This window comes from Zea mays, chromosome 5 (assembly GCF_902167145.1).
Source record: "Zea mays cultivar B73 chromosome 5, Zm-B73-REFERENCE-NAM-5.0, whole genome shotgun sequence".
Taxonomy (NCBI): domain Eukaryota; kingdom Viridiplantae; phylum Streptophyta; class Magnoliopsida; order Poales; family Poaceae; genus Zea; species Zea mays.
In genome coordinates this window covers 212,446,354-212,518,027 of record NC_050100.1, presented here as the reverse complement: position 1 = coordinate 212,518,027, position 71,674 = coordinate 212,446,354, and the positions used below count along the sequence as shown (strand labels likewise).

At 47.1% G+C, this 71,674-nt stretch overlaps 1 protein-coding gene and 1 non-coding gene across 3 annotated transcripts; one reads left to right on the top strand and one right to left on the bottom strand.

The window, feature by feature from the left end:
• Nucleotides 1-29,545: 29,545 nt before the first annotated feature.
• On the top strand, nucleotides 29,546-29,673 carry LOC111589448 (U11 spliceosomal RNA). The gene has a single exon (XR_004849867.1). It is a non-coding gene; the product is annotated as a U11 spliceosomal RNA (small nuclear RNA).
• Nucleotides 29,674-36,717: 7,044 nt separating this feature from the next.
• Nucleotides 36,718-39,845, bottom strand: LOC100383106 (uncharacterized). 2 transcript variants are annotated; one of them, XM_020553502.3, is made up of 7 exons: nucleotides 39,336-39,845; nucleotides 39,159-39,259; nucleotides 38,218-38,315; nucleotides 37,553-37,752; nucleotides 37,402-37,454; nucleotides 37,208-37,296; nucleotides 36,718-37,103 (listed from the first exon to the last, which is right to left on the bottom strand). In XM_020553502.3, the coding sequence occupies exons 1-6, from the start codon at nucleotides 39,724-39,726 to the stop codon at nucleotides 37,255-37,257; spliced, it is 885 nt and encodes a 294-aa protein (XP_020409091.1). In that variant the 5' UTR covers nucleotides 39,727-39,845; the 3' UTR covers nucleotides 36,718-37,103; nucleotides 37,208-37,254. The 2 variants fall into 2 exon arrangements, with proteins under 2 accessions (XP_020409091.1, NP_001348875.1); NM_001361946.1 differs by lacking the exon at nucleotides 37,208-37,296 and having other exon boundaries at nucleotides 36,720-37,103; nucleotides 39,336-39,815.
• Nucleotides 39,846-71,674: the final 31,829 nt, after the last annotated feature.

Here is a 71,674-nt window from a genome sequence, read left to right as displayed (position 1 = left end):
ACAACTATCCCTGAAACGAATATCGACAGGGTGAGATTTGAGGCTGGAGCGAGGGACGAGGATGGCCATGAGCCGAGATGCCAGGATCTGGAGGAAGCGCAACTAGGGCTTAATTGAGCAGGGTGCGGTTGAGCGAGATTGGAGGGCGGAAGAGAGCGGCGCGCAGACGCGAGATTGGCGGGCGGTAGAGAGCGACACGTAGACGAACCTTCCATGAACAGCTCGGAGGTGGACCTTCCCCCGGCCCAAATCGAATATGTGTGGTCCTCACCGCTAAAAGGGAAATGTGCCTTGGGCCATTTCTAAGTATTTTGGTGATTTAGTGTCCAACACAAGTGCCTAAGTGTAAAAAGGTGGACAAAGTAAAAATCAAGGATAAAGGTATGTTTCTCAGACTTAGTACATTGTTTTATGGACTAATGTATTGTGTCTAAGTGCTGGAAACAGGAAAAAACCAATTGTAAATGTCTTGGCTCGAGCAGCCAAGACTCTGCTGAGTCTGGGAGCACCGGACTGTCCGGTGGTGCACCGGACAGTGTCCGGTGGTGCACCGGACAGTGTCCGGTGGTGCACCGGACAGTGTCTGGTGCGCCAGGCTGGCTCGAGCGAAGTGGCCGCTCTCGGGAATTCACCGGCGACGTACGGCTATAATTCACCGGACTGTCCGGTGAGCCAACGGTCGGCCAGGCCAACGGTCGGCCGCGCGATCTGCGCGGGACACGTGGCCGAGTCAATGGCTAGAAGGGGGCACCGGACTGTCCGGTGTGCACCGGACATGTCCGGTGCGCCAACGGCTCTCAGGCTGCCAACGGTCGACTGCGTCATTTCTAGAAAGAAATCGGGCACCGGACAGTGTCCGGTGTTTACCGGACTGTCCGGTGCGCCAGTCGACAGAAGGCAAGATCAGTCTTCCTAGATTGCTCTCAACGGCTCCTAGCTGCCTTGGGGCTATAAAAGGGACCCCTAGGCGCATGGAGGAGGATACCAAGCATTCCTACAACATTCCTAAGCACCAAGACATCGATTTCGCGCATTCGTTTCATTGTGATAGCATATAGAGCTCTAGTGGAGTTGTGAACTCATTGAGTTGTGTTGCGAGCTCTTGTTGCGACTTGTGTGCATGTTGACACTCTGATTCTTGTGTCTTGTGTGCGTTGCTAATCCCTCCCTTGCTCCGTGTTCTTTGTGAATTTCAAGTGTAAGGGCGAGAGGCTCCAAGTTGTGGAGATTCCTCGCAAACGGGATTGAGAAAAAGCAAGCAAAACATCGTGGTATTCAAGTGGGTCTTTGGACCGCTTGAGAGGGGTTGATTGCAACCCTCGTCCGTTGGGACGCCACAACGTGGAGTAGGCAAGCGTTGGTCTTGGCCGAACCACGGGATAACCACTGTGCCATCTCTGTGATTGATCCTTGTTGGTTATTGTGTTTTGTTGAGGATTCCTCTTTAGCCACTTGGCAATTATTGTGCTAACGATTAACCAAGTTTTGTGGCTTAAGTTTTCAAGTTTCACAGGATCACCTATTCACCCCCCCCCTCTAGGTGCTCTCAATTGGTATCAGAGTCGTTCTCTTCACAAAGGGACTAACCGCCCGAAGAGATGGATCCTAAGGGGAAGGGTATCGTGATCAACGATAAAGAGAAGGAATCTTTCGTCAACGAGCCGAAGGATGACAAGACTACCGACTCGGGCTCGGGCCATAGACGAAAAGATGGGAAGAAGAAGAAGACAAGGCGCATTAAGGAGATCGTCTACTACGACGACAGTGATGAGTCCACTTCTTCCCACAAGGACAACGACGACAACGACTACGACAAACGAAAGACGGTTAACTCGAACTTTTCTTTCGATTATTCGCGTATTCCTCAAAGTGCAAATGCTCATTTATTATCTATTCCACTTGGTAAACCTCCTCATTTTGATGGAGAGGACTATGGATTTTGGAGTCACAAAATGCGTAGTCACTTGTTCTCTCTCCATCCTAGTATATGGGAGATTGTAGAGAGTGGAATGCACTTTGATAGTACGGATAGTCCCATGTTCATTAATGAGCAAATTCATAAGAATGCACAAGCTACTACTGTTCTTCTAGCTTCATTGTGCAGGGATGAATACCACAAAGTGAGCGGCTTGGATAACGCCAAGCAAATATGGGACACCCTCAAGATTTCTCATGAGGGGAACGACGTCACCTTGCTCACCAAGATGGAGTTGGTGGAGGGCGAGCTTGGACGATTCGCGATGATAAGGGGCGAGGAGCCAACCCAAACATACAACCGGCTCAAGACCCTTATCAACAAAATAAGGAGCTACGGAAGCACGCGATGGACGGACCACGACGTCGTCCGACTGATGCTAAGGTCCTTTACCGTTCTTGATCCTCATTTGGTGAATAATATTCGTGAGAATCCCAGGTACACCAAAATGTCGCCCGAAGAAGTCCTTGGAAAATTCGTAAGCGGGCGAATGATGATCAAGGAGGCAAGGTACGTGGACGACGCATTGAATGGTCCAATCAATGAGCCTCAACCCTTTGCTCTCAAGGCAACAAGAAGCAAGGAGGCGCTACCTAGCAAGGTAGCACAAATTGAGGCGGCCGGACTTAATGATGAAGAAATGGCCCTTATCATCAAAAGATTCAAGACGGCGCTAAAGGGTCGCAAGGGGCAACCAAGCAAGACCAAGACAAAGGGGAAGCGCTCATGCTTCAAATGTGGTAAGCTTGGTCATTTTATTGCTAACTGTCCCGATAATGATAGTGATCAGGATCAAGGGATCAAGAGGGAGAAGAAGAACTATAAGAAGGCAAAGGGCGAGGCACATCTTGGCAAGGAGTGGGATTCGGATTGCTCTTCGTCCGACTCCGACAATGAAGGACTCGCCGCCACCGCCTTCAACAAGTCATCCCTCTTCCCCAACGAGCGTCACACATGCCTTATGGCAAGGGAGAAGAAGGTATGTACTCGAAACTCTACTTATGCTTCTTCAAGTGAGGACGAATCTAGTGATGAGGATGAAATAGATTACTCTAGCTTGTTCAAGGGATTGGATAGAAATAAAATTGATAAAATCAATGAATTGATTGATGCCTTGAATGAAAAGGATAGGCTTTTAGAAAAGCAAGAGGATTTGTTATATGATGAACATGATAAATTTGTAGAGGCACAAAAATCCTTTGCTTTAGAAGTTAAAAGAAATGAAATGCTTTCTTATGAACTATCTACTTGTCATGAAACCATTTCTACTTTACAAGGTGTTAACAATGATTTAAATGCTAAATTAGAAGTAGCAAATAAATCTAATTCTTGTGTAGAACATGTTATAATTTGTACTAGGTGTAAGGATTTTGATATTGATGCTTGTAGTAAACACCTAGTTGCAATTTCTAGATTAAATGATGAAGTAGCTAGTCTTAATGACCAACTTAAGACTAGCAAAAGTGATTTCGATAAGCTAAAATTTGCAAGGGATGCCTACACGATTGGTAGACACCCCTCAATTAAGGATGGACTTGGCTTTAAGAGAGAAGGCAAGGACTTAACAAGCCATAAGGCTCCCATCTCCACCAAGGAGAAAGGGAAGGCCCCTATGGCTAGTAGTGCTAAAAAGAACCGTGCTTTTATGTATCATGACAAGAGACAATATAGAAATGCTTACAGAAGTTATAATGCATATGATGCTTTTGATTCTCATGCCATGTTTGCTTCTAGTTCTTCCTATGTGCATGATAGAAATGTTGGTAGGAAAAATGTTGTTCACAATATGCCTAGGAGAAATGTTGCTAATGTTCATAGGAAAATTAATGAACCATCTACAATTTATCATGCTTTAAATACTTCTTTTGCTATTTGTAGAAAAGATAGGAAGATAGTTGCTAAGAAATTAGGGGCAAAGTGCAAGGGTGATAAAACTTGCATTTGGGTCCCTAAGGAAATTGTGACTAACCTTGTAGGACCCAACAAGAGTTGGGTACCTAAGACCCAAGCCTAAATTTGCCTTGCAGGTTTATGCATCCGGGGGTTCAAGCTGGATTATCGACAACGGATGCACAAACCATATGACGGGGGAGAAGAAGATGTTCACCTCCTACGTCAAGAATAAGGATTCCCAAGATTCAATCATATTCGGTGATGGGAACCAAGGCAAGGTGAAAGGTTTAAGCAAGATTGCAATATCTAATGAGCACTCTATCTCTAATGTATTTTTAGTTGAGAGTCTTGGATATAATTTACTATCTGTTAGTCAATTATGTAATATGGGATATAATTGTTTATTTACAAATGTAGATGTGTCTGTCTTTAGAAGATGTGATGGTTCACTAGCTTTTAAGGGTGTACTAGACGGCAAACTTTACTTAGTTGATTTTGCAAAAGAAGAGGCCAGTCTAGATGCATGCTTAATAGCTAAGACTTGCATGGGCTGGTTGTGGCATCGCCGCTTAGCACATGTGGGGATGAAGAACCTCCACAAGCTTCTAAAGGGAGAACACGTGATAGGTCTAACCAATGTTCATTTCGAAAAAGATAGACCTTGTGCAGCTTGTCAAGCAGGTAAACAAGTGGGAGGAGCACATCACAGCAAGAATGTGATGACCACGTCAAGACCTCTGGAGCTGCTACATATGGACCTCTTCGGACCCGTCGCCTATCTGAGCATAGGAGGAAGTAAGTATGGTCTAGTTATTGTTGATGACTTTTCCCGCTTCACTTGGGTGTTCTTTTTGCAGGATAAGTCTGAAACCCAAGGGACCCTCAAGCGCTTCCTAAGAAGAGCTCAAAATGAGTTTGAGCTCAAGGTGAAGAAGATAAGGAGCGACAACGGGTCCGAATTCAAGAATCTTCAAGTGGAGGAGTTCCTTGAGGAGGAGGGGATCAAGCACGAGTTCTCCGCTCCCTACACACCTCAGCAAAATGGTGTGGTAGAGAGGAAGAACATGACGCTCATAGATATGGCGAGGACTATGCTTGGAGAGTTCAAGACCCCCGAGTGCTTCTGGTCGGAAGCCGTTGATAGTTGCCTAGAGGGGGGGTGAATAGGGCGAAACTGAAATTTACAAATATAAACACAACTACAAGCCGGGTTAGCGTTAGAAATGTAAACGAGTCCGCGAGAGAGGGCGCAAAACAAATCGCAAGCAAATGAAGAGTGTGACACGCGGATTTGTTTTACCGAGGTTCGGTTCTCGCAAACCTACTCCCCGTTGAGGAGGCCACAAAGGCCGGGTCTCTTTCAACCCTTCCCTCTCTCAAACGGTCCCTCGGACCGAGTGAGCTTCTCTTCTCAAATCAAAGCCGGGAATAAAACTTCCCCGCAAGGGCCACCACACAATTGGTGCCTCTTGCCTTGATTACAATTGAGTGTTGATCACAAGAGCAAGTGAGAAAGAAAAGAAGCAATCCAAGCGCAAGAGCTCAAAAGAACACGACAAATCTCTCTCGCTAATCACTAAAGCCTTTTGTGGAATTGGAGAGGATTTGATCTCTTTGGTGTGTCTAGAATTGAATGCCTAGCTCTTGTAAGTGGTTGAGAAGTGGAAAACTTGGATGCCATGAATGTGGGGGTGGTTGGGGTATTTATAGCCCCAACCACCAAACTTGACCGTTGGTGGAGGCTGTCTGTTCGATGGCGCACCGGACAGTCCGGTGCACACCGGACATGTCCGGTGCCCCAGCCACGTCACCAATGCCGTTGGATTATGACCGTTGGAGCTCCTGACTTATGGGCCCGCCTGGATGTCCGGTGCACACCGGACATGTACTGTTCCATGTCTGGTGCGCCAGTATGGGCGCACCTGCCTTCTGCGCGCGCTGCGCGCGCATTAAATGCATCGCAGGTAGCCGTTGGCGCCGAAGTAGCCGTTGCTCCGCTGGCTCACCGGACAGTCCGGTGCACACCGGACATGTCCGGTGAATTATAGCGGAGCGGCTGCTGCGCGTTCCCGAGGCTGGCGAGTTCCGGAGGCCGCACTTCCTTGGAGCACCGGACACTGTCCGGTGTACACCGGACAGTCCGGTGAATTATAGCGCGCCGGCCTGAGAAATTCCCGAAGGTAGCGAGTTCAGGTTGGAGTCCTCTGGTGCACCGGACAGTCCGGTGCCCCCAGACCAGAGGTGCCTTCGGTTGCCTCTTTGCTCCTTTGTTGAATCCAAAACTTGATCTTTTTATTGGCTGAGTGTGAACCTTTTACACCTGTATAATCTATACACTTGAGCAAACTAGTTAGTCCAATCATTTGTGTTGGGCAATTCAACCACCAAAATTAATTAGGGACTAGGTGTAAGCCTAATTCCCTTTCAATCTCCCCCTTTTTGGTGATTGATGCCAACACAAACCAAAGCAAATATAGAAGTACTTAACTGAACTAGTTTGCATAATGTAAGTGTAAATGTTGCTTGGAATTGAGCCAATCTAAATACTTACAAGATATGCATGGATCGTTTCTTTCTTATTTAACATTTTGGACCACACTTGCACCACATGTTTTGTTTTTGCAAACTCTTTTGTAAATCCTTTTCAAAGTTCTTTTGCAAATAGTCAAAGGCAAATGAATAAGATTTTGAGAAGCATTTTCAAGATTTGAAACTTTCTCCCCCTGTTTCAAATGCTTTTCCTTTGACTAAACAAAACTCCCCCTAAATGGGATCCTCCTCTTAGTGTTCAAGAGGGTTTTGATATATCATTTTTGAAATACTACTTTCTCCTCCTTTTGAACACAATAGGAAACCAATTGATAATATTTTTGGAAAACACGAAGTTTTTGAAATTGGTGGTGGTGCGATCCTTTTGCTTTGGGCCCTTACTTTCTCCCCCTTTGGCATGAATCGCCAAAAGCGGAATCATTAGAGCCCACGAAGTGCTATTTTCCCCTTTGGTCATAAATAAATGAGTTAAGATTATACCAAAGACGAAGTCCTTTTGCTCTCTCCCCCAAAGATGGAGAGTCTCTTGGAGCGACGGCGAAGGATGAGTTACGGAGTGGAAGCCTTTGTCTTCGCCGAAGACTTCAATTCCCTTTCAATACACCTATGACTTGGTTTGAAATAGACTTGAAAAACATATTAGTCATAGCATATGAGAGAGACATGATCAAAGGTATATAGAAGAGCAATGTGTGCAATTTAACAAAAGAAGTTCCTAGAATCAAGAATATTGAGCTCATGCCTAAGTTTGTTAAAAGATTGTTCATCAAGAGGCTTGGTAAAGATATCGGCTAATTGATCTTTAGTATTAATGTATGAAATCTCGATATCTCCCTTTTGTTGGTGATCCCTAAGAAAATGATACCGAATGGCTATGTGTTTAGTGCGACTATGCTCGACGGGATTATCCGCCATCTTGATTGCACTCTCATTATCACATAGCAAAGGGACTTTGGTTAATTTGTAACCGTAGTCCCGCAGGGTTTGCCTCATCCAAAGCAATTGCGCGCAACAATGGCCTGCGGCAATATACTCGGCTTTGGCGGTGGAAAGAGCGACCGAATTTTGCTTCTTTGAAGCCCAAGACACCAAGGATCTTCCCAAGAACTGGCAAGTCCCCGATGTGCTCTTCCTATTGATTTTGCACCCCGCCCAATCGGCATCTGAAAAACCAATCAAATCAAATGTGGATCCCCTAGGATACTAAAGCCCAAACTTAGGAGTATAAGCCAAATATCTCAAGATGCGTTTTACGGCCGTAAGGTGAGCTTCCTTAGGGTCGGCTTGGAATCTTGCACACATGCATACAGAAAGCATAATATCCGGTCGAGATGCACATAAATAGAGTAAAGAACCTATCATCGACCGGTATACCTTTTGATCCACGGACTTACCTCCCGTGTCGAGGTCGAGATGCCCATTGGTTCCCATGGGTGTCTTGATGGGCTTGGCATCTTTCATCCCAAACTTGTTTAGAATGTCTTGAGTGTACTTCGTTTGGCTAATGAAGGTGCCCTCTTGGAGTTGTTTCACTTGGAATCCTAAGAAATACTTCAACTCCCCCATCATAGACATCTCGAATTTCTGTGTCATAATCCTACTAAACTCTTCACAAGTAGACTCGTTAGTAGACCCAAATATAATATCATCAACATAAATTTGGCATACAAACAAGTCATTTTCAAGAGTTTTAGTAAAGAGTGTAGGATCGGCCTTTCCGACTTTGAAACCATTAGTAATAAGGAAATCTCTAAGGCATTCATACCATGCTCTTGGGGCTTGCTTGAGCCCATAAAGCGCCTTAGAGAGCTTATAGACATGGTTAGGGTACTCACTGTCTTCAAAGCCGGGAGGTTGCTCAACGTAGACCTCTTCCTTGATTGGTCCATTGAGGAAGGCACTTTTCACGTCCATTTGATAAAGCTTAAAGCCATGGTAAGTAGCATAGGCTAATAATATACGAATTGACTCAAGCCTAGCTACAGGTGCATAGGTTTCACCGAAATCCAAACCTTCGACTTGGGAGTATCCTTTGGCCACAAGTCGAGCTTTGTTCCTTGTCACCACACCATGCTCATCTTGCTTGTTGCGGAAGACCCATTTGGTTCCTACAACATTTTGATTAGGACGTGGAACTAAATGCCATACCTCATTCCTAGTGAAGTTGTTGAGCTCCTCTTGCATCGCCACCACCCAATCCGAATCTTGAAGTGCTTCCTCTATCCTGTGTGGCTCAATAGAGGAAACAAAAGAGTAATGCTCACAAAAATGTGCAACCCGAGATCGAGTGGTTACCCCCTTATGAATGTCGCCGAGAATGGTGTCGACAGGGTGATCTCGTTGGATTGCTTGGTGGACTCTTGGGTGTGGCGGCCTTGGTTCTTGCTCATCCTCCTTTTCTTGATCATTTGCCTCTCCCCCTTGATTATTGCCATCATCTTGAGGTGGCTCATCTTCTTGATCTTGCCCTTCATCAACTTGAACCTTATCCTCATTTTGAGTTGGTGGAGATGCTTGCGCGGAGGAGGATGGTTGATCTTGTGCTTTTGGAGGCTCTTCGGATTCCTTAGGACACACATCCCCAATGGACATGTTCCTTAGTGCGATGCATGGAGCCTCTTCATTACTGTTGGGGTCGTGCTTCGGTGCGCCGAAGGTCTCACACGAAGAAGCAGCTTCGGCTGAAGTCGTCTCCAAGAGATGGCCGAAGGTCCCTTTTCATGGAGCTTCGGCGTTTTAAACCGACATAGAGATAGAATGACCTTTTTATACATATAGGTCTGAGTCAATGCTGTAAACTTTCGCAAGGGGCATAATTGTAATTTGTCACAGGCTGCGACCTGTGCCTATAAATAGATGAACAGTACCTCTGTACTGTTCACGGGAACCTGTCATTTGCCTTCACATCACGCTTGTACTTTTACCTTCTGCAAGACCGAAGGTACATTTGTAATTCAAAGTCATTTATATTCATTAATACAAGTAGAGATAATTCTATGACAATATTTAAATGTTTATTTCATATTCTATGATTTATGTGAATGCTTCATTCTTCGTTGTTATGCTTACGAAGGTATGTCCTTCGTAACCTTCGTCCGAGATGCTTTATATCCCGAAGGGATATAACGTTATGGAGGACGAAGGACCTTAACACTTAACGTTTTTTGTGTTGCCTTGTTCTTAATTCTTAGCATTTGAGAACAAGTCCCCAACATTGGCGCCCACCTCCGGTCAACTCACTTCCACCTTTCTGAGCTGATGGCTTCGTTCAACACTCAAGCTGGAGCTGCTTCGGCTTCGAAGCTGGTGCTCCCGATAACAGGCGGTTCTTGCTCAGAGCCAGCTAACAAAAAGCAGAAGAAGGAGGCTCAGAGAAGGGTGCAGCATGTTGGAGTGCAGGGACCCTTCATTAAGTCAAAATGGTCTCACATTCCAATTACCTTCTCTCAGGAAGATCTTCAGCTCAAAGACTATCCTCACAATGATGCTATGGTCATTTCTTGTGTGATCAAAGGGTTTCTGGTTCACAATGTCCTAGTTGACACAGGCAGTGCAGCTGACATTATATTTGCCAAAGCCTTCAGACAGATGCAAGAGCCTGAAGACAAGATTCATGATGCTACGCACCCTCTTTGTGGCTTCGGAGGGCGGCAGATTGTGGCACTTGGGAAGATTACCATGCCGGTAACCTTCGGATTTGTTAATAACACAAGGACTGAGCAAATTGTGTTTGATATTGTTGACATGGAATACCCCTACAACGCCATCATTGGTCGTGGTACCCTAAATGCTTTTGAAGCAATTCTTCACCCAGCTTATCTCTGCATGAAGATACCTTCGGACCAAGGGCCTATTGCTATTTATGGGAGTCAGGAAGCTGCCAGAAGGGCCGAAGGAAGCTGGACTGATTCCAAGGCAATCCATAATATAGATGGAGTTGAAGCTTGTGAACAGTACAAGTTCAGGAGGGAAAAAGCAGCTTCGGCTGATCAGCCGAAGCCCATGCTGCTGTGTGAGGATATAGCAGAGCAGAAGGTGCTATTGGGCTCGCAATTATCTGAAGATCAAGAGAAAACCTTGATAAGGTTTTTATTCAACAATAAAGATGTTTTTGCATGGTCAGCCAATGATCTTTGTGGAGTGAATCGGGATGTTATTGAACATTCGCTCAATGTTGACCCATCCTTCAGACCCCGCAAGCAGAGGCTTCGCAAAATGTCTGATGACAAGGCCGAAGGGGCTCGCAACGAAGTAAAAAGACTCCTAAGTGCAGGAGTTATCAGAGAAGTGAAGTATCCAGAATGGCTAGCTAACACTGTTATGGTGAAGAAGGCCAATGGAAAGTGGAGAATGTGTATTGATTTCACAGATCTCAACAAGGCTTGTCCGAAGGATGAGTTCCCGCTGCCAAGGATAGACTCTTTAGTTGATGCAGCAGCTTCTTCGGAACTCATGAGTCTCCTGGATTGTTACTCAGGCTATCATCAAATCTGGATGAAAAAGGAGGATGAGCCGAAGACTAGTTTCATAACCCCAAGTGGTACATATTGCTATCTTCGGATGCCTGAGGGGCTTAAGAATGCAGGAGGGAGTTTCAGCAGGATGACTGCGAAGGTTCTCCAATCTCAGATAAGCAGAAATGTGTTGACCTATGTTGATGACATTATTGTAAAAAGTACGAAGCAAGAAGACCATATTGCTGATCTGCAGGAGACCTTCGCCAGCTTCAGACAAGCTGGTCTGAAGCTGAATCCAGAAAAATGTGTCTTCGGAGTAAAGAAGGGTAAATTCCTTGGATGCTTGGTTTCAACAAAGGGAATTGAAGCTAACCCAAATAAAATCGAAGCTATACTTCGAATGGAGCCGCCAACCACAAGAAAGGGGGCCCAAAGATTGACAGGAAGACTGGCATCTCTTAACAGATTTATATCCAGATCAGCGGAAAGAAATCTGCCCTTCTTCGAAGTGCTAAAATCAGCTGAAGTCTTTCAATGGGGCCCAACTCAACAAAAAGCTTTCGAAGAACTCAAGCAATACCTGATAGATCTAACAACATTAACTCCACCAATGCCAGGGGCTCCTCTGTTGTTGTATGTGGCAGCTTCGCACTCAGCAGTAAGTGCGGCACTTGTGCAGGAGAAGTTTGATGGACAAATCAAGAAGCAGGTCCCAGTATATTTTGTATCTGAGGTCCTTAGTGTCTCAAAGAAAAATTATACAGAACTGGAGAAGGTGCTGTATGCCGTCCTAATGGCATCCAGGAAGCTTCGGCATTATTTTCAGGCATATAATATTATTGTTCCTTCTTCGCAGCCGTTGAGAGATATCATGAGAAATAAAGAAGCTACTGGCCGAATTGGAAAATGGGCTGCGGAGCTTAATGAATTTTACATTGATTATGTGCACAGATCCTCGATCCAGTCTCAAGCATTGGCAGATTTTATTGCCGACTGGACGCCAGGGGCTCAGGGCGAAGAAGTGAATAAAGATGCCGAAGCATGGACAGTGTTTTGTGATGGCTCCTGGGGAACCTTCGGAGCAGGAGCAGCTGCTGTTTTGGTTTCACCGTCCAAGGTTAAAACTTGCTATGCAGCGAAACTGGACTTCAGCTGCACAAATAATATTGCTGAGTACGAAGCCTTGCTCCTGGGTCTTCGGAAACTAAAGGCGATGGGGATCAGGAGGGCGATCCTTAAAACTGATTCTCAGATTGTTTCGGGTCATATTGACAAAAGTTGCAAGGCTAAAGACCCGAAGCTTGAAAAATACCTAGACACAGTCCGAAGGATCGAAGCTTCTTTCGAAGGATTTTCTGTTAAGAATATCCCTCGAGGGCAAAATGAACATGCTGATTTGTTAGCCAGGTCTGCAGCACAGGGGCTGCCGCTACCTTCGGATGTATTCTTCGAAACAATAAAGGCACCTTCAGTGGAGTTACTTGAAAGAGCAGTTCTTACTATTTCTCCTGTGTACAGTGAAGATTGGAGAACTGAAATAATTTCTTACCTTCAGGGCAACTTCTTATCAGATGACGAGGCTTATAATAAAAGAATAGAGGCAAGAGCTCGTCCGTATATCATTATAGAAGGGGAGTTATACAAACATGGAGTTTGTGCCCCTCTGCTCAAGTGCTTGTCTAGAACCGAAGGTATAGAGTTGATGAAGGAGATACATGCAGGCCTTTGTGGATCCCACATCGGATCCAGGCCGTTACTTGGAAAAGTATTCCGTCAAGGATTTTATTGGCCGAAGGCAGCTTCGGATGCAGCTGAGTTAGTTCAAAAGTGCGAAGGTTGTCAGAAATGTGCAAAAGATCAAAAACAACCTTCGTCTTTGACACAGCTAATACAACCCATCTGGCCATTGCAAAGGTGGGGCCTCGATTTGCTGGGCCCGTTACCACCGGCTCAAGGCAATCTGAAATATGTTGTAGTTGCTGTGGAATATTTTTCCAAGTGGATTGAGGCGAAGCCATTAGCTACAATAACTTCGGCCACTGTCCAAAAATTTTTCTGGCAGAATATTGTCTGTCGCTTCGGAGTGCCGAAGGCTATAACTGTAGATAACGGAACACAATTTGACTCCGAAGAATTCAGAAATTTTTGTGATCAAATTGGCACGAAGATCCACTTTGCGTCAGTCAGGCACCCGGAGTCAAATGGGCTTGTTGAAAGGGCCAACGGCATCATAATGACAGGAATAATGAAGTTAATCTTCAATCAACCAAGGGGAAAGTGGCCAGATCAGCTTACCAAAGTGGTATGGAGCCATAACACAACAACATCAAGATCTACGGGCTTCACCCCATTTAAGTTGTTATTTGGTGACGAAGCAATAACCCCGGAAGAAGCCAAAGCTGGATCAATAAGAGTGGTAGCTTCGGCAGAATCAGGTTCCGAAGATACTTGTCTCGTGGAAAAAGATGCCTTAGAAGGGATCAGGCTTCAGGCCGTGGAGAATATCAATAAGTACCAGGCTGAAACAGTTAAATGGCGAGATAGAAAGGTCCGGCTAAAAAATATTGAGCCAGGACACTTGGTGCTTCGGAGAGTGGCCAACCCGGATACAGTGGGCAAATTGCAACTGAAATGGGAAGGGCCTTTCTTAGTAGCATCTTCGTCAAGGCCTGGTTCGTACAGACTGAAGGACATGGATGGCAATGAAATTCCAAGATCTTGGAATGCGGATGAGCTTCGGCGGTTTTATGTATAACTCGATGTAATTTTGACTTTTCTTTTTCATGGCACCCTTTTCCTTTCTAAAGGGGGAGAAAGGTTTTTAATGGGGCCATCACATGTAATTTTTCTTTTTAGTTTTACAAGAGCAAAATCCCCCAAAGATGTACATGTAAAAGCTGAGAACGCACCATCGAGTGCCGAAACTGAAAAAGAGAAAAAGCTCCGAAGACGTCCCTAAGGGGATGCAGAGCTTACAGCGAAAAGTCAACGCTGATTCCGCCGAAAGTAAAAGGCGAAGAAGCTCCAAAGACGTTCCCAAGGGAATGCAGAGCTTATACCGTCTAAGTAAAAGACGAAGAAGCTCCAAAGACGTCCCTAAGGGGATGCAGAGCTTACAGCGAAAAGTCAACGCTGATATTGCCTAAGTAAGAGGCGAAGAAGCTCCAAAGTCGTTCCTAAGGGAATGCAGAGCTAATGTGTGGTTGTTTCCAAGTAATGGCTGACAATATGGCTTCGGACATATGCTTCGGACATTCATTCGTGCATTACATTACATCATAACATTCGCATGCATAAGCATTCATTCATAGCATTTGTGTTCCCAAGTGGCTGCTTCGGCAAAAAAGCTTCGGAGAAGTGCCTTTTTATGACTTATTACGCTATGTTGTGTGCAAAAGTGAAAAGTTCCGTTGCTTTGGCACAAAGAAAAGTTTCAGTATAAGGGAGAACTGGATTTTTATGAATCGTTGTGTAAAAGAGTAGTAGTCTTTTATGTTTTGTCATGTAAAGGAAAGCTTCGGCAGAAAAGAGAAGTAGTTTTTGTTTTGTAAAGAAAAGCTTCGGCAGAAAAGAGAAGTAGTCTTTTATGTTTTGTCATGTACAAAAAAGCAAAGCTTCGGCAAAAAGAGGAAGCGACCTTTTAGGCTTCGTTGTGTACGAAAAGAAGGGAAGGTGTTTTTTTCGCCTTCGGCTCAAAATACTGATTTCGTCCACATCAAAGCGCCTCAAGCAGAAGGTAAGAATATATTACAAGGTATGTATAAAGTTCCTTGAAGATAGTCTAGTTGTATTTACAAGGATTGTTACAAAAATATCCTGAGTTTTTCTACAGTACACTTCTACTGATCTTCATTAAGTTTCAGCTTCGACGACATAATTTAGGCATCATCTTCACCTTCGTCATCCTACATAAATTAAGAGATTATGAGTAAAAATCAAGACCAAAGGAAAAGGTAACTCCGAAGTATCATTTCTTACTGGTTCAAGATGACTTCGTGCTTCGTCTCCAGCTTTCTCCCGCCCGCCTTTTGTCCATATCATTTTTATAAACCTATTGGAGATGCTTCGGGCGAGGTCAGGCATATCATCCAGGATTGATGGAGATAAGGTGAAGTTGGGCCTGTTGACAATTTTTCCGTGTTCGCAGCCGGCCTTCAGAAATGCAGCAGCGGTCCCTCGAGAAGCCACCCAGGCACAGAAGTCACCATGCCCAGCTATGACTTCGTCGAGCTCGTCAATCTCCCCCTCAATGTGTTCAAAGGTTTTTGGTAGATCTTCAGCCGAGGGGGTAAATTTTTCGCTGCTAGCTCCAACCGAGTAAAAAATCTTTCTTAATCGTTGAATGCACTTGTTGCTAAATTCCAGGCATTTCTCTTGAAGATTTGTCAGTAGTTTTCTCAAATCTGAATTCTGCTGAGCTTCGGCTTCAAGTTTTTCATTGAGATCTTGTTTTTCTCGTTCGAACTGCTCGGACTGGCGGAGAAGCTTCGAGTTTAGTTCTGATATTTTTGCTTCAGCTTCTGCCAATAAACCTTCGGTTGCTTGGAGCTCAAAGTTCTTTTTCTCCAAAGCATCTGAATGCTCCTTTATCTTGTTTTCCAGGTTGCCAATTATAACTTCATGCTTTTTATCTTCAAGATCTTGTTGCATTTGCAAGGCTTTGCTCAACAGCATACTCTGTACGAACACAACCTTCGTGAGAAATGTTCTTATTAGAAACAACAAAAGTTAGGTGGCAAGTTGTTCACCTTGAAGTTGGAATAAAATAAACTACCAACGACATGTTGTCGTCGGTAGCGGCTGATGTCTGACTCCAGCTTCGGAAAACCGATACTCTTTGATAGAGTACCGATGACCTTAGCCCCAGCTGAGTCCCGGATGCAGCCCAGTTGTTCATCATCTACACCCCCAAATAGGAGGGCACCTGACTTGTACCCGCAAGACTTGGCGTAGTCTTTAAGTTCTTCTATTTCGTCCTTCGTCAGATTTTGCCCAACTAAGTTCTGGAAAGTGTATGCTTCGTCGTCCGAAGGGTCTTCGGCTATTTCTTTTCCTTTCTCAGGCACTGTGGCCATGGTTTTTTCAGTAGTAGCACCAGCTTCTTCCGCGGCCATGTCTTCCAAAATCTTGTTGATATTTTTAATCGTGGTTTCTAAGTTTGTATCTTCGGCTGTAGCGGCTTCGGTAGCCGCGACCTCCGAAGCTACGCCTTCAACGATTGCTGTACCTTCGGCAGCCGCTGTTTTTTGGATTGACGCCCTTGGCGGCGTCTTATCGATAACTTCAGTTACCGCAATGATTCTTTGCCGCTTGGGTTTGCTTGTCTTCGTTTGATCCGGCTCGTCCACCTTTCGAAAAAGCTTCGTCAGTTGGAGCCCTAGTGGACTTAGCTTCGTAGGCATGGGTTCAGTCATTACCTTTAAAATCTCTTCTATGTCGCTAGTAGAAGGCGGTGTGGGGGTTTTCTCTTCTTCGGATATTTTCCGTTTCGGAGTTGATATTTTCCTTTTCTTCGGAATTTTCTTCTCTGCTGCTGGTTGCTCTTCATCCTTGGTCAGAATTTCAGCCACTCTTTTTCTTTTGTGGCCTTCGGCACCCTTATTCAACTGCTCATAGTCTGGATACTCGAAGCCCAGGGCATCGAATACTCGGTTCAGCCTTCGCTTCGGTCGGGTGCCGAAGGCTGCTGTCATTAATTGATCCTCCTTTTTGGAGTAATTCCCCAAGATTTCATTGCACATTGTCTCAACTGTGTCTAACCACTCTTTGCAGGGTTTCTTAAAGTACTTCTTGAATTTAAAGTGATAGGGCAGACGAACAAGCTCCCCCTCCTTCTTCTCTCCCTCCAGCTTCGGCATCTCCCACTCTTTTAAAGTAGGGAAAACTCTGAATGCCAAAAATTCCTGAACTAGATCCCTGGTGCCAATATGTTCTGAAATAATTTCGAATTCACCCAGAGCGGCCCAGGTAGGACCCTTTAAATCGCCGATGTGGCAGCGTGGCCTCGTCTCTCCGAAGATTAATTCCAGAGGGCTTTGTACCAATTTTTCTCTGTCTTCGTCAACTTTTACGTAGAACCACTCAGACTTCCAGCCTGCTGGCCATTTGCTTCGGTAGCTGATGACAGGATACTTTGTTGTCTTCCGGTAGGCAAAATTGTAACAGCCGAAATTATCATGTAGTCCGTCTGTTCTGGCCTTTGTTTGGTAATGTAATTCGTGGGCTCGGCAGAAGCTGTCGGCAAACGGTTCCACAGCTTGGCTTCGGAGGGCCCAGATATAAACATTGAGCCTAACGATGGCGTTAGGAGTCAATTGGTGAAAATAAATGCCAAATTTTTGCAACACATCTCCAATAATTCCATGGAGAGGAAATCTCAGCCCAGCTTTTAAAAAGCTTTTGAAAATTACAATCTCATCCTTCTCTGGCTTCGGGGTAGTCTCCTCTCCCCCGAAGCGAAGTAGCTTCTTCTGATTTTCATTGAAAAAACCTGCTTTCACCATCTTCGCAAGGTCAGCTTTTGAAACAGTTGATTTTCCAAAATCCAGGTGACTGGGCTTGCTGGGTGTAGCAATGTGGTAGTCATCTTCGGAGTCGGTCCCATCAATGTTTTCTTCTTCGGCTGTTGTCGGGTTTGCTTCGGCACCAGGCCTCTCTTCCACAGTCACTAGACCGGACCGCTGCATCGCTTCGGAGATGGGCACAGTGCCTGAACTTTCGGCTTCGTCTCCCTCACGAACAACTTTGGCAGTAGATCGCACTCTCGCCATTTGATTCTGAGTTTGGGGAAGTCAGAAACCTTTTTCTTTTTTCTTTTTTCCGAAGCTCTTCTTCCTGACGAAGCAAGCGTTGAGACGGACCTTCGTTCGATTCTGAAAGTCAAGCTTCGGCTATGGTGAAAATTTTGGCAGCAAAACAGTGCAAATAGCAATGAATGCTGTGGTAACTTCACACCTACCTGCTTGTTTATATAGTACTGCAGGTAAGAAGGCGAAGCGGCGGAATTGTTACACCAGGCGCGCAGTAACTTGTACCCGCTGCGCAGTGGACCGCAAGGATCAAACAGTAACTCTGCAAGGTGGGACCGACACGCGCTCGGAAGCCGGATCGATTCTCCGCAACGAGCTCAGGGAAGGTGTTTTTTGGACCTTCGGCTTCCCGAAGCTGAAGAGGCTTTTTTCACGGGTCAAGCTCGTTACGAAGAACGATCTAGCACCGCGAAAGGGGCTACTGTTGGGGTCGTGCTTCGGTGCGCCGAAGGTCTCACACGAAGAAGCAGCTTCGGCTGAAGTCGTCTCCAAGAGATGGCCGAAGGTCCCTTTTCATGGAGCTTCGGCGTTTTAAACCGACATAGAGATAGAATGACCTTTTTATACATATAGGTCTGAGTCAATGCTGTAAACTTTCGCAAGGGGCATAATTGTAATTTGTCACAGGCTGCGACCTGTGCCTATAAATAGATGAACAGTACCTCTGTACTGTTCACGGGAACCTGTCATTTGCCTTCACATCACGCTTGTACTTTTACCTTCTGCAAGACCGAAGGTACATTTGTAATTCAAAGTCATTTATATTCATTAATACAAGTAGAGATAATTCTATGACAATATTTAAATGTTTATTTCATATTCTATGATTTATGTGAATGCTTCATTCTTCGTTGTTATGCTTACGAAGGTATGTCCTTCGTAACCTTCGTCCGAGATGCTTTATATCCCGAAGGGATATAACGTTATGGAGGACGAAGGACCTTAACACTTAACGTTTTTTGTGTTGCCTTGTTCTTAATTCTTAGCATTTGAGAACAAGTCCCCAACAATTACCTATCTCATCAAGATCAACTTGCTCTACTTGAGAGCCGTTAGTCTCATCAAACACAACGTCACATGAGACTTCAACTAGTCCAGTGGACTTGTTAAAGACCCTATATGCCCTTGTGTTTGAGTCATAACCAAGTGAAAAGCCTTCTACAGTTTTAGGAGCAAATTTGGATTTTCTACCTCTCTTAACAAGAATAAAGCATTTGCTACCAAAGACTCTAAAATATGAAATATTGGGCTTTTTACCGGTTAGGAGTTCATAGGATGTCTTCTTGAGGATTCGGTGAAGATATAACCGGTTGATGGCATAGCAAGCGGTGTTGACCGCCTCGGCCCAAAACCGATCCGAAGTCTTGTACTCATCAAGCATGGTCCTAGCCATGTCCAATAGAGTTCGATTCTTCCTCTCTACTACACCATTTTGTTGTGGCGTGTAGGGAGAAGAGAACTCATGCTTGATGCCCTCCTCCTCAAGGAAGCCTTCGATTTGAGAGTTCTTGAACTCCGTCCCGTTGTCGCTTCTTATATTCTTGATCCTTAAGCCAAACTCATTTTGAGCCCGTCTCAAGAATCCTTTTAAGGTCTCTTGGGTTTGAGATTTTTCCTGTAAAAAGAATACCCAAGTGAAGCGAGAATAATCATCCACAATAACTAGACAGTACTTACTCCTGCCGATGCTTATGTAAGCGATCGGGCCGAATAGGTCCATGTGTAGGAGCTCCAGTGGCCTATCGCTTGTCATAATGTTCTTGTGTGGATGATGAGTGCCAACTTGCTTTCCTGCTTGGCATGCGCTACAAACCCTGTCTTTCTCAAAATGAACATTTGTTAGTCCTAAAATGTGTTCACCCTTTAGAAGCTTGTGAAGATTCTTCATCCCAACATGGGCTAGTCGGCGGTGCCAGAGCCAACCCATGTTAGTCTTAGCAATTAAGCAAGTGTCGAGTTCAGCTCTATCAAAATCTACCAAGTATAGCTGACCCTCTAACACTCCCTTAAATGCTATTGAATCATCATTTCTTCTAAAAACAGTGACACCTACATCAGTGAATAGACAGTTGTAGCCCATTTGACATAATTGGGATACGGAAAGCAAATTGTAATCTAATGAATCAACAAGAAAAACATTTGAAATGGAATGGTCAGGAGATATAGCAATTTTACCCAAACCTTTGACCAAACCTTGATTTCCATCCCCGAATGTGATCGCTCTTTGGGGATCTTGGTTTTTCTCATATGAGGAGAACATCTTCTTCTCCCCTGTCATGTGGTTTGTGCACCCGCTGTCGAGTATCCAACTTGAGCCCCCGGATGCATAAACCTACAAAACAATTTTAGTTCTTGACTTTAGGTACCCAAACGGTTTTGGGTCCTTTGGCATTAGAAACAAGAACTTTGGGTACCCAAACACAAGTCTTGGAGCCCTTGTGTTTGCCCCCAACAAACTTGGCAACTACTTTGCCGGATTTGTTAGTCAAAACATATGATGCATCAAAAGTTTTGAATGAAATAGCATGATCATTTGATGCATTAGGAGTTTTCTTCTTAGGCAACTTAGCACGGGTTGGTTGCCTAGAACTAGATGTCTCACCCTTATACATAAAAGCATGATTAGGGCCAGAGTGAGACTTCCTAGAGTGAATTCTCCTAATTTTGCTCTCGGGATAACCGGCAGGGTACAAAATGTAACCCTCGTTATCCTGAGGCATGGGAGCCTTGCCTTTAACAAAGTTAGACAAGTTTTTAGGAGGGGCATTAAGTTTGACATTGTCTCCCCTTTGGAAGCCAATGCCATCCTTGATGCCAGGGCGTCTCCCATTATAGAGCATACTTCTAGCAAATTTAAACTTTTCATTTTCTAAGTTATGCTCGGCAATTTTAGCATCTAATTTAGCTATATGATCATTTTGTTGTTTAATTAAGACCATGTGATCATGAATAGCATTAACATCAATATCTCTACATCTAGTACAAATAGAAACATGCTCAACACTAGATGTAGAGGGTTTGCATGAATTAAGTTCAACGATCTTAGCACTCAAGATATCATTATTATCTCTAAGATCGGAAATTGTAACATTGCAAACATCTAGTTCTTTAACCTTAGCAATTAAATTTTCATTTTCTACTCTAAGGCTAGCAAGAGAAATGTTTAATTCTTCAATCCTAGCAAGCAAATCATCATTATTATCTCTAGGATTGGGAATTGAAACATCACAAACATGAGAATCAACCTTAGCATTTAATCTAGCATTTTCATGTCTAAGGTTGTCAATCATCTCATGGCAAGTGCTTAGCTCACTGGATAGTTTTTGACATTTTTCTACTTCTAGAGCGTAAGCATTTTTAACCTTAACATGCTTTTTGTTTTCCTTGATTAGGAAGTCCTCTTGAGAGTCCAAGAGGTCATCCTTTTCATGGATGGCACTAATTAGCTCATTTAGTTTTTCCTTTTGTTCCATGTTAAGGTTGGCAAAAAGAACGCGCAAGTTATCCTCCTCATTGCTAGCATCATCCTCATCACTAGAGGTTTCATATTTAGTGGAGGATCTTGATTTTACCTTCTTCCTTTTGCCGTCCTTTGCCATGAGGCACTTGTGGCCGACGTTTGGGAAGAGGAGTCCCTTGGTGACGGCGATGTTGGCGGCGTCCTCGTCGGAGGAGGAGTCGGTGGAGCTCTCGTCGGAGTCCCACTCGCGGCACACATGGGCATCGCCGCCCCTCTTCTTGTGGTACCTCTTCTTTTCTTTCCTCTTTCCCTTCTTGTCGTTATCCCTGTCACTGCCACTTGATAATGGACATTTAGCGATAAAGTGACTGGGCTTACCACACTTGTAGCAAACCTTCTTGGAACGGGATTTGTAATCCTTCCCCTTCCGTTGCTTGAGGATTTGGCGAAAGCTTTTGATGATTAAAGCCATTTCCTCATTGTCGAGCTTGGAGGCATCAATTGGTTGTCTACTCGGTGTAGACTCCTCCTTCTTCTCCTCCGTCGCCTTAAATGCCACCGGTTGTGCTTCGGACGTGGAGGGTTCATCAAGCTCGTTTATCTTCTTAGAGCCCTTGATCATACATTCAAAGCTCACAAAATTCCCGATAACTTCCTCGGGGGTCATTTTAGTATATCTAGGATTACCACGAATTAATTGAACTTGAGTGGGGTTAAGGAAGATGAGTGATCTAAGAATAAACTTAACCACCTCGTGGTCATCCCATTTCTTGCTCCTGAGGTTGCGCACTTGGTTCACCAAGGTTTTGAGCCGGTTGTACATGTCTTGTGGCTCTTCCCCTTGGCGAAGTCGAAAGCGACCGAGCTCCCCCTCGATCGTTTCCCTCTTGGTGATCTTGGTGAGTTCATCACCCTCGTGCGCGGTCTTGAGTAGGTCCCAAATCTCCTTTGCATTCTTCAACCCTTGCACTTTGTTGTATTCCTCCTTGCTTAAAGAGGCGAGGAGTATGGTTGTGGCTTGGGAGTTGAAGTGCTCGATTTGGGCCACCTCGTCCTCATCATAATCCTCATCCCCTACGGATGGTACCTGTGCTCCAAACTCAACAACATTCCATATACTTTTGTGGAGTGAGGTTAGATGAAATTTCATTAAATCACTCCACCTAGCATAATCTTCACCGTCAAAGGTTGGCGGTTTGCCTAATGGAACAAAAAGTAATGGAGTATGTCTAGATGTACGAGGATAGTGTAAGGGGATCTTACTAAACTTCTTACGCTCTTGCCGTTTAGAAGTTACGGAGGGCGCATCGGAGCCGGAGGTCGATGTTGATGAAGTGTCGGTCTCGTAGTAGACCACTTTCCTCATCCTCTTGTGCTTGTCCCCACTCCGATGTGGCTTGTGAGAGGAAGATCTCTCCTTCTTCTCTTTGTGGTGAGAAGAAGATTTCTTCTCCTTCCCTTTGTTGGAGGAGCTCTTCTTCTTCTCCTTCCTCTTGGTGCGGGACTCTTCCGATGAAGTGCTCCCGTGGCTTGTAGTGGGCTTTTCGCCGGTCTCCATCTCCTTCTTGGCGTGATCTCCCGATATCACTTCGAGCGGTTAGGCTCTAATGAAGAACCTGGCTTTGATACCAATTGATAGTCGCCTAGAGGGGGGGTGAATAGGGCGAAACTGAAATTTACAAATATAAACACAACTACAAGCCGGGTTAGCGTTAGAAATGTAAACGAGTCCGCGAGAGAGGGCGCAAAACAAATCGCAAGCAAATGAAGAGTGTGACACGCGGATTTGTTTTACCGAGGTTCGGTTCTCGCAAACCTACTCCCCGTTGAGGAGGCCACAAAGGCCGGGTCTCTTTCAACCCTTCCCTCTCTCAAACGGTCCCTCGGACCGAGTTAGCTTCTCTTCTCAAATCAAAGCCGGGAATAAAACTTCCCCACAAGGGCCACCACACAATTGGTGCCTCTTGACTTGATTACAATTGAGTGTTGATCACAAGAGCAAGTGAGAAAGAAAAGAAGCAATCCAAGCGCAAGAGCTCAAAAGAACACGGCAAATCTCTCTCGCTAATCACTAAAGCCTTTTGTGGAATTGGAGAGGATTTGATCTCTTTGGTGTGTCTAGAATTGAATGCCTAGCTCTTGTAAGTGGTTGAGAAGTGGAAAACTTGGATGCCATGAATGTGGGGGTGGTTGGGGTATTTATAGCCCCAACCACCAAACTTGACCGTTGGTGGAGGTTGTCTGTTCGATGGCGCACCGGACAGTCCGGTGCACACCGGACATGTCCGGTGCCCCAGCCACGTCACCAATGCCGTTGGATTCTGACCGTTGGAGCTCCTGACTCGTGGGCCCGCCTGGATGTCCGGTGCACACCGGACATGTACTGTTCCATGTCCGGTGCGCCAGTATGGGCGCACCTGCCTTCTGCGCGCGCTGCGCGCGCATTAAATGCATCGCAGGTAGCCGTTGGCGCCGAAGTAGCCGTTGCTCCGCTGGCTCACCGGACAGTCCGGTGCACACCGGACATGTCCGGTGAATTATAGCGAAGCGGCTGCTGCGCGTTCCCGAGGCTGGCGAGTTCCGGAGGCCGCGCTTCCTTGGAGCACCGGACACTGTCCGGTGTACACCGGACAGTCCGGTGAATTATAGCGCGCCGACCTGAGAAATTCCCGAAGGTAGCGAGTTCGGGTTGGAGTCCTCTGGTGCACCGGACACTGTCCGGTGTACACCGGACAGTCCGGTGCCCCCAGACCAGAGGTGCCTTCGGTTGCCTCTTTGCTCCTTTGTTGAATCCAAAACTTGATCTTTTTATTGGCTGAGTGTGAACCTTTTACACCTGTATAATCTATACACTTGAGCAAACTAGTTAGTCCAATCATTTGTGTTGGGCAATTCAACCACCAAAATTAATTAGGGACTAGGTGTAAGCCTAATTCCCTTTCAGTCGTGAACACGGCTTGCCACGCCATCAACAGGGTCTACCTTCACCGCCTCCTCAAGAAGACTTCATATGAGCTACTGACTGGTAACAAACCCAACGTATCGTACTTTCGTGTATTTGGGAGTAAATGCTACATTCTAGTGAAGAAGGGTAGGAATTCCAAATTTGCTCCCAAGGCTGTAGAAGGGGTTTTATTAGGTTTTGATTCAAATACAAAGGCGTATAGGGTCTTCAACAAATCATCGGGGTTGGTTGAAGTCTCTAGCGACGTTGTATTTGATGAGACTAATGGCTCTCCAAGAGAGCAAGTTGTTGATCTTGATGATGTAGATGAAGAAGACGTTCCAACGGCCGCGATACGCACCATGGCGATTGGAGATGTACGGCCTCAGGAACATTTGGAGCAAGATCAACTGTCTTCCTCAACTATGGTGCATCCTCCAACCCAAGATGACGAACAGGTACCTCAAGTGGAGGCGCATGATCAAGGGGGAGCACAGGATGTTCAAATTGAAGAGGAAGAAGCACCTCAGGCACCTCCAACCCAAGTTCGAGCGACGATCCAAAGGGATAATCCCGTCGACCAAATTTTGGGTGATATTAGCAAGGGAGTAACTACTCGTTCAAGATTAGTTAATTTTTGTGAGCATTACTCCTTTGTCTCTTCTATTGAGCCTTTCAGGGTAGAAGAGGCCTTGCTAGATCCGGACTGGGTGTTGGCCATGCAGGAGGAACTCAACAATTTCAAGCGCAATGAAGTTTGGACACTGGTGCCTCGTCCCAAGCAAAATGTTGTGGGAACCAAGTGGGTGTTCCGCAACAAATAGGACGAGCACGGGGTGGTGACGAGGAACAAGGCTCGACTTGTGGCAAAAGGTTATGCCCAAGTCGCAGGTTTGGACTTTGAGGAGACTTTTGCTCCTGTGGCTAGGCTAGAGTCAATTCGTATCTTGCTAGCATATGCCGCTCACCATTCTTTCAGGTTGTACCAAATGGATGTGAAGAGCGCTTTCCTCAATGGGCCAATCAAGGAGGAGGTGTACGTGGAGCACCCCCTGGCTTCGAGGATGAACGGTACCCCGACCACGTGTGTAAGCTCTCTAAGGCGCTCTATGGACTTAAGCAAGCCCCAAGAGCATGGTATGAATGCCTTAGAGACTTTTTAATTGCTAATGCCTTCGAGGTCGAGAAAGCCGATCCAACTCTTTTTACTAAGACTTGCGATGGTGATCTTTTTGTATGCCAAATTTATGTCGACGACATAATATTAGGTTCTACTAATCAAAAGTCTTATGAAGAGTTTAGCAGGGTGATGACGCAGAAATTCGAGATGTCGATGATGGGCGAGTTGAACTACTTCCTTGGGTTCCAAGTGAAGCAACTCAAGGATGTCACTTTCATCTCCCAAACGAAGTACTCGCAAGACTTGCTAAAGCGGTTTGGGATGAAGGACGCCAAGCCCGCAAAGACGCCGATGGGAACTAACGGACACACCGACCTCAACAAAGGAGGTAAGTCCGTTGATCAAAAAGCATACCGGTCCATGATAGGTTCTTTGCTTTATTTATGTGCTAGTAGACCGGATATTATGCTTAGCGTATGCATGTGTGCTAGATTTTAATCCGATCCTAAGGAGTGTCACTTAGTGGCTGTGAAGCGAATTCTTCGATATTTAGTCGCTACGCCTTGCTTCGTGATCTGGTATCCAAAGGGGTCTAACTTTGATTTGATTAGGTACTCAGATTCCGACTATGCTGGATGTAAGGTCGATAGGAAGAGTACATCGGGGACGTGCCAATTCTTAGGAAGGTCCCTGGTGTCGTGGAACTCTAAGAAACAAACTTCTGTTGCCCTATCCACCGCTGAGGCCGAGTACGTTGCCGCAGGACAGTGTTGTGCGCAACTACTTTGGATGAGGCAAACCCTCCGGGACTTTGGCTACAATCTGAGCAAAGTCCCACTCCTATGTGATAATGAGAGTGCTATCCGAATAGCGGAAAATCCTGTTGAGCACAGTCGCACAAAGCACATTGACATCCGACATCACTTTTTGAGAGACCACCAGCAAAAGGGAGATATCGAAGTGTTTCATGTTAGCACCGAGAACCAGCTAGCCGATATCTTCACTAAGCCTTTAGATGAAAAGACCTTTTGCAGGCTGCGAAGTGAGCTAAATATCCTAGATTCGCGGAACTTGGATTGAGTTGTAGCATACATGTGTTTATGCCTTTGATCATGTTCCTCTGCATTTTGTTGCTTACTTGTGGTGCTCAAGTTGTATACTCAATCCCCGGACCTCACAAGTCCTTGTGCAAGTGATGCACATATTTAGGGGGAGTTGTGGTACAACTTGACCCTTTGAGACTAACTGTTTGCCTGAGTTTGCTTGAATTTAGTCTCAAAGGAAGTTTGAAAGGGAAATGGTGGACTTGGACCATGAAAGACTTCCGCTGCACTCCGATGAGAGGGTAACTTATTCCAAGTTCATCTTTATACTCTTATTGCCTTTGTATTCTCATTTGAAGATTTTGGTGAGGCAATGAGGTTAAAGGGCCAAGATTGATCCCGTTTTGGTGCTTGATGCCAAAGGGGGAGAAAATAAAGGCCAAAGCAATAGATGGATCAGCTACCACTTGAGAGATTTTGAAAATAGTAGAATAGAGCTTTTTGGTTTGTCAAAACTCTTTTGTTGTCTCTCTTGTCAAAAGTTGGCTTCTTGTGGGGAGAAGTGATGATTATGGGAAAAAGGGGAGTTTTTGAAATCTTGAATCAATTTCTCTTGGAATGACTCTCTTTATGTCTTAACATGTATGTTTGACTTAGAGATAGAAATTTGAGTTTGATTTGCAAAAACAAACCAAGTGGTGGCAAAGAGTGATCCATATATGTCTTATTTGAATTGATTTTGTATTTGTTCTACTTGCTTTATATTGTGTTGGCATAAATCACCAAAAAGGGGGAGATTGAAAGGGAAATGTGCCTTGGGCCATTTCTAAGTATTTTGGTGATTTAGTGTCCAACACAAGTGCCTAAGTGTAAAAAGGTGGACAAAGTAAAAATCAAGGATAAAGGTATGTTTCTCAGACTTAGTACATTGTTTTATGGACTAATGTATTGTGTCTAAGTGCTGGAAACAGGAAAAATCCAATTGTAAATGTCTTGGCTCGAGCAGCCAAGACTCTGCTGAGTCTGGGAGCACCGGACTGTCCGGTGGTGCACCGGACAGTGTCCGGTGCGCCAGGCTGGCTCGAGCGAAGTGGCCGCTCTCGGGAATTCACCGGCGACGTACGGCTATAATTCACCGGACTGTCCGGTGTGCACCGGACTGTCCGGTGTGCACCGGACTGTCCGGTGAGCCAACGGTCGGCCAGGCCAACGGTCGGCCGCGCGATCTGCGCGGGACACGTGGCCGAGCCAATGGCTAGAAGGGGGCACCGGACTGTCCGGTGTGCACCGGACATGTCCGGTGCGCCAACGGCTCTCAGGCTGCCAACGGTCGACTGCGTCATTTCTGGAAAGAAATCGGGCACCGGACAGTGTCCGGTGTGCACCGGACTGTCCGGTGCGCCAGTCGTCAGAAGGCAAGATCAACCTTCCTAGATTGCTCTCAATGGCTCCTAGCTGCCTTGGGGCTATAAAAGGGACCCCTAGGCGCATGGAGGAGGATACCAAGCATTCCTACAACATTCCTAAGCACCAAGACATCGATTTCGCGCATTCGTTTCATTGTGATAGCATATAGAGCTCTAGTGGAGTTGTGAACTCATTGAGTTGTGTTGCGAGCTCTTGTTGCGACTTGTGTGCGTGTTGACACTCTGATTCTTGTGTCTTGTGTGCGTTGCTAATCCCTCCCTTGCTCCGTGTTCTTTGTGAATTTCAAGTGTAAGGGCGAGAGGCTCCAAGTTGTGGAGATTCCTCGCAAACGGGATTGAGAAAAAGCAAGCAAAACACCGTGGTATTCAAGTGGGTCTTTGGACCGCTTGAGAGAGGTTGATTGCAACCCTCGTCCGTTGGGACGCCACAACGTGGAGTAGGCAAGCGTTGGTCTTGGCCGAACCATGGGATAACCACTGTGCCATCTCTGTGATTGATCCTTGTTGGTTATTGTGTTTTGTTGAGGATTCCTCTTTAGCCACTTGGCAATTATTGTGCTAACGATTAACCAAGTTTTGTGGCTTAAGTTTTCAAGTTTCACAGGATCACCTATTCACCCCCCTCTAGGTGCTCTCAATCGCGCGCCATTACAGGAGAGGGAGGACGAGAGAACGACGGGGCGAGGGCGAGGGCGGAGGGCCGCGGACGCGCTGATGGCATGAGGTGAGGAGGCGAGATGGATGGGGTAGCGGAGGGGAGCGCGGGGATGGGATCAGCGGCTGCGCGCCGGGAGTTGCGCGAGATCCACGCTTGGCGTGCTGGCGGGGGCGGGATTGCAGGGAAGGGACGGCGCTGGCGGGGGCGGGATGCAGGGAAGGGACGGCGCCGGCGGAGGCGGGATAGCAGGGAGGAAGACGGCGCGGGCGCGGGCGGGGGCTGGAGCGGGGGCACGGTGAGGGTGGTGGACGCCTTCGCTCCAACCTTAAGGTGTAGTAGAGATTAAACTATATTCAATGAAACAGTGAAAAGGTCTCCTGAGTATCTGAGAGCAGTTTTTTTTTTTGTAATCCCAGCAATAAACTGTGGTGGCCTTCTTTGGTAAACTATCAACAACAATATCATCTACGTAGACAAGTACAAAATGTGTATATTGTATTTGTTATAAAAGAATAATACTATATCTGTTTTTTGACGCATGGAAACCGAGACAGACCAATTTATTACTCAGCTGAGAGTACCAAACTCCAAGGATTTGTTTCAGTCCATGTATTGCTTTATCAAGTACATAAACATACTCAGGTTTTGACACATCCTTGAGAGCACGTAACCGAGCAAAATGGCAGCACGGCATCGTGGTGTGCTCGAGTCTTCAAGTCAATCAAACATCGAAGAAACCGACGGCGTGTCCCCGGATGCCTCACCTGATATCGGACTTTCAGCGGCCGGGATTGCGGCATACAAATCCATTTGAAATCATAATAATGACGCAGGAAGCAAACAAACAGGCCGTTCTAGTCCCGGAGGCCGGAGTTGCAGTTGCGGGTCCGCCGTCCGGGGCCGGGGGAGAGGGAGGGGAGCCAATCCGTAACTGCGCCCAGCTCCATGCCCGTGGGCCGTTAGTCTATTATTCGCAGCAGCGAAGCGGGCTACAGGTTTCTCAGACAGTCATGGTCCAGACCTTCCATTTTTCTGCACAGAGTATGAGGCCCAGAAGGCTAGCAGAGCTCGCGCAGCCACACCAAGTCCCGTCTCTGGGTCTGGGAGCTGGAATTGAAAGCAGCATGGATTAGTCCCACATCGGGGAGGCGGCGATGAACAGCGCGAGCGGGTACTTTCAAATACCAGTGGGATGGCACCGTGGCAAATTAAAAGGGCCGGTTGGCTATATATGCCACATCCATCCTCGATTGATGGGTGCTGTATGGCTATCAAGACATATGGCCGGCATAATTTGTGGAAACTGTTAGGGTTGGCTCGCTTCGGCCGACCCTCCGTGACGCAAGCTAAAATATCTGTACTATATATTTACTGTTTTCTAAAAACAATTAATGTATAATATGTGTGTAAGGTCCTGTTTTAGTAGTGTGTTACGAATCGTCTCTTAAATTTATCCATAAAAAATGAACCATCCATGAACGGGGAGCCACTAATGAATTTCATGCCTTTTGATTTGGCTGTTTTCGCGCCACAGGCATCCATGAAAAATGAAATCATCCATTTGATTTGGCGTCACCAATGAAAAGCATTCATAAACGAAGGACTGACGAAAATCTATGAACAAAATCATCTTTCAAAATTGGCGCCGCCAATGAAAGCATCCATGAACAAAGGACTTATGATTTGGCACCACCAATTAAAACTGTTGAGCACCAAATTGAGCGCGCGGACGGTCCGGCCCTGAGGCCGGACGGTCCGCGCGTGCGCAGAACAGATTAGGGTTCCGAGTTTTGTGCTACGGTTGTTAGCTAAAATCAGGGGATAAGCTCGGAAATTAGTTTGTAAAGGGTCCAGCCCCCCTCCTCTATAAATAGAGAGGTATACGGCCGATTTGTAATCAACAATCGAATCAATACAACTTTTATTCGCATTTTATCCTAGAAGTAGTTCTAGTCTAGTTTAGGTTTAGCCTCTCAATCCCCAAATTCTCCGCCTCTCCTCGACTCTACGTCGATTAGAGGAGTCTAGGTCGGCCTGCCCGAGCCTAGACAACCCCTAGGATCTCTCCTCCCCGACGGGGTCCCTCCCGGGAGCGAGATCCAGGCCGCCGCCGGCGACTTCCGCCGCCCCTGCGCACGCGCGGACCGTCCGGCCTCAGGGCGCGGACCGTCCGGACGTCAGGCAGGAAAACCTAGCCCCTGCACCAGGTCGCGGACCGTCCGGCCCCAGGCCGCGGACCGTCCGGACATCAGGCAGGAAAACCTAGCCCCTGCACCAGGTCGCGGACCGTCCGGCCCCAGGCCGCGGACCGTCCGCGCCTGACCAGAGAGCACCGCCGCCGGTTCTTCTTGAGTATTTGGCGCTCCGAAAAGGCGTCAACATACTTTTTGGCGACTCCGCTGGGGACAACACATCTAGGCTCATCAAATCGGCCCTCAATGGCCGGTTCAAAAGATAGCTCTGAGGTTTCCACCAGCAATATCATCACACCGACATGGGAAGCCTTGCCGGCTGAAGAACAGCTCCTGTTCGAGGAGCGCCAGGAGCAGCTGATCCAAGAAGCAAAGGCGAAGTTCCTGGCTGACTTCAAAGTGGACAGGAACAACAAAGTCGTTCGACAACGGGCGCAGATCTGGCTTCGCTCCGACCTACTACGATTCCCCCAAATGTAAGTAGCACCAACGAACTCCAATCTCTTAAAGCTTACATAGACGAACAGCGAGAACAGATGCAAAATATCATAGGGGTTATGCAAAACGATTGTAGGAGACTAGTACGTGCATTTGATAAATCTAGTATAGCAAATTTTCCTTCACACGAGGTTGAATTAGGAGATAATACACGTAATACATCGGTTAAAGGTTGTCACGACCAGTCACAACCCCCTTATGGGATGCCGATGGACACGTACCCTGAGCAAACACAAATCGGCAGCAAATCAGCCGATCTGCACATGCCCGGACCGTTCGCACGTGAGCGCGGACCGTCCGGGCCAGCAACAGTCGGGCCTATTTCTAATGAGTTACCTAGATATGCGCCCGAGCCACCACACACGGCACAGAACCCAAACTACCCAGTCAGACGGTCCGCATACAACGACGGACGGTCCGCCTATAACCACGGACGGTCCGGGTACATATCCGGACAGTCCGCGCATGAATCTTTTGAGGAGGATTATTACCTAAATCCTCACCCGTCCCAGCAGCACTTCCCATCACACTATGCAATGCACCAGCCCATTAATTCAAGATCCAGAGCCCAGGAAAGCTTTCCGGCCCCACCCAGGAGGCCGGAAAGAAACGATCAAACCTATGACCCATATAGGGCAAATGGAAATGCACCACGTAGCTCAAACCAATGGGGGGAACGACAACATACTAACATGCAACCAACCCCACCTATGTTTGACCAGAGAGCCGGTGGTCTTGCACCGGCTGCCATTGGTATAGTGAGGGAAGAAATAGCCGGGGCATTCCGAGATAAGCTCAGAGTAAGCATGGTCCCTGGGGGGCAATCATATCGGAAGCCTTATGACAGCCGATTTGATCACCACCCATACCCACAGGGAACCAGGATACCCGAGTTTGCAAAGTTTTCGGGTGACCAAGGAAAGAGCACGCGTGAGCACATAGGCCAGTTCCTAGCACAATTAGGAGAATTGGCCGACACCGAAGCATTCCGTGTGCGTTTATTTTCATTATCCTTAACATGGACTGCATTCACATGGTATGCCACACTCCCTCCTAATTCCATTTTGTCATGGGGAGACTTAGAGCAAAAATTTCATGAACATTTCTTCTCTGGTGATTATGAGCTAGATTTAGTAGACTTAGTGGCCCTACGACAAGAAAAGGATGAATCGGTTAGTGATTATATCCGGAGATTCCAGGGTACAAGAAACCGATGCTTTCAAATTCATTTAACAGATAAACAACTGGCGGGAATAGCCTTTGATGGATTGCGCTATTATTTAAAAGAGAGATTAGAAGGCATCCAGTTCTTTACTTTAGCACAATTACATCAGAGAGCTTCGGCTTGTGAAAGCCGAAGCAAAGAACTAGTCAGAACGGTTCATCATAATGTCCATATAGTAGAACACAATCAAAGTAGTTCAGACGATGAACCAAAGAAAGTTTACACTGCCGAAATAGTTTGGCCCGAGCAGGCCAAATCTTCGGCTTGCTCCTCCTTGCAGTTAGTTCAAAAGGAACAACAGGAGGAGGTTAAGTTTACATTTAATGTCGGCAAATGTGATAAGATATTCGATGAATTACTAAAAAATGGTAACATTAAGATCGATTATACCGCCCCACCCGCCGACGAACTAAAGTGTCGCGCATATTGCAAGTGGCACAACTCATTTTCCCATGCCACTAACGATTGTAATGTGTTTCGACGACAAATCCAATCGGCCATTAACGAGGGACGATTGAAATTTCAGGAGGACACAGAGCCCTTTCCAATGAATGCGATCGACTTTAATAGCAAAAAGGTCCTAATTCGGCCCAACACAGCCGATAAGGGCAAAGACAAAGAAATCATCATCGACAACGCACGGAAGGCCGATGAAAACAACAAAATTTCTTGCAGGAAAGTGATGGCCAAGAAGACTCCTGATGGAGGGGAGACACTGAAGGTGACCATCACAAACTCCAGCACTGGTGGGCAAACGCAGATAAAGGGACATGAGCGAGAACCCATACTACGCATCGCGGACGGTACGGTGCCCAGGCGCGGACGGTCCGTAACATTACCGGACGGTCCGGAGCATTCCAGCGGACGGTCCGGCAACTCCGAAGAGCCACGACGACCACGTACCTTCAAACCACGACGACCAGAAATAGGTACGTGGAAAACTAACACGTTCAAGGCCACTGGTCGGTTGGTAAAATCTAGCCCGACCTTTGATCAATTATTGTCTAAATATGTGAAAAGGAAGGCTGGCCCCAGCGACCGGCCACCAAAGGGACCTCGCTTACCCACCCAGGTGCGACGGCAGGTTAGGCCGATTGGACCACCACACCAATCGGAAAGGACGGAAGGTCATAATGTTCAATTAAGACCTAACGTACCTGCATGGACACCTCCACCACTATATCCACCTATGCCATATCCATACACATACATACCTTCACCATATGTCCCAAATCAAATGTGGGGCATGCCACCATACCCATTTGGGATACCACAGTACCCCGCTTGGGGGGCACCCCAAACATCTGTATTCAATAGGTTGACACCTCCAGTACAAGACCGATTGAGAACCCCTCAATCTGGTCCACGAGCACAGGCCCAGCAAGATTGCCGAACAACTCGGCCCCAAAGGCTGACTAATCCGGCAGGGGGGCATACAGCTACAACCTCCAACAGTACGAAAAAGGGAGATGTCATTAAAATAGGAACGACAGATGTCGTCGTACAACAAAACAACGAAGGGCCGATGATTTTTGGTGAATCGGCCAACACAAACAAAAAAGAAAGTACGACTGTCAATAAAATAGCTGATCCAAAATACTCTATGCCCCGATGGTGCCCATCGGGACTGACACGATCGCAAAAGCGAAAATTACAGCGCCTCAGAGCAAAGGAGAATCAGGAAAAAGAGGCAGAAAGAATATTCAATGACACGCATCCGCAGTATCTGCCACCACAAAAGAGATGGAGACCAAAGGCCGTTGAGAAAAATCAAACGGCCACAAAGATAGTAAATAAAACGACAACTGTGCATCTCTCTGCAGGTATGGTAGACTGTCCGGCTATAAAGGCCGGATCATCTGCACAGACGCGGACCATCCGACCCATGAGGCCGAACCATCCGCACTACACCAAGACACCTCCGACGACGTACCGACGCCCATGGAGGAAGACAACCTGCAAGGAGAAGACCTGGTCGACTACGGAGCTACACCAGAACACTTAGAGAATTAGGAAGGCAAGGTGACGAATTGGTCAGGACCAGTATGACGCTCGGCGATGTTGGGGCTGACAGTTCGATCAAATCTAAAGGGATCACGTCCGTTGAGTCAACCATCGAGATCAAGGCCACTGCGTACCATCCTAGTAAGTGGCAAGATGCCTAAGAAAACCGATGTGATAACATCGAGTTAGTTGCTTTTGGTTCGCTCAGCTCCACCAAAAGGCAGGGGGGCATATGTTGAGCACCAAATTGAGCGCGCGGACGGTCCGGCCCTGAGGCCGGACGGTCCGCGGTCCGGACAGTCCGCGCCTGTGGGCCGGACGGTCCGCGCGTGCGCAGAACAGATTAGGGTTCCGAGTTTTGTGCTACGGTTGTTAGCTAAAATCAGGGGATAAGCTCGGAAATTAGTTTGTAAAGGGTCCAGCCCCCCTCCTCTATAAATAGAGAGGTATACGGCCGATTTGTAATCAACAATCGAATCAATACAACTTTTATTCGCATTTTATCCTAGAAGTAGTTCTAGTCTAGTTTAGGTTTAGCCTCTCAATCCCCAAATTCTCCGCCTCTCCTCGACTCTACGTCGATTAGAGGAGTCTAGGTCGGCCTGCCCGAGCCTAGACAACCCCTAGGATCTCTCCTCCCCGACGGGGTCCCTCCCGGGAGCGAGATCCAGGCCGCCGCCGGCGACTTCCGCCGCCCCTGCGCACGCGCGGACCGTCCGGCCTCAGGGCGCGGACCGTCCGGACGTCAGGCAGGAAAACCTAGCCCCTGCACCAGGTCGCGGACCGTCCGGCCCCAGGCCGCGGACCGTCCGCGCCTGACCAGAGAGCACCGCCGCCGGTTCTTCTTGAGTATTTGGCGCTCCGAAAAGGCGTCAACAAAAACCAACCATGGTTTATGATTTAGCGGGACCAGTAAAAGCTATAGACATAAAGATGACTTGTGATTTGGCAAATCACCACTAGTGAAGAAAGTATGGACACGAACAAAGGACATGCCATGAATATTATGAATGGACATGAACAAAGAATATGACAAACGGACATGGATATCATGAATGGACATGAGCAAAGAATATGAGATGAACGGACGTGAATAAACAAAGGATATATGACGTGGATGGGCACAGACAAAGGACATGACATACATGGACAAAGGATGTGACATGACATGAAATACCATTTTGATCCGACGTTACCGTTGAAAATCATAGACATTGAAAATATGGGTATATGGATCAATAATTCAGTATCAGCTATCACCTGAGGCTAAGATAATGAGACAAACGAATATGGACTTGTCTAGTACATTAGCTGACTTTTTGGTTCCAAAGTGGCTAAAATTTAGTAGAATAATTATATGGGTGAAACCAATCGATCTAATTTTTCTTGGTCTACCATCAAATATAGATTAATTTATAGAACATGTACAAGTCAAAATCTAGAATTCATCATCAAATAAATGAAACTGCAATCCATCATCAAATTAATTATTCTCTAGGATCGTGCAAATAAATTAACTCATAGGATTCATAGAAGTTAAAACTATAGCATCAATGTGAAAAAAAACATATCAAATATCTAGATCCGTGCAGATAAAACTAACCTTAAGTTTAATCATTATACTGTCTTCCTCGGCCATCATTACTGTCATTAAATAATTTAATTTTTAGAATCTGTGCAAGTCAAACTAAACTACCCTTCAGTTTAATCTTCTTCTCATCTTCCTCCATCATTCATTCGTCATTAAATAAATTTCTTGGATACGTGCAAGTCAGAATATACTAAAGTTTAACTATATTTACGTTTAATTACTTTTACTTTTAGACCAAATTTGAACTTCATTCTAATAATCATAATTGCACACAAAATAATTAAGTTAATATATTTGTATATTATCTTAAATCATGTGAGAGAGATATTCGTATACTACATTTATGTTATAAAGAAGCAAGTAGAAGAGTATGTTACAAATTGTGAATTAGAAAAGTAACATGTAAATCTATAGAATCAATTTCACTTCTCACCCTGTAAATTTAAGATAGGCTTATATACAAATTTTGAAAAATTATGGAATATCACATTCCAAAAATAACATACTGCGTTAGCTAGATTTTAATTCCTCAAACGGGCCTTATATAAAAGAGTAACATCTACTTTATGAAAAGCATATTGTATAAATGTATTCTATTTATATTTAACAATATTTATTTGCTATCATGAACCTTGATAGTTTTCTCTAGAAGTTTAACAATTTAGCTTAAAACAACTATATATATATATATATATATATATATATATAATAACTCAAAATCAATTAATATATCCAATGAGTAATGGAATATAACCCCCCCCCCCCCCCAAAAAAAAAATGCACGCGCTGCAAGTTTATACAAGCGCGTCCTATGTTTACAGTGTCATTCTAAGTGTAAAAAAGCATGTCAGGCTTAAAAAAACGCACCATATTAAATGTATTATCTTCTATTCTTCACACACCGGTATTTCATGTAAATTGTAGCCTCGAGTAGTCGTACTGAAGTTCAATTCAATAGATAGACTAGTACATATGCAGAAAACTCCTAATAAGAAAAGAGGAGTCACAACATCGATAAGATGTGTGAGTTTAGTTAAAAATCGAAAGTTGTAAAAAAAACAAGTGTTTAACATCCTTTTCTGGGTGATAACAAATGAATTGATGACATGCGATCAACTAATATACAATACCATCTTGGAATACTAAAGTTCGCTATCATTGTGGTCATCTGTCGAATCGTAAAACCATAGGCTACTACTTCGCATCTTCTGCTTTCCCTGTTGCTATTTTTTTGTCATCGTCATCACTTTCCAATCCCTGTAGAAGTGAGCGGCACTGCTGTCAGCACAAATCAAATAACAGCTGAGAAAACCATCTGTCTAACTTCTTCTAAACATGGCACGCTTTTTAGCCAGGCATACCGTAGCATGAAAAATAACGCGTACAGATTCCATGGAAAACAACGATGCTACATTTTGATAGCTATAGGATCACCCTGCAACTCCACATCCTACTATGACTGTGTTTTGTTAAATGCTGTTTGCAGCTAAATCACAGTAATAACTAAGGGATATAGTAAATAATTCCTTTCTTATAACAGAACATATGTACTTACCGTGGTCACATCAATCTTATCGAAGTCCTCATCTAGGTCATCATCATCATCAACTGAAAGCAATCATTTGAACAAAAAGACTCATATACAAGAACTAGACAAGAGAGAAACATATTAGGCTGGTTGAGGTCCAGGGGTGCGAATAGCATACCAGGTCCCTCATCGTCGCTACCCAGATCTCCCAGAAGAAATACATCCAGATCATGTTCTGGATTTGTTGAAGAGGTCTTGATTGGCGCTTTTGTGTCTTTGGGTTCGAAAGTTGTAGATGCCTGGGATGCTTGCTTCTGGGAATCCCTTTTCTCTTCCTCTGCTTTCACTTTCAGCTCCTCCAAGGATTTCTTCTCGAACCTATTAGAATTTTACTGAAGTCAGCAAAAATGTAAATGCGCAAAAACTATGCCAGAAAACTAACATCATGATATAATAAGCAGTGGTTGGAAATCAACTATTTATGTGAAATATGAAGAGATCAAATGTGATAATAAATATATTCAAGGTAAGCTCCATTGCATCTATGGAGGCAGCCGAGGCAGGAGGCACAAGTAAATAGGACCGCAGATTATGCCATCAATAATAATTGCAGACAATGGATAAAATCAGCATACTACAATGCCACAAATAAAAGTAATGGCTACACCAATTCAAATAAATTTCTATAAATTCCTTTTGACAAGTGTGACATGATAAATAAATGGCAAACCGTCGACATTCTAGTAAAAGTTTGTGCATCACGAACAGGACTGTCAAAAAACAAAAAAAAAACATATCAAGAGTGTACAACATTAGAAGACAAGGAGTGAGAAGAAAACTTACGGGGCTATATAGCTGTTTACTAGCAAAAAATATACCCGCCAGAATTTGCGCTCTTTCATGTATCTTGGGCATAGCTCATATCTGAACTTCGATATTTCCTGAACAAAAGACAGCACCAGTTAATAGAAACAAATAATTAGGTGGTCAGAAAATAGAGATTTGTATTGGTCCGCATTGCAAGTTAAATGGAAAAAACTCATACACAAGAAGAATATCAATATGAAGCAAGTGCAGAACAGAGAGTGAAGAGATTATGGACCGCCATCGTTAAAAGAAAACTACATTCAGACATCTTAGGATTTAATCAGATTTGAACTAAGAACCAGCTCAGTTCAATATCAAAATGGTAACTGCCGCGATTTTAAACATCATACTTCTATCGCCACTTGACCCAGTCTCTTACCCAAATTGCAGGTCCCTGCAGATTCTACATGCAACCTCAATTGGAATGACTAGAGTTTCTTGCTAATCCCTTGATCAGTTTACCGCAAACATGCAAAAGTATAACATATCTAAATGTCCAAGTTTTACATATTATCATACCACCATATTCCATTTGCTAATATATCCAGCAATGCTTCATCTTCATTACTTAATCTAAAAATATAAAGATATAAAACGTAGATATAAATGTCATAGATGAATATATGACTCCCATGAGTTGAAATCAACATTATTTAAGAGTGCCAATGCATCAATGTTTTATTGTCACAAATGACATATCCAGTTCCCTCACTCTGCACGTGCAAATGCTATAAGCTCAGCTTTATATAACTTTGCCATCTCAATAATCAATGCACGCATACTTCATCATATTTGCAAATCTATACTGTACGCCCTTGGATTCATCACCATTCACCGACCTATCAACCCGAGGACAGACTAATCCGCAATGACACAAACGATGTTTAGTGAATGGAGATATTTCATGATGAGAAAACCTTGACTGCCGAGAGGACAAGTGTGGCGTGCCTGGCCTGCCATTCGCTCAGATCCTGACGCACATTCGACACCGTTGGCACATCAGACATTTCAGGCTCATCTACAGAACCAAAAGTCCAGTCAGAGGAGGATTGCAAGCCTGGAATCCCCTAAACCCAACCACGAATACACCGCACCTTGCAGTGGGAAGTCGCGGAAGGTGCTTATGGTCATGTCCTTGACGAACTCGCGGAGGTCGTCGGTGATGCCGTAGCGCTCAAGCTCGGCCGCGTCGGGCTCCGACGAGGCAGTGGCGGCGATAGGTGGGATCGCGGGGATGGGTGGGATCGAGGGTACGGGGATGTCGGAGGCGAGGTGCTTGATCTGGCCGGCCAGGAGGTCGGCCTGCTTGGTTGCCTCGGCGGCGATCTCCAGCGACTTGGAGGCGGTCTCGGAAAAGATCTCCTTCGACTTCTTCGCCGTCTCCGAGACCAGCGCAGACGAGCGCTTGGTCGCCTCCGCGGAGAGCTCCTGCGACCAATTCGCCGCCTCGCCGGCGAAGGCCCGGGCCCTCTCCCAGAGATCCATTGCGGCCGGGAAAAAATCTAGAAGGTCTGAAGTCTTCTGTCTTCTCAACGCCGCCAGTGACACGTCTCCGTCGACGTCGGTGCGGGACGGGAGGGGGTGTTTTAGCGCTATAGTTTGAGTTTTCACTCGTTTTAACAGTTTATTAGTAGCCTAATTAAAAAACTGATTTCACATACGTGTTTTTAATATTTTTATAAATAAAACTCGACTCCACATGCTATATTATTTTTATTAAAAATATATTTTTATTCCATTTATCCTATAGCCTAATTATTTTTAATCCTATTTTATTTTAATTTGACGCATCTCTTTGTTTGTATATCAAATTAGTAAATCAATTTTATAATTCTATTTTAAATTAAACTTTATTCAAAATGTTTTTCATTTATTATAATATTTAGTTATTTTCAATTTTATTTTAATTTATTAATTTATATTAATCGTGTTACTTTATTAATTAATATATCGAATTCAGATAAATAGCGAAGTAGGGTCCAAACTGTTTTTAGACTTGTATAGTTGTACTATATTTTTTTAGAATGTGTAATAAAAAACTCAATTGTTCAGCTTCTATTTTGTAAAAGCAGAAATCTATACTACTTATTAAGGCTGCAAGGGTAGCCTGTCTCCCTTGCGTTCTGCCTTCCATAGATCTAGATCGTTCGTTCGCATATGTCAATCTGCACCGTCCAATCGCGACTCTATGTCCACTCACGCCGCCCCAACCTTCCGCTTCGCTCGCTCTCTCGGTTCTCCTCCGTCGCGCCGCCTCCTGCACCTCCACTGGCTCCTCACCGCGGTCCTCCCTCTGCCGCCCAGCCTCCCACCACCGTTCCTCCATCCATAGTCCTTCTCACGTCTCCTGCAATCCCCACCCTCCCCTAGGTGAGTACCCGAGCAACCCGCTAATCTCATCGCGGCATCAATGGCGCCGCCCTCGCCCCTGCCTCCGTCTCCCTCCCACATTTCTCGTCGTGCCCCGCCCCTGGCTCCATCTGTAGGCGTGCACATGGCGATACCTCGCCCAACCTCGCGCCCGTCGTCAGCGTCGCACCCCCCCGCCTGATCTGCCTCCGCGCCGCCCCGATCCATGTGACGCTGACGAGTCCCGCGGCTGCTCTGATCCGCCACCGCGCGACGTCGATGAGTCCAGAGGTGCGTCGTGCTCTTCTTCATCGCGCGCGCTTACAGGAACAACCTGACCGACCGTCGCTCGCGCTGCCACACTCCATGCAACAAACCCCGCTCCCTCTCGTTCCGCGCTCCAATCTCCGCGTGTGGATCACCCTCCGCGGCTCTTCTTCTCGCAACAAGCGACCGGCTCATCTACTCCCCCGATGTCGCCGGAGCCCATGGCTCGGCCTCCTCCTCCATCGTCAACGAGACTGTAGCATCCCAAAAATCCCAATCTAGGTTTGAAACCCTAATCCTCCTTTTACCCCTCCTTTCATCCTCTAATTCTAAGTTCTCCACTAAGTTTTTCTTTCATCTTATGCATACATTTTGTTTGATCACAAGGCACCTCACTTAGATTCTACTTTCTAAACATTTAGATTATTCACAAAATATTTTATTCAAAAGAAAAAGGGGCAAAAAGGGAAATGGGGTTTGAAAAGTAAAAAGAAAAAGGAAAAACCCTCTCCCTGCCCCGTTGGACCGAATCTCGGCCCAACGCCCGCAACTCCCCCCCCTCTCGCGCCCGCGCTCCTCCTTCGGCCCACTCCCGGCCTGCCTCCGCGCGCGCGCCAGCCCGCTCCGCACTCCCTCTCTCTCTCGCTGACAAGCCGACCCCACCTGCCAGTCGCTCTCTCTCGCGCGCTCACTCCCGCTGGCAGACCGGCCCCACCGGTCAGCCGCTTCATCGTCCATCCGCCGTCTCCTCGCCGGGGTCACCTCCGGCCGTCGCCTCCGTCCTCCCCTCTGCCATCCTGCCACACAGGAAAGTTTGGCACCGCTCCGTCCTCCTCCCCTTGACCAAGCGTCCTCGCCGGTACAGCCCCGCCGTAGCGTCCCCTCGGCGGCGCTGTGCGCCATTTATGGCGGCACCGGGAAGCTCGCCGGAGTCAGGGAGCTCCACCGCTCCCCTTGCCCCCGCGCGCCTATAAAAAGCTCGCCCCGAGCTCCTTCTTCCTCGCACCGGCCTCGACCACTGCCCTCCGCCCCTCGCCCGAGCCCAATTCGCGAAGCCCCGCCGTCTTCCCCCTCTCCGGTGAGTCCCTCCCCCTCTTCTCCCTCCCTCTCTGTTGGCCCAGCGAGCGATTAAGTTAGCCTAGCATCTTCCTCACCTCGCCGCAAACGCAATACACCACTCCCCCACCCCGAGTGCTCGCCCAGAGCTCACCGACGGCAACCCCGCCGCGAAGCTCCGCCACCTCCCCGCGGACAGCCCCCTCCCGACCTCCTCTGACCAAATTGAGCCCACCTCTAGGTCCGCCATCCCCTCCCCATGCTAAGACACCTGCACATTGCCCAAGAACCGGGCCACCGGCGGCAAACCGCCACCGAGCCCACCGGCGGCCGGGTCCTCCCCGCGGACGGCCGGTCCATTCCCCCCCGTCAACCGAACGCCGTTCTCTTCCCCCTCCCGTTCTCTCTGGCACGTGGGGCCCACGGCGACGCCGTCACCTTCACGCGCCCACACCGTCCCTTGCCCTGGGCCGCAACTGGGCCGGCGCATTCGCGCCCACGCGCGCTCGCGCCCGGCTGGGCCAAAATCCTTCCCCCCGGCCCACCAGAGCTGAAACCCTTTTTCTTTTTCCTTTTTAGCATTTTCCCTCCTTTAATTAGTCCCCTCAATATTTTATGCACCAAAAATTATCAAAAGTAATTTCTAAGGCCACATACAATGATGATGTAGAAAATGACACACTATAATTTGTAAATCCCTGTTGATGTATTGTTTTATTGCCTGTTTTCCTAGAAGAAGCGGGGATCGTTGATCCGGAACCCGTAGCCCCGGAAGAGGGACCAGAGCCCGAACTTCCGGAAGTAGGTCTTCTGTGCCAGGAAAGCTTCGATGAAGGCAAGTCCATCCTTCCCTTGATGCATAAATTACCTATTCTCTCTACCACTGCCTAGGCCGGGAACTATGGGGGAATATTGCATGGTGAGTAAGAGATGGCCCGCATTAACATATTATTTCCGATTTCGAAATGTGGATCTGGAAGTAGGGCAAAGTGTTTCTTCAAATAAAACCTCTTTCTGAAAAGTTATGCGATGAAGGGTACTCACCCTCATCACCTTGAGAGTGGGATGATCAGGGACTCCCTGGTTTAGGGGAGGGCCTAAGGTGTTGGCTCAGCTGGTTTAGGCGTGAGCAGAAGGATCGTCCCCTCATATAAGGACCGGCTTGTCATTTTTCACTACCTGTACTCCTTTATCGTACAACCACTCGAGACTGTGTGGGCAGTCACTCAATCCGAACTCGTGCGGTCCAACCCCAGGGTTAAGAAGGCTAGGGAGCACCGGGAGGATAAGGAGGGGGAAAGTTTTGTCCGGTTTGGGCATGGTGGTGGCCTGACTCCTTCCGGATAACCGTTAAGGTTAGGATGCACAAGTAAGGAAAGAGATCCGGCATTCGGGTCTCGCGACGGTGAGATCGCAGAAACCGGACTAGTGGGTAAAGTGTACACCTCTGCGCAGAGTTGAAACCTATTCGAATAGTCCGTGTCCACTGGTATGGATGAGTCTGGTGTGGTATGGCAATTAGAACTTTTTCTCTAAAGTTTCTTATCAAGGAAAAGGTGTGTTTAAATGGGTTTTGAAAAAGAAAATGAAGCCACGGGAGCAGGAAGCTCAGTGGTGGTTGAGTTTTTGGTTACTGGTAATACCACGGGAAAACCTTCAAGCAACTGCCTCTCTCTAAGAAAATGATGAGCGACTACAACTCCACCAAATTGAGCATGTACATCATAGGTCTCTTTCTCTCTACGGGAGCGGGGTGGGCTTGCGGAATACCTAGTGTATTCACCCAGATTTATTTATGTTTTTCAGCAGCCGAGGACTTCTTTTCTGCTATGCTTGATTAAGAGGGTTGTGTCTGCACCCAGTTCTGCCTGTGGCTTGGGCTAGTGTATTTTCCTCCTGCGCTTCTCTATTTGGCTCTCTCGAGCTTGTACCCCGGTATTGTAATAACTTTATCTAAACTCTGTACTATTTGAAGTAAGGAATGTGTTTACTAGCCTCCTGGGACTAGTAATTGTTTCACATTTGAGTCCCAAAGGATCGGGACGCTTCAGGTGGTATCAAAGCCCATAGGACTGGCCGTAGGTCGCAGCCCTAACCCTAAAACTTACTCTAAAAAGAAAATACCTCTTACCTCAAGAAAAGTTTTCTCTTCCCTTCCCCGATTGTAACAAAACCCTTCTTTTCCTATTCCAGATGGAAGCCTCTCTGGCCATTAAGTCATCCTACTGCTCAGAAGTGGAAGGGTTCCCACGCCTCTTGCGAAGCTGTGCGCTCCGCATGGGAATCCGTAAGAAGCCGGAATACGTCTGGACGGAGCATATCGAGGGCGGAATGATGAGATGCTCTATGGCAGTCTACCTGGGGGAAAGCCAAAGCTATCCAAACCAACGTTCCTTCCAAGTCACTTTCACCGGAGTTCATTACCTAGATGCTTGCCAAAATGTCGCCCGAAAAGCCCTCCGACAACTGTGTCAGAACTACAACAACGTAATCATTGAAACCCCCCTTCGCTACTTTCCACCCAGCAACAAGAATACCCCCACCTGGAGGAAAAGACTTCAGGCCCTATCAGGAGGAGATCCTATTGAGAATGATCCCACCATTGTCTACATGGCTGGATACCTTCATACCCTTGATAACCAATATGATGACCTCACCCTCCACTGCACCTCCCTAACCTCCCGGGTGGAAAGCCTGGAGCAGAAAGTCAGGGAACTTTCAGAAGAAAAAGCGTCCCTCCAAGAGAGCCTCTCGTTAGCTGAAGGCGAAGAGGCCAATACCCGTGAAGCTTACCGCACCCTCAAATTGGACTACGACAAGAAACTGAAGAAGCTCGCCCCCGCAAGGAAAATCCGCAAGAAGACCAAAAGCCAAGGATGTCAGACTGAGCAGCAGGAAGAGAACCCTCCCAGGAACCAGTCCGACCCCGAGGACATGTCCCTGGCCAGCCTTGATGACCTTCTCAAGGAGTTTGGGGACACTTTAGAGAAAGAGTTCGGGGGTACCCTAGGTAGCACTCGTGTGTGATGAGCTTGTGGTAGCAGTATGCTATGTAATGTAATGGCTTGATGTAATGAATAAAATAACTAGTTAAAAAAATGGCATGTGCATAATAGTGACTCTCTTCCCATGGCAGATGGCTTCGGATAGAACCACGCCTACCGCCTCCGGGATTGGGGCAAGACTTCCCCTAGGAGCTGAAGGAGAGGCTGGCGGAGAAGGGAGTGAGACCCACCTCCCCGCACCTCCAGAACTACCACTAGACCTAGCCCAAGTTCTGGCCAATCAAACCCGACTCATTGAAGCCCTCACTCGAAGTCTGGAAAACCAGCGCCCAGGCGGTGGAAGGCCCCAGGACAGGATGGGAGAATTTCTGAGACTCAAGCCTCCCACGTTCGCGGGGTCCAGCAATCCCCTCGATGCAGATGACTGGCTTCGCACGATCAAGAGGAAGTTGGAAGCCATCGCATGTCCTGAGAATCAGCGCGTTCAGCTGGCAGCCCATCAGCTTTCAGGAATGGCTTTAGCATGGTGGGACACTTTCAGTGAAGCCGTCAGAGATGCTACATGGGCAGAATTTGAAGCAGCCTTCCGTGAGCACCACGTACCCCAGGGGATAGTTCAACTCAAGGAGGATGAGTTCCGGGAGCTAACCCAAGGCGGGAGAACAGTCAGTGAATATGTGCACAAGTTCACAGAGCTGGCCCGCTACGCGCCTGAAGATGTCAGCACCGAGTCTAGAAAGATGGCCCGTTTCCTGAGAGGATTAAGACCCGAACTTAAGACCATCCTCGCCAGCCAGGACTTCCACAGCTTCTCTCACCTTTCCAACAAAGCTATTCAAGTGGAAAGAGCAAAAGCGAAGAAAAAGGGCACATCAAGAGAAAATTCCAGGTCCTCCGAGCGCAACAGCAAGAACGTCACAGAGAGCTCGACCCTTTGGGCTTCCACCCAGGGGTCCAAGCTTCAATAAACAATCTGGACCCTCTCCATCACGCTACAGTCAACAGAGTCAGAGCTCTCATCAGGCACCCTCCGTGGCAAGCAACCAGCCGCCAGCAAACGCCTGTTGGCACTGCGGGGACCCCAGTCATTTCAAAAACAACTGCCCCCAGTTGAAGGCACCAGGACCAACCTACTCCAACTCGGTGAATGGCCCCAAGATTCCGTCAGCACCAACCTCCAAGGCGCTCCCTTCCAACAGCCAGCAGAGCAGGACTCAGTACCAGGGCAGGGCCCGGGTCAACCACGTCGACGCGCAGGAAGCCTAGCAAGCCCCGGGAGTAGTGCTCGGTGAGTTCCTCGTTGAATTTACTCCCGCTTCTGTGCTTTTTGATTCAGGAGCATCCCACTCATTTATAGCCGCTAAGTTTGTGGAGAAGCATGGCATACCCTCTACACCTCTAGCTATCCCTTTGGTCACTCGAACCCCGGGGTCAGACCTCATGTGCAAACTCGGGTGTTCCCAAGTCAGAATTCTTTTGAGTGGGGTAGTGTTCCTGGCAGACTTAACCATCTTGCCATCCCAAGGAATTGATGTAATCCTAGGAATGGATTGGCTAGCTAAGCACAAGGGTGTTATCAGCTGCGCAAGCAAGACTGTTCTTCTCATAGATCACCAAGGAAAGGCAGTTTCCTGTCAAGCCCAACCGCCCGCAAATGACCCAATGATATTTAATCTGGCAGTAGAAAGCATGTCTGTAATCAAGGAATTTGAAGATGTATTTCCAGAAGAGTTGCCCGGGATGCCACCAGAAAGAGAAGTAGAGTTCTATATAGATCTCATTCCCGGCACTGCACCCATTGCAAAGAGACCATACCGCATGGCCCCCACTGAGTTGGCAGAATTGAAACTTCAGATTTCGGAACTACAACAAAAAGGGTACATCCGTCCCAGTTCGTCTCCCTGGGGAGCACCCGTTCTTTTCGTTACCAAAAAGGATGGGAGTATGAGGATGTGTATTGATTACCGATCCTTGAACGAAGTTACAATCAAGAATAAGTACCCTCTCCCTCGGATCGATGACCTCTTCGACCAACTACAAGGAGCCAAATACTTCTCCAAGATAGACCTCAGGTCAGGGTATCACCAACTGAGAATCAAAGAGGCAGACATTCAGAAAACTGCATTCGTCACCAGATATGGGCAATATGAGTTCACAGTGATGCCATTTGGACTAACCAACGCACCCGCCTTTTTCATGAACCTCATGAATAAGGTATTTATGGAAGAATTGGATAAGTTTGTCGTGGTCTTCATCGACGACATCCTTATTTATTCAAAGAATCGCAAGGACCATGAGCATCACCTTCGAATCGTCCTCGGAAGACTCGGAGCGCATCAACTTTATGCGAAGCTCAACAAGTGTGAGTTCTGGTTGGAGAAGATAGCTTTCCTAGGGCATATCTTGACTGCAGAAGGGATAGAAGTGGACCCATCCAAGGTAGAAGCTGTTTCAAATTGGAAGCAACCATCCAATGTCAGTGAAGTACGAAGCTTTCTGGGAATGGCAGGGTATTACCGCCGTTTTATCAAGGGATTCTCCAGCATAGCAAAGCCCTTAACCGAACTTCTCAAAAAGGACAATAAGTTTGTGTGGACTCCCAAGCGTGAAGAAAGTTTCCAAATCATCAAAGAGAAACTTACAACTGCACCAGTCCTGACTCTGCCAGACATACACCAAGATTTTGTCATCTTCTGTGATGCTTCCAAGCAAGGCTTGGGGTGCGTATTAATGCAAAATGAGAAAGTCATTGCTTATGCATCTCGCTTACTCAAGCCGCACGAACAGAACTATCCTACCCACGATCTGGAATTGGCAGCCATAGTGCACGCCCTAAAAATTTGGAGGCATTATCTGATTGGGAACAAATGCCACATCTTCACTGATCACAAGAGTCTGAAGTACATCTTCACGCAACCGGACCTCAACCTCCGTCAAAGAAGGTGGCTCGAATTGATCAAAGATTATGACCTCGAAATCCACTACCACCCCGGAAAGGCCAACGTAGTAGCAGACGCCCTCAGCCGAAAACCTTTCGGGGTTAAAGGAACAAACTTTCTGGAAGATTGGAAGAAAGAATCAGCTCAGCTAAATGCATGTCTGGGAGACAACGGTGGCCTGGAAGTCAAGCCAAATCTAGAAGATCTCATATGCAAAGCTCAACGCCTGGACGCAGAAACAACCAAGCTTATGGAAAGAGCACGAAAGGAGCAACTTCCGGACCTCAGGACAGATAATCAAGGAGCCCTCTGGTTCAAGGATCGCCTGTGCGTGCCAGTGGGAGAAATACGAGAAACCCTGCTCGACGAAGCCCACAACTCAGCTTACTCTATCCACCCAGGGACCACCAAGATGTACTTAGACCTTAAGACCAGATATTGGTGGAAAGGGATGAAAAGGGAAATAGCCCAGTATGTGGCCCGATGTGACACCTGCCAGCGAACAAAGGCCGAACATCAGAAGCCTGCAGGCCTGCTTCAACCCCTCCCAATACCCGAATGGAAGTGGGAAGAAATAGGCATGGATTTCGTCACCGGACTGCCCAGATCACAAAGAGGAAATGATTCCATATGGGTAATAATCGATCGTCTCACCAAGGTGGCCCATTTCATTCCAGTAAAGACCACTTTTGGAGGGGCAGCCCTCGCCCGATTATACCTTAAAGAGATAGTCAGGCTACATGGCATTCCACGGAAGATAGTATCAGATAGAGGAACGCAGTTCACTTCAAAATTTTGGAAGGGCCTTCAGCAAGCAATGGGCACCAAGTTAGATTTCAGCACTGCTTATCACCCCCAGTCAGATGGTCAAACAGAGAGAGTCAACAAGGTCCTTGAAGATTTACTCAGAGCCTGTGTATTAGCCTTCGACAGAGATTGGGAGTCTAGTTTGCCGTACGCCGAATTCTCATACAACAACAGCCATCAGGCCAGCATCAAAATGTCACCATTCGAAGCACTGTATGGAAGAAAATGCCAGACTCCCCTAATGTGGTCCAATGTAGGGGAAAGAACACTAGAAGGACCCGACTTTGTTAAAGAAGCCGAAGAAAAAGTTGCTTTGATCCGCAGGAGGTTACTTGAAGCTCAGAGTCGACAGAAGAGTTACGCAGACAATAGGCGAAGGGAACTCAGATTTGAGGAAGGAGATTTTGTTTATCTCAAGGTTTCCCCAATGCGTGGTGTAAAAAGGTTCCAAATGAAAGGAAAACTAGCACCTCGTTTCGTCGGTCCTTACCCTGTCATTTCCCGAATAGGACCCGTGGCATACCGTCTTGAGCTACCAGATTCCATGTCAGATATTCACAATGTGTTCCATGTGTCCCAACTCCGCAAATGCCTAAAAGTACCAGAAACCCGTATCGAGGCAGAAGCAATTCAGATTCAAAAAGATCTCCAGTACCGCGAAAAGCCAGTGAAGATTCTTGACTCAGCAGTCAGAAGGACCCGCAATTCAGAAGTAAAGCTCTGTAAGGTTCAGTGGAGCAGAGATGGAGAAGAAGAAGCCACCTGGGAAAGTGAGGACTCTCTGAGGAAGGAATACCCTTACCTTTTCTCGAGCCCCGTCTGAATCTCGAGGGCGAGATTCCTTTAAGTGGGGTAGGTTTGTAGCATCCCAAAAATCCCAATCTAGGTTTGAAACCCTAATCCTCCTTTTACCCCTCCTTTCATCCTCTAATTCTAAGTTCTCCACTAAGTTTTTCTTTCATCTTATGCATACATTTTGTTTGATCACAAGGCACCTCACTTAGATTCTACTTTCTAAACATTTAGATTATTCACAAAATATTTTATTCAAAAGAAAAAGGGGCAAAAAGGGAAATGGGGTTTGAAAAGTAAAAAGAAAAAGGGAAAACCCTCTCCCTGCCCCGTTGGACCGAATCTCGGCCCAACGCCCGCAACTCCCCCCCCCTCTCGCGCCCGCGCTCCTCCTTCGGCCCACTCCCGGCCTGCCTCCGCGCGCGCGCCAGCCCGCTCCGCACTCCCTCTCTCTCTCGCTGACAAGCCGACCCCACCTGCCAGTCGCTCTCTCTCGCGCGCTCACTCCCGCTGGCAGACCGGCCCCACCGGTCAGCCGCTTCGTCGTCCGTCCGCCGTCTCCTCGCCGGGGTCACCTCCGGTCGTCGCCTCCGTCCTCCCCTCTGCCATCCTGCCACACAGGAAAGTTTGGCACCGCTCCGTCCTCCTCCCCTTGACCAAGCGTCCTCGCCGGTACAGCCCCGCCGTAGCGTCCCCTCGGCGGCGCTGTGCGCCATTTATGGCGGCACCGGGAAGCTCGCCGGAGTCAGGGAGCTCCACCGCTCCCCTTGCCCCCGCGCGCCTATAAAAAGCTCGCCCCGAGCTCCTTCTTCCTCGCACCGGCCTCGACCACTACCCTCCGCCCCTCGCCCGAGCCCAATTCGCGAAGCCCCGCCGTCTTCCCCCTCTCCAGTGAGTCCCTCCCCCTCTTCTCCCTCCCTCTCTGTTGGCCCAGCGAGCGATTAAGTTAGCCTAGCAGCTTCCTCACCTCGCCGCAAACGCAATACACCACTCCCCCACCCCGAGTGCTCGCCCAGAGCTCACCGACGGCAACCCCGCCGCGAAGCTCCGCCACCTCCCCGCGGACAGCCCCCTCCCGACCTCCTCTGACCAAATTGAGCCCACCTCTAGGTCCGCCATCCCCTCCCCATGCTAAGACACCTGCACATTGCCCAAGAACCGGGCCACCGGCGGCAAACCGCCACCGAGCCCACCGGCGGCCGGGTCCTCCCCGCGGACGGCCGGTCCATTCCCCCCCCCCCCGTCAACCGGACGCCGTTCTCTTCCCCCTCCCGTTCTCTCTGGCACGTGGGGCCCACGGCGACGCCGTCACCTTCACGCGCCCGCACCGTCCCTTGCCCTGGGCCGCAACTGGGCCGGCGCATTCGCGCCCACGCGCGCTCGCGCCCGGCTGGGCCAAAATCCTTCCCCCCGGCCCACCAGAGCTGAAACCCTTTTTCTTTTTTCCTTTTTAGCATTTTCCCTCCTTTAATTAGTCCCCTCAATATTTTATGCACAAAAAATTATCAAAAGTAATTTCTAAGGCCACATACAATGATGATGTAGAAAATGACACACTATAATTTGTAAATCCCTGTTGATGTATTGTTTTATTGCCTGTTTTCCTAGAAGAAACGGGGACCGTTGATCCGGAACCCGTAGCCCCGGAAGAGGGACCAGAGCCCGAACTTCCGGAAGTAGGTCTTCTGTGCCAGGAAAGCTTCGATGAAGGCAAGTCCATCCTTCCCTTGATGCATAAATTACTTATTCTCTCTACCACTGCCTAGGCCGGGAACTATGGGGGAATATTGCATGGTGAGTAAGAGATGGCCCGCATTAACATATTATTTCCGATTTCGAAATGTGGATCTGGAAGTAGGGCAAAGTGTTTCTTCAAATAAAACCTCTTTCTGAAAAGTTATGCGATGAAGGGTACTCACCCTCATCACCTTGAGAGTGGGATGATCAGGGACTCCCTGGTTTAGGGGAGGGCCTAAGGTGTTGGCTCAGCTGGTTTAGGCGTGAGCAGAAGGATCGTCCCCTCATATAAGGACCGGCTTGTCATTTTTCACTACCTGTACTCCTTTATCGTACAACCACTCGAGACTGTGTGGGCAGTCACTCAATCCGAACTCGTGCGGTCCAACCCCAGGGTTAAGAAGGCTGGGGAGCACCGGGAGGATAAGGAGGGGGAAATTTTTGTCCGGTTTGGGCATGGTGGTGGCCTGACTCCTTCCGGATAACCGTTAAGGTTAGGATGCACAAGTAAGGAAAGAGATCCGGCATTCGGGTCTCGCGACGGTGAGATCGCAGAAACCGGACTAGTGGGTAAAGTGTACACCTCTGCGCAGAGTTGAAACCTATTTGAATAGTCCGTGTCCACTGGTATGGATGAGTCTGGTGTGGTATGGCAATTAGAACTTTTTCTCTAAAGTTTCTTATCAAGGAAAAGGTGTGTTTAAATGGGTTTTGAAAAAGAAAATGAAGCCACGGGAGCAGGAAGCTCAGTGGTGGTTGAGTTTTTGGTTACTGGTAATACCACGGGAAAACCTTCAAGCAACTGCCTCTCTCTAAGAAAATGATGAGCGACTACAACTCCACCAAATTGAGCATGTACATCATAGGTCTCTTTCTCTCTACGGGAGCGGGGTGGGCTTGCGGAATACCTAGTGTATTCACCCAGATTTATTTATGTTTTTCAGCAGCCGAGGACTTCTTTTCTGCTATGCTTGATTAAGAGGGCTGTGTCTGCACCCAGTTCTGCCTGTGGCTTGGGCTAGTGTATTTTCCTCCTGCGCTTCTCTATTTGGCTCTCTCGAGCTTGTACCCCGGTATTGTAATAACTTTATCTAAACTCTGCACTATTTGAAGTAAGGAATGTGTTTACTAGCCTCCTGGGACTAGTAATTGTTTCACATTTGAGTCCCAAAGGATCGGGACGCTTCAGAGACCAATCATGGCGACGAGCAGATCGTCACCCTCGACATCGACCCCGATGAATCCATAAGCTCGTCGGCCTGTCACCCTCCCATCTATCTCTTGCTCAATCTCAATCTATACTATTAAGGCCAAAATGGGTGATAGAATCCGCGATGAGAAATGGGAATCTGGAATTGGGAGGGAGTAAGGCCTGCTCTAACCTAGATGTTTCGTCGTTTGGTCATTGTGACCCTTTTCTTGCTAATTCTGGTTGTGGTCTCCGTATCGAGTTACCCGTACATCTGATCCCCCTTCTTCGCATTGAATTCCACGTCGTAGCGCTATAACGAGTAGAGACGTAAAAGCTGTAATTTTTTTTTGGCTAAATTGTGTGTCCTTCGTGCTTGCAGGTGGAAAATCTCAAGGCGCTCCTCGAGGTGGAGGTGAGCAGGGCCCGGGGATCTCAATTTTCTAATCGAGCTTCTTCTCTGAAGCTTTGATGCTCCTACTTTTGATCTCACATTGCTGGTTTTGGGTGTGTGTGTGTGTGTGGCCAGACTCGGGACCGCTGCGGCAACAGCAGATTCACTTCAATGGGAAGGAGGTAGAACACAGAGAAGCTCAATGCCGCTAGGGTCACACCAGTGAAAGGTGCTCTTGCTGTTTCCTAGCATATGTAAAGGAGATAAATTCACATGTACTACATATAGTTGTGCCTTTTATATGATATGTTCTTGAGAAATTGAACACAATTCCTGTCATGTTGCTCATCAATGATGTAATGCTTTCTGGAAGTACCAGGTGTTGCATTAGGTAAAATTGTCTATTAGTTTTCTTCCACAATAAAAGGGTTTAGCTTGTTACAACTAAATTATTTCTTACATCCTTTTTTCGTGTCCATATATTTTGGCTTTCTTTAGCTGTTAGTTTACCTTTAGGGCATCTTGATCAAAACTTGGAATCTTTCTTGTGTTAAAGAGAGACAATTGCTTTTATTATCCTAACTAAGTCTTAATATTCGGATGCCATTAAAGTATAAATGTTTTCTTTTTGATTTATTGACATCATATTGAAAGAGCTCTTTACCACTTTAAATTTGTACCGTATTCAAAGACATACATGACCTTTTCTTTGTTTATTAATAACTACTAATCTTCAGAATCAAAGGTACTATCAAAACATCAATTTCCTCCTAATTTATTGTCTTTGATTAAAATATCAGGCCATCTCTGGATGGTTTAACGGTAAATCCTGATGGGACTGTTGTGAATCCTCAAGCTTTTAAACAACATGCTCGAGGTGATTCAAAACTTATGGCACAACTCCTTCAGGTAAACATTTCTTGTGGCCTCATTTATTTACCAAAGTGTGTTAGTTGCCACCAACATGCTCTTCTAGAACATTGTTTCCTTGATTTGCAAAATGATCCTCAACTAGCACAAGCTATTCTTGGACATGACACCAATGAGCTACAGAATATCCCGCGGTCCCGCCACCAATAGAAAACAAAAAAATAAATAAGAAGAGATTGTGATAATCTCTGTTGAATTTTATTTGCTTAGCAAGAAATCATGTCAAATGAAATGTGGGATTGCTAATTTTTCATGCATCGACTTCATATAGAGGTGTATAGATCACTTGTGATTTTAAACTTTAGTGGTTCACATGAAAATTTGTTGAATCACTACATGCATTTATTTTAAAAAGTATCACCTTGTTGTTTCGTATGTTACTTCATTTATTGAAAACATATTTGCAACTTCTATCGGATTGATACGTATCAATGTTCTGTGGCTTGTTTTTTATCTCCACTGTTGCTTATGTTGCATTGCCAACTGGTTAAATGATAGTGAGGTCACATAACTAATAAATTTGCCTTTTTGCAGACTTTATTGTATGTGATCCTTTTGATGTCGAAGCTCAGAAGAAAATTGAAGCTGCAATCCGACAAGTAGGCATTACTTTTCTCAGGATAGCAAATGTTGCTTATGGCAATGTTTCTTTTCTTTCATATGGCACAATCCCGAAGCATGTGCTTGAGTGGTGTGTTTTACTCTCAGGGTCTTCCTCTTATTTTGCCAATTCTCCTAAAGGAGTATCCTCCTACTCCAATGTTTTATGATGTAGTCATTGAATGGGGGAAGCACGAATGCGACCACGCGGCGACGGGAGCGTTGCCCAGGGCGGCTTCCTCGCTCGAGGAGCGTCGCGCAGGCGGAGGCCACGGTGGCCCACCCTCGGCCCTGCCCTATGTCAAGACAGCGCTCGGGTCCCAGGGCGGCGTCATGGAGGTGTGCTGCCTGCAATCGACCGATACCATTGTGCCCCCGCCTGACGCCCCCCGTCCCTTGCTCTCACCCAACTCTCAGCAAGGTATCTTGAGGTCCAGTAAGTGTTCCTATATCCACAGAACAGAGAGGTCGAATGAGAAAATTGAAACAAAAGTAGGATTTCTATTTTTTGGATAGTGACTAACACACTTAGAAAATGCTATATGTTTGTAGTAGGTGGTACATGCTATTTATGCAAACGAAAGTTCCTTTTTAGGATTGTTAAACATAATTTTGGAGTTTGGGATTTTCTTTGGGTATCTTTTGTGTAGCATTCATATAATTAGTAAAGGTATATAATTAGTAAAAGTATATGTTGCACTATCTCATTGCCGCAAAAGGGTCGCCTCTATCACTTCGACATCACCTCGGGTGAGGGGCCGATGGGCACATTTTCCTCCATCGACCTCGTCCATATCTTTTAGGCCATTGAAGTCGACGCTAAAGCGGGAATGGAGAGCATGAGGGCCCATTCTTCATTCTCCTGAATCTCACCGCGCCTCGCACTCTCCCCGCTCCAGCCATAGCGGCGAGGGCCGGATCGGTTCCGGAGAAAGTGCCCATGTCTTCGAAGTCTTGGATCTGGTGGGTCTAGGTTGGCTTCCATTCCCGTCCCACCCCTTCCCGTGCTTGCTGCTCCCTCTCCTATGGCCGCTGCGCTGTTCACACTCCTCGAATGGGGGCGCGTCTGGGGCTGATTGTTGATGTGACGTTCTATACTACTTATTAAGGCTGCAAGGGTAGCCTGCCTCCCTTGCGTTCTGCCTTCCATAGATATGGATCATTCGTTCGCATATGTCAATCTGCACCGTCCAATCGCGACTTTGTGTCCACTCACGCCGCCCCAACCTTCCGCTTCGCTCGCTCTCTCGGTTCTCCTCCGTCGCGCCGCCTCCTTCGCACCTCCACTGGCTCCTCACCGCGGTCCTCCCTCTGCCGCCCAGCCTCCCACCGCTATTCCTCCATCCATAGTCCTTCTCACGTCTCCTACAATCCCCACCCTCCCTTAGGTGAGTACCCGAGCAACCCGCTAATCTCATCGCGGCATCAATGGCGCCGCCCTCGCCCCTGCCTCCGTCTCCCTCCCACATTTCTCGTCGTGCCCCGCCCCTGGCTCCATCTGTAGGCGTGCACATGGCGATACCTCGCCCAACCTCGCGCCCGTCGTCAGCGTCCCCCCCCCCCCCGCCTGATCTGCCTCCGCGCCGCCCCAATTCGTGTGACGCTGACGAGTCCTGCGGCTGCTCTGATCCGCCACCGCGCGACGTCGATGAGTCCAGAGGTGCGTCATGCTCTTCTTCATCACGCGCGCTTACAGGAACAACCTGACCGACCGCCGCTCGCGCTGCCACACTCCATGCAACAAACCCTGCTCCCATTCATTCCGCGCTCCAATCTCCGCGTGTGGATCACCCTCCGCGGCTCTTCTTCTCGCAACAAGCGACCGACTCATCTACTCCACCGACGTCGCCGGAGCCGATGGCTCGGCCTCCTCCTCCATCGTCAACGAGACCAATCATGGCGACGAGGTGATTCACAACTTATGGCACAACTCCTTTAGGTAAACATTTCTTGTGGCCTCATTTATTTACCAAAGTGTGTTAGTTGCCACCAACATGCTCTTCTAGAACATTGTTTCCTTGATTTGCGAAATGATCCTCAACTAGCACAAGCTATTCTTGGACATGACACCAATGAGCTACAGAATATCCCGTGGTCCCGCCACCAATAGAGAACAAAAAAGTAAGTAAGAAGAGATTGTGATAATCTTTGTTGAATTTTATTTGCTTAGCAAGAAATCATGTCAAATGAAATGTGGGATTGCTAATTTTTCATGCATCGACTTCATATAGAGGTGTATAGATCACTTGTGATTTTAAACTTTAGTGGTTCACATGAAAATTTGTTGAATCACTACATGCATTTATTTTAAAAAGTATCACCTTGTTGTTTCGTATGTTACTTCATTTATTGAAACATATTTGCAACTTCTATCGGATTGATACGTATCAATGTTCCGTGGCTTGTTTTTTATCTCCACTGTTGCTTATGTTGCATTGCCAACTGGTTAAATGATAGTGAGGTCACATAACTAATAAATTTGCCTTTTGCAGGCTTTATTGTATGTGATCCTTTTGATGTCGAAGCTCAGAAGAAAATTGAAGCTGCAATCCGACAAGTAGGCATTACTTTTCTCAGGATAGCAAATGTTGCTTATGGCAATGTTTCTTTTCTTTCATATGGCACAATCCTGAAGCATTTGCTTGAGTGGTGTGTTTTACTCTCAGGGTCTTCCTCTTATTTTGCCAATTCTCCTAAAGGAGTATCCTCCTACTCTAATGTTTTATGATGCAGCCATTGAATGGGGGAAGCACGGATGCGACCACACGGCGACGGAAGCGTTGCCCAGGGTGGCTTCCTCGCTCGAGGAGCGTCGCGCAGGCGGAGGCCACGGTGGCCCACTGAAAGTGCATTCATACCTTTTGTGAGTTTTGGTGATTTGGATAACAACACATTTAAAGGTCTAACGAGTTTGCTAAGTGTTGAACAGGAAATTCAGTACGATGAACATACTTAAATAGTGTATAATGATCAGTGAACAAAGGTTCAACACGAGGTTAAATAACCAATGAGACATTGCAAATGGATATAATATGATCTCTACATTGGTTTGAATATATGAGCAAGACCTGAGAAATCACTACATACATATGATCAGAATAGAGGATGAAGTGATTAAGAGGATAGGTCAAGCCAAAGTGAATAAGATATGAGGAATCGTGAATTGGCTTGACCATATTACTATCAGTCCATATATGCTTCTATGAGAATCAAACTAGAGCTTGATTAATCTTAACAGTTATATCTAGAAGACATTCAAGCAAGGTTCACAATATTGAAGAAATGATTCTCTCAATGGATGCTCAAAATGATGTGACTCAAGAATGGCTTGATAGGGTGAAGATAGCAAGGAAAGGGCTTCGAGGAACTAAGCGAAGGTGAAGGTCAAGCGACGGCTTGTGGACCGAGGTACCATGGCTAAGGTGAAGAAGAGAGTACTTGCACTAAGTCGATGAACTAATCAGCTATGAAGAGTTATAACATGTTGATGCATCAGCAAGGTGACTTGAAGCCATGTTTTGAACTCATACATGGTGATATGGTACAAGTCACAGGGTTTGATTTATGTTTGCTTCAAAAGGTGAGACAAAGATGTTTGTGATCCTTATGAAGCAACGCCATGGAGAAATCACACATGAGATGCCAATTACTCAAGGAGTTTACTTAATTATATTTTATTTAACTTGAGTATAGGAATCGTCGTACTATAAAGAGGGATCCAAAAAGAAGGTTGGTGTTTGCCAAAGCTCAAGCCTCTATATTCAAAATCTATTTTTGAAAACCAAAAATCTCTTGAACGTTCTATGGTTGACCGCGGTTAGGTTTGAGAAACCTATAGTGTTCTTGTTCAAAAGCAGCTGAACTTCTTCAACTGCAGCTGAGCTTTTTAGCTGAGCTGAACTTCAACTGAGCTGAGCTTCTTCAGCTGCAGCTAAGCTTTTCAGCTGAGCTGAACTTCAGCTGAGTTGAGCTTTCTCAACTCCAGCTGAACTTCAACTTCAACCGGGGTCCAGAGAGGTTCAACCGGGGTCCCGGGCAAGTTCAACCGGGGTCCAGAGAGGTTCAACCGGTGTCCAGGGACAGTTCAGCCGGGGTATTTTCCCCGGACCTCACTGATCAAAACCGGTTGAACTGGTCCTAGGGGAGGTTCAACCGGTGTCAGGGTCACCTGACCGGTCTGACCTCCTGACTGGCAGACTGACTGCCAGTCTGACCCCTAGGCGGTTGAACCGGCCCTAGGGGCGGTTCAACCGGTGTCAGGACCTGTTTTTGCAGTCTGACCTGCAGTCTGCCAGTCTGACTGGCAGACTGTCTGTCAGCCTGCCCCAGGCGGTTGAACCGGTCTTAGGGGCGGTTCATCCGGTCTTGGTCAACTTGACCAGTCTGCATGTCAGTCTGCCAGTCAGTCTGACAGTCAGACTGGCAGACAGTCTGCCTGACCTGCCAGGGGCGTGGGGCGGTTCAACCGGTCTCAGATAGAAAAATCTGCCCAACGGCTAGTTTTGAGCTCCACCTATATATACTCACTCCTACCTCTCTCCCCACACAGTAGAGCACGACCCCAACCCCATTTCTAACTTGAAGAACACCTCCCACTCTCTCTCACACATCTCTTGCCTCTCCCATTTCAAATCTTTGGAGAGAAATCTTTGAGTGAGTTTGAGAGCTGCGGTTTTTGTGCTTCATCTCCAAATCTCTCTTGCTCTTCTTCATTCGAGCTTTGGTACTACATCGAGTTCTTTGTGGATTCATTACTCTTGGAGCTTCTAGCTCCTAGACGACTAGGTGTCTCTTGTGAGTCTCCAAATCTTATGGAAGATCACAAGAAAGTTTGTATTACCCGCTCGTTTGAGCAAAGATTAGTGTGTGGGCTTGACCTTTGTGGTCGGCAAAGGGAGGATTAGGGTTGAAAGAGACCCGACTCTTTGTGGACGCCTCAACGAGGAAGTAGGGCACCTTTTTTGGTGTGACCGAACCTCGGGATAAATCTTGTGTCTCTTGTGTTCTTGTTCATTGTGCTTATACGTGTTCTTCGTTCTCTCACCATTCCGTGAAAGATTTGTTTATATCTTTTTGGTGTGTGGATTTTGAGAAGTGCCCTTCTCAGATCTACTACTTTGAACCCTGTGGATCATTTAGAACATCTCATTTCCAAAGTTAACCGGGTGAATTTCGAGATCAATTCAGTTTTACCCAGTTTGCTTCTAGTTTTTGTTGAAAAAGTTTTAACTTACCTATTCACCCCCCCTCTAGGCAACTTTCACCCACCCTCGGCCCCGCCCTATGTCAAGGAAGCGCTCGGGTCCCAGGGCGGCATCATGGAGGCGTGCTGCCTGCAATCGACTGATACCATTGTGCCCCCGCCTGACGCCCCCCGTCCCTTGCTCTCACCCAACTCTCAGCAAGGTATCTTGAGGTCCAGTAAGTGTTCCTATATCCACAGAATAGAGAGGTCGAATGAGAAAAATGAAACAAAAGTAGGATTTCTATTTTTTGGATAGTGACTAACACACTTAGAAAATGCTATATGTTTGCAGTAGGTGGTACATTCTATTTATGCAAATGAAAGTTCCTTTTTAGGATTGTTAAACATAATTTTGGAGTTTGGGATTTCCTTTGGGTATCTTTTGTGTAGCATTCATATAATTAGTAAAGGTATATAATTAGTAAAGGTATATGTTGCACTACCTCATTGCCGCAAAAGGGTCGCCTCTATCACTTCGACATCACCTCGGGTGAGGGGCCGATGGGCACATTTTCCTCCATCGACCTCGTCCATATCTTTTAGGCCATTGAAGTCGACGCTAAAGCGGGAATGGAGAGCATGAGGGCCCATTCTTCATTCTCCTGAATCTCACCGCGCCTCGCACTCTCCCCGCTCCAGCCATAGCGGCAAGGGGCGGATCGGTTCCGGAGACAGTGCCCATGTATTCGAAGTCTTGGATCTGGTGGGTCTAGGTTGGCTTCCATTCCCGTCCCACCCCTTCCCGTGCTTGCTGCTCCCTCTCCTATGGCCGCTGCGCTGTTCACACTCCTCGAATGGGGCGTGTCTGGGGCTGATTGTTGATGTGACGTTGGCTGACCTGGCTTCTGTGTTGCATGGACAGGACACGGTTATGGGGCTGGTGGTGAGCGCCGCCATGAGGAGCGGCTGGACGATGGTGTTGGGAATGGAGGGACCACCGATGGCAAGCTGAGTCTGCGGGTAGACCCGAGGTGTTGACACTGCCTTGGTCCCTCTTCACAAAATCACCACGGTGGCGCATGCGGGTGGCCTTTGCCTGCAGCGTATGCGGGCAGCGTACGACCAAGGCCATCAATCCTCATGCCTACACCGATGGAACTATGTTTGTTCAGGTAATATACGTCATGTAGTAATATACGTAACCCTATTCTTCCCCCTCGAAATCAGTTTGTTATCGACTGACCATGGGTTCATTTGGACCTTAGGTAAAGTCGACAATTACTTCAACAACTGTTATTGTTTCTTTGGCAGTTACCTCCAAGGATCCAGTTCCCAGTTCCAGTTATTGTGCAACTGGAGCGGAATACCACTTCACAGCCGTATCTACTTCATTACCAATCATACAATGCTCCTTGGCTACCCACACGATAGACCAATGCTCCGTCAGTTCCTTGCACATGGTCTGTTTTGAGTACATTACCTAACAATTCATAGCAGCCACAACCGCCAGCTAGTTGTTTTAGTATGCTATGCATATGCTGGTCAACCTCCTCACATGAATAGCATGCTCACTCGATTGCTTACTTTGGTTGGCCATGCTTTGGCAAATGTAACATTCATAAATGCATATACGTGCACTTTACATATTCTAGATTGGCCATATATTGCACATACATGCGCATTGAAATATGTCATTGGTAATGATAGAATGTGGAATGCTAATTACTTAGGCAGAGACAAGGCCTATAAATGCCATTGATATCAATCTTTTTCCCTTCTGTTTAATAGATTTGTAATGCAGTTGTTCAATGCAACTCTTGTCCTCCCAATTTTTTTGTGCAGTAATGTTTGGCTGGCCAAAAGGTATACTTCTTTTTACAAAAACATAGCTCTTTCTTATGTTTAATGTTTTATATCACTTATTTCAATAACTGGTTATTATATTCTCCATAAATAATAAATTGAATTCAACCTCTCAGTCAGTTTGGTGATATATATCTGGAGGAATATTTTATCAAATATCTGAAATATGGTATTCAGATTTGAGTATTTGACATGAAAAAATACTGTAAATTTTACTGAGAAACAAAATTGTTCACTTTATAGGATTTGGCAATCGCTTATCTTTGACTCGATACCTTATGACCTCGGAAAGGTTTGAACCCGATAGGGACTAAAGATGCCAAAGGTATATTGTTTGCCTTCTCATTCTACTATGCTATAACTATTTCTCCTCTACTGTTGTAACGCCCCGAATTTTGCAGTTGAATTTTTTCTTTTCTTTACTCGCCAAAATTCGGGCGTTACCTTTTCTTTTTCTTTTTCCCTTCGCTAAACCTTGACCTTTTCCAAAGTTCTAGCGGGATTCGGTTTGGAATTCCCGTGTAAGAAAAACCCTAAATACTTTATGTTGTTTGATGCACCATGCCGAACCTTGCATTTCTTTTGATTGCTTTGAAAGCGCAATTGCATTCATGTAGAAAGATCGGATTTCGAAAATGAGGAGAAGATCTTTTCTTTCTTTTTTTCTCTCTCTCTTTCTCTCTCCTCTTTTTCTCTCTCTCCCGCGCCGTGGGCCGACCCCGGCCGGCCCAGCCGCCCCTGGCGCCCCCTCTTGGGCCCAAAAAGGCCCAGCCGCCCCCCCCCCATCCCCCTTTTTCCCCCCAAACCCTCTCCCTCTCCCTCTCATTTTCTCTCATTTTCTCTCCCCCACCCTAAGCCGCCGCCGCCGCCCCTACCCGCCCCCTGCCCTAGCGCCGTCGCCCTCGCTGCCGGCCGCTCCCCGCCGTCGGCCGCCCCCGCCGGTGAGCCCCCCCTCTCCTCCCTCTCTCCCTCCTCCCTCCCTCTCCCCTCTCCCCTCCTCCCTCCCCTTGGCAGCCCAGCCGCCCGGCCCCCTGGCCGCGCGCCCTGGCCGGCCGCTGCCGCCCCCTGGCCGCGCGCCCTGGCCGGTCCCGGCCGCCCCCAGCCCGCCCTCGGCCGCCCGCCCTGGCCGCGCCCCCTGCGCAGGGCCGGTTCAACCGCCCCTAGGGCCGGTTCAACCGCCCCCTCTGTTTTTTTTTATTTTTTTTATTTTATTTTATTTACTTTCTGTGATCATAGCTATTTTATTTTAGGTAAGCTAATCATTGTTCATGCCATTGAAATAGGAAGTTTAATTTAAAATTCCGTTATGCTAGTTGATTCATGTAGTTAATTGTTTACCTCGTGCAATGTTGATCAACTTAAAATGATTAGGTTTCCATTAGTGTATATGTAACAGAATTCTTTTGTTAAGAACCAATTGTAATTGATCGTTAGTGCATAAGATTTAACCCCCTGCGAGACCCTTTCCCGTTTCTTTCTAACCATAACAAATGCGATATCGAATGTCATACTTGATGCATACTCACTTTATTTATTCCCTTGTATGGTGTACTGTTCTTTTGTATTAAATGTGGATGGATGTATGTATGTTTGCAATCGCATAGAGAACGATCCGGTCGAAGAGCCCGAGGAATTCGCAGGAGAAGCCCCTGAGCAGCAGTCGGGTGGTGGAGGCAAGTGTCCTTTGACCTATCTCTGTCCTATTCATTATTTAATTCACATCCCGCATTACACCTTTATACCTAAGGATTGACTAGCTTTTGTTATCCATGTCCTTGTTTACCTATTTGGGTTGGATTATTACTGTTTAGCTTTATGCTATTGCTCAACTCTAATCAATGAACATGATGAGATTATCTATGATACGCTGTTTTCCCTTCTCTTATTATGATGTTGTACTTGTGACCTTCAAGGGGGCTCGAGCGGTTTCTCGAGTGCCTCTCCGTAAGGACCTGTTCTATGGATGACCGCCCGGGAAAACAGTGCAACCATGAGGGTAGAATGGGGTGCCCTTAGCTGAATAATTAGAGGATTCGGGGTGTAGTTCACTTAGCCGTCGTGCCGTCAATGGGGCTCGGTGTATGCGGCTCGCTCTGCCAAGTTTGGGTTCGCCCCTTGGGGAGGAGTGCGGTGCATTTAGGAAACCTAACGGGTGGCTACAGCCCTGGGGAATCTTTGTAAAGGCTACGTAGTGAAACCCTGCCTATTCACCTTGGTAGTGTTTAAGGGTTTGATCGGCCCGAGGCAAGAGGGAATCACGGCTTGTGGGTAAAGTGCACAACCTCTGCAGAGTGTTATGAAACTGATATATCAGCCGTGCTCGCGGTTATGAGCGGCCAAGGGAGCTCCAGTGATTAGTGGTACTTGATAAGAGACCTTTTGGTTTACAGGTGGCAATGAGATTGATGGTTTTGGTTATGACTATGGTGCTGGTAAGTGGTATTCTTTCCGTTTGGAAAGGGTACATCGGGTTAATAACTTGGGTTAATGCTAAAACTTGGATTTCTACTAGTAAATAATAATCTGACCAACTAAAAGCAACTGCTTGACTTATCCCCACATAAAGCTAGTCCACTACAGCCAAACAGGATACTTGCTGAGTATGTTGATGTGTACTCACCCTTGCTCTACACACCCAACCCCCCCAGGTTGTCAGCATTGCAACCACTGCTCAGGCGAAGATGAAGCTGTGGAAGGAGACTTCCAGGAGTTCCAAGACTACGACGAGTTCTAGGTGTGGGTTAGCGGCAACCCCCAGTCGGCTGCCTGTGAAGGCCGCGTTATCTACGTTTCTTTTCCGCACTTTGATTTATTGTAAGAACTATATGGACGTCTCAGACGTATGATGTAATCGACTATTATTCCCTTTTAATACTATTTTGAGCATTGTGTGATGATGTCCATATTATGTAACTGCTGTGTACGTGAATAACTGATCCTGGCACGTACATGGTTCGCATTCGGTTTGCCTTCTAAAACCGGGTGTGACATAAGTGGTATCAAAGCCGTGCTGACTGTAGGACCGCTAACCTAGAGTAGAATGGCCGTTCTAAGGACTATAGACCTCTGTCTCTGCCTTGACTTTGATATCCCTTCAAAAGTTGGTCATACCGACCAAACCTATGTTCTACTATATATTATACCTTGCTGAAAATCATGTTTTATTCTAATCCTTCATCTATTTATGATTCATTACTTGCTGGTCATATTAATTCTGTTCTCACCCTTTTGCTTGCGATGTCTTTTGTAGATGGCTCGACTTAGACACACTGCACGAAAGTCAGTCATCCCCTTCTTACCCTCCCGCCTTGCTGAGCGTCCGCTTCGCCGTCCCGTGGCCGGACAGTCCAGCCACTTGGAGAGACTACACCACCGCCTGCGTGAGGAGCAGGAGCGTCGACGACAGGAGCAGCAGAGCTCTTCCTTCTCGCTCCACCAGGAGATAGAGTCTGTGAGGAGCTGCTCCCCTGTGCTTCCTCTGGAGCCGCCCCCTGCATCACCACTGGGCGCCCCAGCTTCTGGAGTAGCTGCTGGAGGAGACCCAGACGATGGAGATGGCGATGACAGCTCGAGCCACGACACCGACGTCTCTGCTAACCTTGAGCCGGAAGGATGGGTTGCTCGACCCATCACTCGCGACGCTGCTCGCGGGTGTCACTTCCACGATGCGCTCGACACCCTGCTACGTCGGGCATTTGACCGGCATACTTGGTCCGTCGAGTATCGCTGTGTGGTCTACCAGCATAGTCGCGGGGTCTACCCGGACCGCTGCCCGGAGAACAGTCTCCAGGGTGCAGAGGCCTGCTCAGAGCACTATTCTATCTCTGAGCGGGACTCAGCTGAGGCAGCCATGCAAGATGCTGCACGGCGTGCGCTTTCGCACTACTGCTCAGTTTTCGGTGGGGCAGCTGACGGTCTTGACCTGAAGTATTACCCCCGCCGTCCATCTGGCAGCACAGGAGGCGTGATTGTCTCACCTGTCGGTGAGGGCAATCCTAGGTTGAGCAGCACAGTCAACCTAGCCGCCGTGCTAAACACGGAGCTGGACCATGCATTAGACGAGCTGAGTAGGGCTCGTGCTGAGATCGCCCTGCTGCGGGCTGAGCGCGCGGAACGTGGTCACTTGGATGGTGGTTCCCCCGCTCCCGTTGGGACTCAGCACCCGTACCGCTCACCTCAGCGTGGACACCAGTCTTATGGCAATCCCGACTGCAAGACCAAGATAACTCTAGAACCATAGATCGTTAGAGTTGGATCTTGTAATTAATACGAAAAATATACGTAGAAGCTTCAGTCTTAGCGTTAGTCTCAGTCTTAGTTAGTCTTAGTTAGACAGGGTAGTTTGCTATATCCTGTGCATTTATGTTTGTCATGATGAACTATGATTGGTTTGGATCTTTGTAATGATTGTCACCAGAGTGTGGGTATCCCCTGCATTTTGGTTTACCTATTATGTTAATAAAGTTAGTTATATAGTTGGGAAACCTTTTATTCCACTTTCCTTTCTATCTGAGAAGCTGTGTGGTCTGTGTTGGAGATCAGTGAAGATGCTCATCTGTTCAGTGCTGTTGAAGAATTCTATACTCTTCTCTTATGCTGCAAGATTTGCCAGATCAGTTCTGATGTGTGGTTGCATTCTGCAGATGTCAGAGAATAGGCGCAGAGGAGGAAGGCGTGCTCAGCAGGAGCGAGCCGCTCAACAGGAGGAGGCGCCCCAGCAGCAGCAGCTGCCACCCCCCGCCCCCGATGTCCATCGAGCAGATGTTTCTGATGCAGACTCAGGCAGTTCAAGCCATCGGTCAGACTTTGGCCGCCATTCAGCAGCAGCAGCAGCAACAGCAGCAAGCACCACCCCAGCCTCAGATGCCTCAGATGCCCAGAGACAAGCGTGCTGAATTCATGAGAGGTCATCCACCAACGTTCGCTCACTCTTCTGACCCTATGGATGCTGAAGATTGGCTGCGCACTGTGGAGCGGGAGTTGCATACCGCTCAGTGCGATGACAGGGAGAAAGTTCTGTATGGTCCCCGTCTGTTGAGAGGAGCAGCCCAGTCATGGTGGGAGTCTTACCTCGCCACCCATGCCAACCCCGACACCATCACCTGGGAAGAATTCAGAGGTAGCTTTCGTCAGTACCATGTTCCTGCAGGTCTGATGACAGTGAAGAAGGAGGAGTTCCTAGCTCTCAAGCAAGGGCCATTGTCTGTCAGTGAGTACCGGGACAAGTTTCTGCAATTGTCTCGCTATGCTCCTGAAGATGTCAACACCGATGCCAAGCGGCAGTACCGTTTCCTGAGAGGCTTGGTTGACCCTCTGCAGTATCAGCTGATGAACCACACCTTCCCGACATTCCAGCACCTGATTGATAGAGCAATCATGACGGAGAGAAAGCGCAAGGAGATGGAAGATCGTAAGCGCAAGATCAGTGGACCGCAGTCTGGAAGCAGCAGTCGTCCTCGTTTCTCAGGCAATCAACCTCAGCAGTTCAGGCAGAACCAGCGTCCACCTCAGCAGCATCAGCAGTTTCAAAGGCAGTATCCTCAGAATCAGTACCAGAACCGTCAGAGCAATCAGTCAGGAGGTCAATTTCAAAGGCAGAATCAGCAGGCCCCTCGTCTTCCTGCCCCAGCAAATCAGCAGAACAGTCAGGCAGCACCAGCTCAGGTTGGAAACTGAGCATGTTTCCACTATGGAGAGCAAGGCCACTGGGTGATGCAATGTCCGAAGAAGGCAGCCCAGCAGCAGTCAGGCCCCAATGCCCCAGCAAAGCAGAATGTGTCTCAGCCTGGAGCAGGCAATCGCCCTCAGCCGCGCTATAATCATGGAAGGCTGAACCACTTGGAGGCTGAAGCAGTTCAGGAGACCCCCGGCATGATAGTAGGTATGTTCCCAGTCGACTCCCATATTGCAGAAGTGTTATTTGATACTGGAGCAACGCATTCTTTCATTACTGCATCATGGGTAGAAGCACATAATCTTCCAACTACTACCATGTCAACCCCCATTCAAATTTACTCAGCCGGTGGTAGAATTCGAGCCGATAGCATTTGTTTGAATATAAGTGTGAAAATAAGGGGGATAGCATTTCCCGCCAACCTTATAGTAATGGGTACTCAGGGAATAGATGTCATCCTGGGGATGAATTGGTTAGATAAGTATCAGGCAGTTATCAGTTGTGATAAAAGGACAATCAAGTTGGTGTCCCCAGTAGGAAAGGAAGTGGTGACCGAACTAGTCCCGCCTGAGCCAAAGAAAGGAGGTTGTTATCAGATGGCTGTCGATAGCAGTGAAGCAGATCCAATTGAGAGTATCAAGGTTGTGTCTGAATTCCCAGATGTGTTTCCAAAGGACTTACCGGGTATGCCACCAGAGCGGAAAAGTTGAGTTTGCTATAGAGCTTCTTCCTGGAACCGCCCCTATCTTTAAGAGAGCTTACAGAATATCTGGACCAGAGTTGGATGAGCTTAAGAAGCAAATTGATGAGCTGTCAGAGAAAGGTTACATTCGGCCAAGCACCTCGCCTTGGGCCGCCCCTGTCCTATTTGTGGAGAAGAAAGATGGCACCAAGAGGATGTGTATTGATTATCGAGCTTTGAATGAGGTCACGATCAAGAACAAGTATCCCTTGCCCAGAATAGAAGATCTGTTCGACCAGTTGAGAGGAGCCAGTGTGTTCTCCAAGATTGATCTGAGGTCAGGTTATCATCAGCTCAGGATCCGACCTTCGGACATTCCGAAGACGGCATTCATTTCCAAGTATGGGTTGTATGAGTTCACAGTGATGTCTTTTGGTTTGACCAATGTGCCAGCATTCTTCATGAACTTGATGAACAGTGTATTCATGGATTACCTTGATAAGTTTGTGGTGGTATTCATTGATGACATTCTGATTTATTCTCAAAGCGAAGAAGAGCACGCAGATCATTTGAGGATGGTATTGCAGAGATTGCGAGAGCACCAGTTGTACGCAAAGTTGAGCAAATGTGAGTTCTGGATCAGTGAAGTCCTGTTCTTGGGTCACGTAATCAACAAGGAAGGATTGGCTGTGGATCCGAAGAAAGTGGCAGACATTCTGAACTGGAAAGCGCCAACAGATGCTAGAGGAATCAAGAGCTTCATTGGAATGGCCGGATATTATCGGCGATTCATTGAAGGGTTTTCGAAGATTGCGAAACCAATGACAGCGTTGCTAGGCAACAAAGTTGAGTTCAAGTGGACCCAGAAATGTCAAGAGGCCTTTGAAGCGCTGAAAGAGAAGTTGACTACAGCGCCTGTCCTAGTCTTGCCCGATGTGCACAAGCCCTTTTCGGTGTATTGTGATGCTTGTTACACAGGTTTGGGATGTGTGTTGATGCAAGAGGGAAGAGTTGTGGCTTACTCGTCCCGACAGCTGAAGGTTCATGAGAAGAACTACCCAATCCATGATCTAGAGTTGGCAGCAGTGGTTCACGCACTGAAGACATGGAGGCACTATCTGTATGGACAGAAATGCGATGTTTACACAGACCACAAGAGTCTGAAGTACATATTCACTCAGTCAGAGTTGAACATGAGGCAACGAAGATGGTTAGAGCTGATCAAAGACTATGAGTTGGAGATTCATTACCATCCAGGCAAAGCAAACGTAGTGGCAGATGCTTTGAGCAGAAAGAGTCAAGTCAATCTGATGGTTGCTCGACCGATGCCTTATGAGTTGGCCAAGGAGTTTGACAGGTTGAGTCTCGGGTTTCTGAACAATTCGCGAGGAGTCACAGTTGAGTTGGAACCTACCTTGGAGCGCGAAATCAAAGGAGCGCAGAAGAATGATGAAAAGATCAGTGAGATTCGGCGACTGATTCTAGAAGGCAAAGGCAAAGATTTTCGAGAAGATGCAGAAGGCGTGATATGGTTCAAAGACCGCTTATGTGTTCCCAATGTCCAGTCCATTCGGGAGTTGATTCTTAAGGAAGCTCATGAGACAGCTTATTCGATTCACCCTGGCAGTGAGAAGATGTATCAGGATCTGAAGAGGAAATTCTGGTGGTATGGAATGAAGAGGGAAATCGCAGAGCATGTGGCTATGTGCGATAGTTGCCGAAGAATTAAGGCAGAGCACCAGAGACCTGCTGGATTGTTGCAACCATTGCAGATCCCTCAGTGGAAATGGGATGAAATTGGTATGGATTTCATAGTCGGATTGCAGATCACTACGATTCCATTTGGGTAGTGGTGGACCGTTTGACCAAGTCAGCCCACTTCATACCTGTCAAGACCAGCTACAACAGTGCAGTATTGGCAGAGTTGTACATGTCTCGGATCGTTTGTCTTCATGGTGTGCCAAAGAAGATAGTGTCAGACAGAGGAACGCAGTTCACCTCTCATTTCTGGCAGCAGTTGCATGAAGCCTTGGGCACGCATCTGAATTTCAGTTCAGCTTATCATCCGCAGACGGATGGTCAGACCGAAAGGACCAATCAAATTCTTGAAGACATGTTGAGAGCCTGTGCGTTGCAAGATCAGTCCGGATGGGACAAGCGATTGCCTTATGCAGAGTTTTCCTATAACAACAATTACCAGGCCAGTTTGAAGATGTCACCATTTCAGGCGCTCTATGGAAGGAGTTGCAGAACTCCGTTGCAATGGGATCAGCCTGGAGAAAAGCAAGTGTTTGGGCCAGACATTTTGCTTGAAGCCGAAGAGAACATCAAGATGGTTCGAGAGAATCTGAAGATAGCGCAATCGAGGCAGCGAAGCTATGCAGACACAAGAAGAAGAGAGCTGAGTTTTGAAGTCGGAGATTTTGTCTATCTGAAAGTGTCACCGATCAGAGGAGTCAGAAGATTCGGAGTGAAAGGCAAGCTAGCACCCCGCTACATTGGTCCGTATCAAATTCTCTCAAAGCGTGGAGAAGTGGCTTATCAGCTCAGCCTGCCAGAGAATTTGTCTGCTGTGCATAATGTCTTTCATGTGTCTCAGTTGAAGAAGTGCTTGCGTGTGCCAGAAGAGCAGTTGCCAGTGGAAGGTCTTCAAGTCCAGGAGGACTTGACCTATGTTGAGAAGCCAGCTCAGATCCTTGAGATTGCAGACAGAGTCACCCGAAGGAAGACCATCAGAATGTGCAAAGTCAGATGGAATCACCACTCTGAGGAAGAAGCAACCTGGGAGCGTGAAGATGATCTGATGGCCAAGTACCCAGAGCTCTTTGCTAGCCAGCCCTGAATCTCGAGGGCGAGATTCTTTTAAGGGGGATAGGTTTGTAACGCCCCGAATTTTGCAGTTGAATTTTTTCTTTTCTTTACTCGCCAAAATTCGGGCGTTACCTTTTCTTTTTCTTTTTCCCTTCGCTAAACCTTGACCTTTTCCAAAGTTCTAGCGGGATTCGGTTTGGAATTCCCGTGTAAGAAAAACCCTAAATACTTTATGTTGTTTGATGCACCATGCCGAACCTTGCATTTCTTTTGATTGCTTTGAAAGCGCAATTGCATTCATGTAGAAAGATCGGATTTCGAAAATGAGGAGAAGATCTTTTCTTTCTTTTTTTCTCTCTCTCTTTCTCTCTCCTCTTTTTCTCTCTCTCCCGCGCCGTGGGCCGACCCCGGCCGGCCCAGCCGCCCCTGGCGCCCCCTCTTGGGCCCAAAAAGGCCCAGCCGCCCCCCCATCCCCCTTTTTTTTCCCCAAACCCTCTCCCTCTCCCTCTCATTTTCTCTCATTTTCTCTCCCCCACCCTAAGCCGCCGCCGCCCCTACCCGCCCCCTGCCCTAGCGCCGTCGCCCTCGCTGCCGGCCGCTCCCCGCCGTCGGCCGCCCCCGCCGGTGAGCCCCCCCCTCTCCTCCCTCTCTCCCTCCTCCCTCCCTCTCCCCTCTCCCCTCCTCCCTCCCCTTGGCAGCCCAGCCGCCCGGCCCCCTGGCCGCGCGCCCTGGCCGCGCCCAGCCGGCCGCTGCCGCGCCCTGGCCGGTCCCGGCCGCCCCCAGCCCGCCCTCGGCCGCCCGCCCTGGCCGCTCCCTCTGCGCAGGGCCGGTTCAACCGCCCCTAGGGCCGGTTCAACCGCCCCCCTCTGTTTTTTTTATTTTTTATTTTATTTTATTTACTTTCTGTGATCATAGCTATTTTATTTTAGGTAAGCTAATCATTGTTCATGCCATTGAAATAGGAAGTTTAATTTAAAATTCCGTTATGCTAGTTGATTCATGTAGTTAATTGTTTACCTCGTGCAATGTTGATCAACTTAAAATGATTAGGTTTCCATTAGTGTATATGTAACAGAATTCTTTTGTTAAGAACCAATTGTAATTGATCGTTAGTGCATAAGATTTAACCCCCTGCGAGACCCTTTCCCGTTTC

Excerpts from the sequence above, each read along its gene's own strand:
- LOC100383106 (NM_001361946.1), bottom strand. The coding sequence starts at position 39,726 with ATGGATCTCTGGGAGAGGGCCCGGGCCTTCGCCGGCGAGGCGGCGAAT. Across the intron at positions 39,260-39,335 it reads CCGCGACTTCCCACTGCAAG|ATGAGCCTGAAATGTCTGAT; the intron begins GTGCGGTGTATT and ends TTGGTTCTGTAG. Across the intron at positions 37,753-38,217 it reads GTAAACAGCTATATAGCCCC|GTTCGAGAAGAAATCCTTGG; the intron begins GTAAGTTTTCTT and ends AAATTCTAATAG.